The 71,431-nt window shown below is 46.2% G+C and overlaps 2 protein-coding genes across 3 annotated transcripts; both read right to left on the minus strand.

Annotated features, from left to right (window-relative positions):
- Positions 1 to 2,901: 2,901 nt before the first annotated feature.
- CPLX4 (complexin 4) lies at positions 2,902 to 25,420 on the minus strand. The gene is made up of 3 exons (XM_068993996.1): positions 25,254 to 25,420; positions 16,949 to 17,036; positions 2,902 to 3,129 (listed from the first exon to the last, which is right to left on the minus strand). The coding sequence occupies exons 1-3, from the start codon at positions 25,418 to 25,420 to the stop codon at positions 2,902 to 2,904; spliced, it is 483 nt and encodes a 160-aa protein (XP_068850097.1).
- A 3,385-nt stretch (positions 25,421 to 28,805) lies between these two features.
- LMAN1 (lectin, mannose binding 1) lies at positions 28,806 to 51,131 on the minus strand. Of its 2 annotated transcripts, none has more exons than XM_068993622.1 (14): positions 50,894 to 51,131; positions 47,382 to 47,536; positions 47,191 to 47,298; positions 46,354 to 46,415; positions 45,289 to 45,388; positions 41,267 to 41,390; positions 39,684 to 39,742; positions 39,135 to 39,267; positions 37,430 to 37,623; positions 37,205 to 37,275; positions 34,189 to 34,342; positions 32,284 to 32,405; positions 31,931 to 31,991; positions 28,806 to 30,441 (listed from the first exon to the last, which is right to left on the minus strand). In XM_068993622.1, the coding sequence occupies exons 1-13, from the start codon at positions 51,129 to 51,131 to the stop codon at positions 31,955 to 31,957; spliced, it is 1,557 nt and encodes a 518-aa protein (XP_068849723.1). In that variant the 3' UTR covers positions 28,806 to 30,441; positions 31,931 to 31,954. The 2 variants fall into 2 exon arrangements, with proteins under 2 accessions (XP_068849723.1, XP_068849724.1); XM_068993623.1 differs by having other exon boundaries at positions 28,806 to 30,710.
- Between the last annotated feature and the right edge of the window lie 20,300 nt (positions 51,132 to 71,431).

Consider the following 71,431-nt stretch of genomic DNA (forward strand, 5'->3'; position numbering starts at 1 on the left):
GTCAAATGAGAGGAATCAGACGACCATGGCCAGAGTCCTCTACCGTTACACAGCTCCAAATGGTACTGGAGGAGTTTGGGTTGTCAAGATGAACTGCCAATTTAGCGCCTTTCTGAGCAGCCCTGGCTGCATCTTTGACAAGAAAGCAAGTCGTGTACATCATCCTGCAACTGGTCTGTGGAATAATTAGGAAGGCATGCTATTTTATGTCAAAACAAACTAGATGAAACAGGGTCCCATGCGTCTCCCATTCATCTCATCCACTCCAATTATATGGCAGAGTCAGGCATTGGACTAAAAGGAAATTTTTTTGTGTGTGGCCATGCTATGCAACATGTAGAATCGTTTTCTAAAATGGTATTTACATTTTATTTTAAAAATATTTATTTGGCTGTGCAGGGTCTTACCTGTGGCACCTAGGGATTTGGGATCTAGTTCCTGGACCAGGGATCAAACTTGTGCCCCCTGCAGTGGAAGCTTGAAGTCTTAACCATTGGACGATCAGGGAAAGTCCCTGAAAATAAGTCTTATCCTTTATTTGTGGTTTTAAAAACTGTGAATATTTCAAAGTTTCTGGTATAAACAAATCAAAACTCACATGCCAGTTCTGATAAAAGACAAGCATGGTTTTAAAATATGTTCATGGTACCTGGTGTTCATGGATGCTACAATCTGAATTTGTGTCCCTCCAGCCAAAATTCATATACTGAGTCCTAAACCCCAAGGAAGTGGTATTAAGATGTAGGACTTCATGCTTAGGTCATGAGCTTGGAGCCCTAGTGTATGAGATTTTGTGGTTCAGTTGCTCAGTCGTGTTCAACCCTTTGTGACCCCATGGACTGCAGCACACCAGGCCTCCCTGTCCATCACCAACTCCTGGAGCTTACTGAAACTCACGTCCATTGAGTCGGTGATGCCATCCAACCATCTCATCCTCTGTCATCCCCTTCTCCTGCCTTCAATCTTTCCCAGCATCAGGGTCTTTTCTAATGGGTCAGCTCTTCCCATCAGGTGGCCAAAGTATTGGAGCTTCAGCTTCTGCATCAGTCCTTCCAATGAATATTCAGGGCACTGAATATATTAGTGTATTCTCGGTGTATGAGATTAGTGCTCTTATAAGAGAGACCCCACTCTTTGAGCTCCCTTGACCCTTCCACCGTGTGAGGATAGAATGAGGATGCTATAAGCCACCCAGACTCTATTGGTGTTTTACTACAACAGCCTGAATGAACTAAATGGACTCGAAGGCTAATCACCCTCAAACATCGTGTCAGTATTCTCCCAGGAACTTCCCAGAGGGGCTACACTTTGCCAAGGACCATGGGTTCTTGACCCCTACTAATTCATTTTTTTATCTTGTTTTCTTAACATGAAACTTTTTCTTATATATCACATTCAGGAACTCTGCGCAGAGAACAGGTTAGCCCCTAACTTTTGGGTCTTAGTTCCCTTTTCCTCTGATAGAGCAATTCTTGATAAAACTGGTCTTTGGGAATTATTTTTTTTCTGTACCATTCATTGAAAAACCAGTATTTGGGGGTTCACTGCCAGCCCAGTGGTTAGGATTTCCTGCTTTCGCTGCTGTGGGCTGGGGTTCCGTCCCTGGTCAGGGAAGATGCTGCAAGATGTATGGCATGGCCAAAAAAAAAAAAAAAAACACACACACACACACACAAAACTAGAATTTTGTTTTGAGTTTGGTTTGGTTAAACAGTTCTAAGTGCTTCAGAGGTAAATGTTCTAAATCTTCTGGGTCATTTCCTTTGAAAGAGAGCAAATGTTAGGCAAAAAAAAAAAAAAATCCATGTATACAATCGTTCCTGGATGTCTGCCAGGGATTCTAGGACCCCCCCCCCCCCGCCCCGCCCCGCCCCGCCCCGCCTACATAGCATTCGAGGATGCTTAGGTCCCTCATATAACCCGGCATAGGACAGTCATCCCTCCCTATCCCTGGGTCCCGGGCCTGTGGATATGAAGGTTGACTGTAGCCTGGAGGAGTGCGGCAGAGAAGGACAGCTAGTTTGTTGGAAGCTAGTGTGAGGGAGTGGGGTGAGTATCTGAGGGACAGGAAAGAGAAAGCAGGGAAGGTGGGGAGAGGGGCCAGAGGGGAGAAGAGGATGAGAGAGACACGCACACGGGCGGATTTAACGTCTCCGTGCTGTTTGCCCACCCTCACGGTCCCCGCGGTGTTACCAAGGTCAGCCAGGAGGAGCTGACGCCGAATACTGGACCGGGGCTAGCCATTCCAGTTGCTCCCCACGGCCCCCCACCCCGCCTCTAAGCCGCCCCTCTCCCCAGCCTCCCACCTCCACCCAAATCCATCCTTCCCACCCTGCTGGAAGGGTGATCTGCGGTGCAAACACCGGCCAGGTCTCCCCCCAATCCCTGCCCCTCGGCTTCGTGCGAGCATCCTTGAGAAGCATCAGCGACGACAGCCTGGAGACAGGTGGTGCGATCTCTGACGGCCCTTGAGCCTGCAGTCTGGGCTCCGGGGGGCACCCTGGCCCTCCACGTCTTTCTCTGAAGGGACCCAGAGGCCTGCTAACAGCTGGGCAGAGTCAAGGCCTTGTCCTGTCTGCAGAAAGTCGGAGATGAGATGCTGTTTGCTTTGGTTTCTTCCTGGCCGTCCTGCAGACCTTTAAGCAGACGTGTGTTCTGCCTCATCCACAGCTGAAAAGCTCAGGCTTCGTCACGTTTACAACTAAAAGGACAGTGTGGTTCCTGCTGCCAGGGGCGCTACCCGGAGCGTTTAGAGCAGCCGAGGTGCCCTCTACGTGTTGGTTGAGAGTTTCCTCACGGCTTTCTTAACCGTTCACTACGTTAACACCATCGCTGTTGGAAGCGCCGCGCAGGGGAGCGGTCGCTTCTGCCTTGGCCAGGCCTCCCCCGCGCCCGCCCGCCTCACATCACAGCGCACTTCTGCTCCGCCGTCTGCTTGATTTCCGAGAAGGTGGCCTGGGCTTTCTCTTTGATGGCGTCCAAGTCCATGTTCTGCAGGTTCTGCAGGTGCCCAAGGATAGAGTCCTTGTCTTCTTCCTCTTCTTGATCTTCATCTACCATTTTCCGGAGGTCTTCGGGCAAATCCACATCGTCTCCAGCCATCTGGATTTGGTTCTCATCCATCTCACTCTGTGCGGAAAAACAAACACGGAGATAGAGGAAAAACCCTTCTAAAACCAACCAACCAACCGACCCTGACCGCAGCAGGGAGCTCGAGGTCTGCTGACAAGGGATGCGGGGAACAACGCACTCGGCCGTCTGGCAGCAGAACCTGGGTCTGGTACCAGCTGCGGAGGCCGGACATCCCAGCTGAGATGCCCCATCGTCCCAGATGAGATGCCCCATCTCTCTGCACTTGGCTCTCAGAAGCTTCTAGCGCTGTGATTCCCAAAGTATGAGGAGCTCCCTTGGAGGTCCAGGGGTTAAGATTGGCCTGCCGATGCAGGGGACTCTGGTCTGGGAAGAGCCCCCGCGTGTGTCATGACTGCCCAGCCCTTGCTCTAGAACCCACGCTCACAACGAGACACGGCACCGCAGTGCGAAGCCTTCACACCACAAGGAAGAGGAGCCCCACTCGCCACAACTAGAGAAAACCTGCATACAGATGGGGAGGCCCAGCACGGCCAAAAGTCGCGAATTAATTAAAACCATGAAACAGTAATTAAAAACATCATTTGGGAATGTGTTAGAAGCACAAATTCTCAAATCACCCCGGACCTACAGGATCAGAAACTCCAGGCTGGGGTCCAGCAATCTGCATCTTCACACTCCCGGTCTGTCCTGCTGATACTCGAAAAGCTTGAGCAGCTCTGCCTCAGGGCTGCTCTGCACGCTTTGTTTCCATCAGCCCCAGACTGTGACTCAGTGGCCCAAGCTGAGCCCACTCTGGGGTGTGGGGGGATTATTGGGATCACAGGGCCGGACCAGGCTCTCTCCATCCAGCCATCACTCTTTAGGGGCAACTTCCGGTTAACCATTACCCCTTCCCTCCCTTCTACCAGTACAGAAGCGGCCCAAACTCAGCTTTACATCCTCGACCCCTAGAGACAAGTCTGGCGCACACCACCTGCTGTTTGAGTGAATCGTTCACACCAGGACTCCAACTCAGCACCCCCAGGCTAGCCTTGTTCGCTGCTGCTGCTGCTGCTGCTGCTGCGGCTGCCGCCTTACACTGTTTCCTATGGTCCTAGGCGTGGCTGTCCTGCAGCCTCTTAGTTCCTGCTGCCTGGTCTCCGAGTATGTCTTTACCCTTAGACTGTTTTGTGACAAAGAAGAATCTACGGAACATGTTTCTCTGTGAAAGGCAAGGGTCCTTTCTTACATGGCTGCTCTCAGATATAATTCTCTGAGATCAGGTTGTAACATGGGGCAAACTGGGCTTTGGGGGACACATAAGGTCAAACAGGGGCTTCCTCGGTGGCTCAGACGATAAAGAATCCACCTGCCAGTGCAGGAGACCCAGGTTAGATCGTCGGGTTAGGAAGATGCCCTGGAGAAGGAAATGGCAACCCTCTCCAGTATTCTTGTCTGGAGAATCCCATGGACAGAGGAGCCTGGCGGGCTACAGTCCATGGGGTCGAAAGAGTCGGACACGACTGAGCGACTGACACAGAGACACACACATGGTCGTGGAGCTTGGAGGCTCACCTTTCAACACGGAACTTCTAGATTACCTGCCCCGCCCTCCCCAGAGTTCCCTCTCCATGTTTACTTCTGTGCTTTCTCCCCCCTCCTTCGAACGCAGACTTCTGATGCCAAGGGGAAGGAGGCCTTTGTGGGGCGCATCCCTCACCCTGACTCTCCCTGGACAGCCTGGGAAGACGGCTCTCAGTGTCGCCTTCCCAGGTGACAGAAGCTCCCAAGCACTCGGCCAGGCCTTGGCCCCTCAGGGTGCTTAACAGATCAGTTAGTTCCTCTCAGACTAGTGTGGGGATTAATTAGTTAGTTAATCCCCAAGGGCTCCCGGCCAAGCCTCTGTTTCTATTTATTTCGTATTCACCTGCCCTCGAGGGTGCCTCCCTTATGGATGGTCCTTTGGGCATTTTTGCAGGAAGGTGGGGAAAAACAGGGGGCAGCCTGAATTCTCAGCTCACCTGAGCCATGCTGGGCCTCTGCCCACTTGAAATAAAACGTATAGAATCTGTAAAGGCATTCCTGGGAATTCCAGCATCCACACCCCTCCAGGTGGTAAGAAGGTCTCTGCGCTTGTCACCAGGTTGGAACCTGGACAGGCTGGGGGAACAGGCAGCTGGAGGGGCCAGGGGGCCAGCCAGCCCACTGGTGCCCTGAGCGGCCCGATGCCCTCAGGAGGGAGCTCCCCAGCCCCTGTTCTCCAGGCTGCTCAGAGTGAAGCTTCTGCAGCTGCAGACCTACTCGGGTTTATTTTCACCTCCTTCCCTGGGCCCTTGTGGCTCAGCTGGTAAAGAATCCGCCTGCAATGAGGGAGGCCTGGGTTCCATCCCTGGGTTGGGACGATCCCCTGGAGAAGGGAAAGGCTACCTACTCCAGTCTTCTGGGCTGGAGAATTCGGAAAGAGTCGGACACGACTGAGTGACTTTCACTTTCGCTTCCCCTGACCCAGGGAAGGAAGAGCTGTGAGGGTCCACTGTGCCCCCCGACTCACAGAGGGGATCTGGGTCGCCACAACGTCTATCCTAGCAGTTCTCAAAGTGGGCTCCGAAGGCCTGCCGCAGAGGCATCCCCCGGAACCTTGTTAGAGACAAGGGTTCTTGGCCCTCTCCCTGACCTGCTGATTCAGAAGCCATGGGGCTGGGCTGAGCCGTCTGTGGTTTAGCCAGCCCTCCTGGTGATTCTGCTGCTTGTCAAAGTTTAAGAAGCCCCACCCCACCTCTCTTGAAGACAGGGGGCTGTAACTCATTGGTCTCTAAGTCTCAGAACCCAATGAGTGTCTGGCATGTCGTCACAGACAAGACTCCAGAAGCCTGTTGTCAGGGACGACGCTTGAAAGTGCAGGGCTTCTTGACTGGAAACAAGTTCTCATTTCATAGCTCCTGCCGTGTTTACCTTCCCACTCCCATGGGGGCTGCCTAGAGGTCAAGGGTTGGCTTGAAGATCAGACACCTGAGTGTGAAGGTTACCTCCACCATGTACAGGCTGTGTGACCTTGGGCACCTAACACCCCCTCTCTGAACTTATTTCCTTATTTATAAATTGGGTTTATGTTATTTGCCTCCTTGTCAGCACAGATGGTAAAGAATCTGCCTGCAGTGCAGGAGACCAGGGTTCGATCCCTGGGTCGGGAAAATGCCCTGGAGAAGAGAATGGCAACCCAGCTCCACTATTCTTGCCTGGAGAATCCCATGATGGGGGAGCCAGGCGGGCTACAATCCACTGGGTCGGAAAGAGCCGCTCACGACCGGGTGATGAACCTACATAACTTTCATAATTCTATAGAAGGTTAATTAAATGATGACTGAATAATTTGGAATGTATTAAGCAATTAAAGATGGCTATTCCTAAGTGTAATGACCCTCAGAGGTAAAGCCGGGGACGGGGGAGCAGAATTGCCCTGAAAGGCCTTGGCCCTGCACGCGGTGCTCATGCCATCAGAAGGAGGCCTCACTCTCCCGTCCCCTCACCTCTGGCCTGGGAGTGCCCCTACCTACCTTCACTCCAGAGCCTCGGCTTTCCTAGCAAACTGGACCTGTTCATTTCCCTTTCAGCACTAGACACGATTCTGGGAGAAAATGACCCAGAGCGCCCAGCTCCCCTCACCCCTTGTCAGGCCCAACCTGATGCACATCGGGCACAGAGGGTGAAGACTGACCGAGGTGCCTGGCTCGTGACCTGCACCTCTGTCTGCCCCCAACCTCTGCTCCCACCCGTCCACGGGAGCCCTGTGTATATGGTTCCCAGCCTGGGGCTTCCCAGATACTGGTAAAGAGCCCGCTTACCGACGCGAGAGACCTAAGAGACACGTTTCCATCCCTGGGTCGGGAAGATCCCCCCTAGAGGAGGAAGTGGCAACCCACTCTAGTATTCTTGCTGGGAAATCCCATGGACAGAGGAGCCTGGTGGGCTACAGTCCATGGGGTCTCGAAGAGTCAGACATGACTTAGCAACTAAACCACCACCACCACCGGTATTCTTGCTTGGAAAATTCCATGGACAGAGGAGCCTGGAGGGTTACACTGGGGCTGCAATCCATGGAGTCGCAAAGAGTCGGACCCAACTGGGAGACTGGGCATGGACTCAGGCACATGGGACTCATACACGACCCTGGGGTTGCCTCCCCTTGCACAGCAAACTGCCCTGCTGAGAGGGACTCCTCTGCAATCCAAGCAATGGGTGTCTTGTCCTGACTTTGCTGCTTCAGGTTGGGAATGCCAGGAATATTTTGACAGAATGCATGCATCGAGGAAAGGCGTCCATGCTTCACCACACGCCATGAGCCCAAGTGCAGGAACAGCTGACACGAACCAGCCCCAGGGAAGGAGCGGAAGTCTGATGCTGAGAACCCCTGACAGGTGGATGAGCGAACGAACGAATGAGAAGGCGCCAAGTGAGCTAGCTTATACAGAGGAACGCACAGGCTCCCTTCATTCCTCAGGGTCCTGTTTCAGAAGTCTTCTCATTTCTAGAAATCTCATCAATATGGGATATTGTTTAATGCAGTTAAGAACTAATTATTTTTAGGCTGGCTGACCAGAATCAGTCGTAATCTCTCGCCTTTTAACCAGGTTTATAATCTTAATTGCCAGGGCTGAATGCCCCATTATTTAAATAGCACCGCCTCCTGCCCTTGTTACTCCTCTGACTGGTTCTGACCTTTCACTGAAAGGTAAGCATGATCCTGGATTCAGACTGCCTTCTTCATCTTGGTGAATTGGTCCTCATCTGGTATCAAAATGGAAATACGGTGATCAACTATTTCACATGGTTATATCGCCAGAAAGTTGAGTGTTCCCACTTAGAGTCCAGCCAGTCAAGCTTGATATGCAGACACACACCAGATATAGATATGAGTGTGAGCAAACTCCAGGAGATGAAGGACAGGGAAGCCTGGTGTGCTGCAGTCTACGGGGTCGCGAAGAGTCGGACACGGCTGAGCACTCCAACAACGACATCGACAACAAGATCTGATTTTGGACTTTGCAGGTGGCTCAGTGGTAAAGACTCTACCTGCCAAGCAACAGGCACAGCTTTGACCCCTGGGCTGAGAAGATCCCTGGAGGAGGAAATGGCAACACACTCCAGTATTCTTGCCTGGGAAAATCCCACGGACAGAGGAGCCTGGTGGGCTACAGCCCACGGGGTCGCGAAAGAGTTGGACATGGCTGAGCATGCACGCAGGCACAATCTGTGGCAGGGACCCAGGCAACAGAATTTTGAAAAAGCTTTCCTGGGACTTCCCTGGCAGTCCAGTGGTTAAGAGCTCACCTACCAATGCACGGAGTGCCAGTTCGACCCCTGGTTGGGGAATTAAGATTCTCCATGCCTCACTACCAAAACAGAAAACAGAAACAATATTGTAACAAATTCAATAAAGACTTTAAAAGATGGTCCAACTCAAAAAAAAAATGTGTGTGTTTTTGAAATTTTTTAAAAATTAGAAGCTTCCTGGGTGATTCTAACGCGTGAGAGGTGTTGAGACCCTGTCAGGGCTTGCTAGCGTCAGCTTGTGCTACACCACGGGCAGAGGCTGTGACCCTGAAAAGAGCCGCCAGTTTCCGACGCGGACTGAGCGAGTGCGCACAGGGGCTTTGCGAGGTGCGAGACTGCCCCCACTGTGTGCATCTCACACTGCTCTCCCGCATGCGGACTTTCCAGGGGGACTTGAGCCGTTCCTAGAGGTCACTTGTCCAAGCCTCTCCTCTACAGATGCGGAAACCAAGGTCCTGGGAGGTGAAGAGGCTTGCGCAATGTCCTGCTTGTTAGGGAAGGAGAGCCCAGCCCTGCTGCTGGGTCTGGTAGGAAAACCCGGCTGGTGAGTCAGATCGCCTTGGGGTGTTGCCATTTACCGGCTGTGTGACCTCGGGAATCCCGGCACCCTCTCTGAGCTGCTGTTCTTATACAGGCAGGGGAAATGAGGTCTCCCTCCCTTCCAGGGTGGCCGTGAGGGTCATGTGAGAAGATGGCATATCCCAGCCTGACGGCTGTTTCCCTCCTTCCCAGGTCCCCAGGGACCTTCAGCTCTTCCCAGGGCAGGAGCAGAAGCAGCAAACTGAACCGGGGCTGCAGGCGAGGAGCGGGAAGGGACGGCCCCTAGCGGGCCCCGCAGGGCCTCCGAGCTGCCGCCGGAAAGAGCTGCTGGAAGCGGGCGTGCTAGTGCCTGGGACCCTGCAGGGCAACCCCAAGAGCGCCTGGTCTGAAGAAGGCAGGCAGAGAGAGGGTCACAGAATCGTCTCTGCCTTTAAGAGGGGCTTTACATCTCAGCTCTAACAGCGCTCTCAGTGTAGAATGTTGAAAGAAGCCCTCCTGCTAGATTTTCTTGTCTTCATCTTTGTTCAGAGCGAGCGATGCCCTTAATACTGCAGACAAACACCAGGTGTAACTAAAGCGCCGGCTCAGCGGGGGCCCAACATTATTTTTCAATGACTAACCTAGATTGACAATTCTGTTAATAGGATTAGCGCTCATTGTGGAGCTGTTTTCTCTTATTAATTTGGCTTGACTTACATATACATTTTGAATTGGCTAGGAAAGGGGGGGCGCCTTTGTTTTTAGGAAAGAAAAAACCTCGTGGCTTTATTTATAAGTATGACTTCCTTTGCTTGAGAAAATATGACATCCTAATTATGAGCTAAAGTAATCTTTGTATTTGATAAGGAATCATAATGTTGAATCCAGACTTGTTCTTTTCATGAAAACTGACTGTAATTGAACTCTTGTGGCAGATGGATTCCTTCTGCTGATTTTGATACTTCGTTCTTTGGGTGTGCTTTTGTTTTCCTTTTTTCCCAACTAACATTGAACATTCAGCAAGAATTTTTTGTGTGGGGGTGTTTATGTGTGTGTCTATGTATATCTGTGTGATAGGTGCGTGTGTGTGCATGTGTGTGCAGCAGGTACATATGCATGTGTGTGTATGTGTGTCTCTGTGTGTAGTATATGCATGTGTATGTGTGTCTCTGTGTGTGCAGTAGGTGCGTATGTGTGTATGTGTGTCTCTCTGTGTGTAGTATGTGCACGTGTGTAGTATGTGCATGTGTGTGCATGTGTCTCTGTGTGTGTGTGCGTGTGTGTGTGTGTGTGTGTGTGCATGTGTGTGTCTATGTGCAGGCTCTCCATGTCAGACACCATGCAAGGCCCCGATGAGAAAGACAGAAACCTCAGCCGCTTTGTTAAGAAGCACACAGTCCAGCAGCTGAGAGGGTTCAGAGCGGAACGATGGCATGGGAGACATGCACTCAGGCGCTATGGGTGCACAGGGGAGTGGGAGGGGGGGAGGTCATGGAAGGTTCTGGAAGAAGCAGCTCGAGAGCAACGTCTTCCAGGAAGGAAAGGGGTCACTGGGAGCAGGGTGTAGGGGACGTGAGGTGGGAGGAGGAGCTAGTCCAGGTGAGGGGCCCCAAGAGGTGAGGCTGGGCAGCTGGGAGCCACCTCAAGATGTGCAGGCCAGGAGGCTGGAGTCTACTCTAGAAAGTCGTGGTAAGCCCTTTTTGTTTTTTTTAAAAAAAGGGGGAAGAACAGAATCTGTTTGCATCTTGGAAACCTCACTCTGCAATTTTGAGGGAAGCAAGACACAATCAAAAAACTACTTAAGAGATACTGTAGATGGCAACCCACTCTAGTGTTCTTGCCTAGAGAATCCCATGGACAGAGGAGCCTGGCGGGCAGTCCATGGGGTCGCAAAGAGTTGGACACAACTGAAGAGACTTAATGCACACACAAGAGGTACTGTAGTCAAGTTGCTGAGAAGTACTGAGCCCTGCACTTGGGGAGGAGTTGAGAATGACTAGGAGGTGGAATGCGGAGAAGGCAATGGCACCCCACTCCAGTACTCTTGCCTGGAAAATCCCATGGAAGGAGGAGCCCAGTGGGCTGCAGTCCATGGGGTCACACAGAGTCGGACACGACTGAAGCGACTTAGCAGCAGCAGCAGCAGCAGCAGGAGGTGGAATGACTGTCGCCTGCTGATTGCTCTGTGTGGGGCTGCAGGAGGAGGGACCAGGCAAGAGGGAGCCTGGGGGTGGCGTGGGTTGGGGGCCCCGGTGGAGGTGGAGCCTCCAGGAGCAGCGCTGGGAGGGGCCAGTGTCTTTCTGGGTCTGAGCTGCAGGTGCCCGAGGAGAAGTGGACACGATGGTGACCTTTAGGGAGAAGGTGTAGGAAGGAGGTAGAGGCTGGAGGGTCAGCAGCACACATCTAGGTAGCAGCTGAAGTCCACGGGAGATGCCGCCTTTCGGGGAGAGCGTGACAGTGTGAAGGACAAAGAGAAGACGGAGGGAGCACCTGGGGATATTCAGAAACCTAGGGGCAGAGCGGGGAGGTAACCCTGGAAAGAGAGGAGAGACAGGTTACGGAGCAGAATGAGGAGGGTGGCGCTGAGAGGCTGTGAGAGAGAGGGCTTCAGGGAGGAACCGCTGAGCGAGACGGGGCGTGGAAGGCTTTGCTCGGGGAAGGACCATTCCAGGAAGAGGGCCCGGAGGAAACAGCAGGACCAGCTACTGCAGCGAGACCGACCTTCCAGAGCATCTTCAGGAGGAAGGCTTCGGCAGAGCAGCGGGAGCCGCTCATTTAGGAAGATGCCCAGAAAGCCACGTTCACTCAAAGTGCTGTTTGCTTTAGTTGGAGAGACTTGACCTCCTTTACAGTGGAGAGGCCAGTGGGGAGAAAGCACTGAAGACCCAGGACAGGACGCTGGGTGGAACGGGACCAAAGTCTAACATGAGGTCGTGGGTCACTTCAGGCCGCTGAAGTCCCCTAACGACCTGGCATTTGTAAAGCAGAGGAAACCGCCGTAGGCGTGGACATGAACGTCCTGTGATGACCTGGAGTGGGGGGATGAGCGGGGGGTGCTGGGGAGGCTTCCAAGGGTGGGGACACGGCGAATATACTCTTCTACATACATGTCCGGTTACTGCGATTTGAGGACCGCACTCATTTGACTGCTGCGATGACTGCGATAGACAGGGGTCATCAGAAGACGAGGTACAACCAACGAGGCCGTGCTGACGGCGAGCAGAAAACCCGGAGGGGAGGCGTGTGTGGTTTGGCGGATGTCAGGGCTCCACCGCTCTGCTCAGAGACCGAACTTCCCTTCCCCCGGTCGGCCGTCGACTAGAACTCTTTTTCGCAGCAAACACTGGCCAAATGATTTCTTTAGAAAATACAGTTCTAATTCCAGAATGTGACGGAGTTATCCTCATCAGACCCGACAGCTCCTGGGAAGACATTTCTCTCAAATCTGCTCTCGCTGGGCCTGGGCAAGGGTTCGGGCCCAGGACTGCCTTCTGCTGGTTATGTAACCTCTGGGAGTGACCCCGGGGAACCGTGAATGAGGCCCCCAGGGGTCCCCCCTCGTTATCGGGGAGAACCCGGTGAGCCCATCCAACCCCCTGAGGGCTGTTAATACTGTTAGTCCGGCTGTTTATCCAACATGGATTTTATGAGACTGCCCGGGACTGAGGATTCTGCAAACCCCGAGGGGAAGGAAGGTTGTGCTCAGGAGCCGGGTAAGGCCCTGGTGAGCCGCGCTCTCTGCCCAGCACTGTTTAGATGTGTTAGGCCGCTGTGTTCCGGTCTCAAGTTCTCATTAGTGCAGTAATCAGGATGGCAAGCCCTGTGAAGGGCTGTGGGCAACGACTCGAGAACCTGTTGTTCTGTCCCACGCTGGCCCAGGCCTCCCTTAGCCGGTCTGGGCTGCTGTGAGGGCCCAGTCCTGACACGCCAGCCCCTCATCCCTTCCGCTCCAGTTCACCATACACAGCACCACGGCTGTGGCCTTTCCCCACTGCAGTGACGCCCACGGGCACTGCCTGGCTTTCCAGGGCTCCTTGTGGGGACGTCTAGGAGAGGAAAACCCACCACCTATATTCCCGTGGTGGTTCTCAGAAGGTTTTTTCTAAAGGGTCCACTATGCAGATCCTTCTGGATAATCAAAGGAAGCCCTGTGAGCTAACCGATGGATGGCTCCATACCAGCCTGCAGCCCCGTCAAGACTTTCAAGGCCTGGGAAATGACTCCCCCATGGCCATCGTTTCCTCAAAGTCGTCTCCTCTCGCAGCTGAAAGTTCCAATTCCTTCAATGGTTCCTCGATGACAGCCAGGCGTTTCAAGATTTCTCGGGCAGCATTCCGGTGGCTGCGGAGACAGCGGCTCGGCTCCCTGCCATGCCCACCCACAGCCCTCGAGGGTGCGGCCGCTTCCTGCCTCCCTGCTGCTGCCCCAGCAGGGCCCAGCGGCCTCCCCACGCCTGCCAGCACAGCGGCAGCGACATGCGCTGTAAGATCCTTAATGTCAACAGAGTGCGCTGCAAAAAACAAGTCCCCCTCTGGAAGTCGCTCCTGGCCACCCGCACTGACCCTCCTAGAGCGCGCAGTCCCCGGGGAAGAACTGAGACCCTCTGAGGGGCGGTTCTGCTGGGGAGGCCTGGGGGCATCGCCCCGCGGCTGCGGCTGGGGACCCAGGGAGGCCGGAAGGAGCTGGGTTCCCGCGTGGGCGGCAAGAGCCTGTGGCTGCCTCTCAAGGCGGCGGGGGCGCGGCGGGGGCGCGGCGGGGGCGCGGCGGGGGCGCGGCGGGGGCGCGGCGGGGGCGCGGCGGGGGCGCGGCGGGGGCGCGGCAGGATGCCCTCCAAGCCCAAGGCCTGCGCCGAGGCAGGGGTGTCGCTCGCGGCTGGGGTGACCTGAACTGAAGGGAATGAGACCTGGCCGATCTTTGATGGCGTTCTTCCTATCATTACTGTTTCCAAAATGTATTTTGTTTGTTTCTCTGGGGCTGTGTTAGGTCTTCGATGCTTTGCATGGACGTTCTCTGGCTGCGGCAAGCAGGAGCGACTCTTTGCTGCCGCGGGCGGGCTTCTCCTTGCTGTGCCTTCTCTTGTTGAGCCGACCGCGTGTGGGATCTCCCCCGACCAGGGATCGAACCTGGGTCCTGTGCGCCGGCAGGCAGATTCTTAGCCACTGCCCCACCAGGGAAGTCCTAATTACCATTTTTAAGAACAGAGCACCTGGGGTTAGATGGAATTTCCAGGTGCTGACAAAAAAAGCAGGCCGTTGTATTATTGGGGTTTTTCACGCCTTAGGCAAATTCTTGAAGCATCAGGTTAGAATCCATTTTGACACCATCCAGCCATGGGCTTCCCTAGTAGCTCGGAAGGAAATCATCTGCCTGCAATGCAGGAGACCAGGGTCTGATCCCTGGGTCAGGAAGATCCCCTGGAGAAGGAAATGGCAACGCACTCCAGTGCCTGGAGAATCATGGACAGAGGAGCCTGGCGGGCTATAGTCGGACATGACTGAGCGACTAATGCACACACGAAGCCGTGACACACGGGCGCCTTTAGGGATACCCCCCCTCCCCCCGCCGAAAGCTCCAGGGTGCAGGATGACGTGGGGAGTGCTCTCAAGCGACGCTACCGCTGTTTACTCGGGTTGTACCGGAGTTGTGTCTGTGCTCACGGTCTCCCGTCAAGCCATCAGCTGACAGAGCAGCGGGGAAAGCGATGGGCCCGGGTCTCTGGAGGACAGATTCTGAGATGTTTCGCTAAAATAGGAGCAGGGCATGTTTTCCTGGAAGGGGCAGGGAAGTTTTAAACCCTGTGGAATTACAAACAGCTCTAAAACGTTCAGAATGCCTCAAATGTGAAAAGTGGAAAAAGCAGAGACCTTGGGGCCAGGCGGAGCTGTGTTCAAATCCCTTTGTGGGTAGGATGCTCTTTTTCAGGGCTGAGAGGCCCGAGGCCCGATCCTGGTTCTGTCACTGCACAGCTGTGGGGTTTTGCAAAGCCCCTGAGCCCCCACCCCGCCCCCACCTTGGCTGCAGGCTTCTCATGTCTGAAGTGAGGCCATGGCTTGGATTCTTAGACAAGCTCGAAGGTCTCTTTCGGGGTCTATGGAAAAGTCGGCGGGGGTCTCATATGTGTTGTGCATTTGAAGCAGCTATAGAAAAATGGGTTCATGGGCATTAGTAACCCATGCAACTAAGTTACTGGGCTCCGCTGTTCATAGTGTATCGACTGCTTGCGGTCCTGCCTCCTCTCGGTGGCTTTGGGGAGCAGTAGTTAGATGTGGTGCTAGTGTTAATGAACCTGTTTGCCAGTGGAGAGGACATAAGCTTCGTGGGTTCAATCCCTGGGTCAGGAAGATCCTCTGGAGGAGGACATGGCAACCCACTCCAGTACTCTTGCCTGGAGAATCTCATGGATGGAGGAGCCTGGAGGGCTACAGTCCATGGGGTGGCAAAGAGCTGGACACAACTCAGGCAGGGAGCGTATGGTGAATAGAGTCACTGTCACTCCAGGGTGGATATGAATCTATATATTACATGGCTCTAATTCTCCCCTCTTTCCGTAGTTTCTGTTGGAAAGGCTCTTGTGCCAAAGAAACAAGCTAAGCTTAGAGACCTGGAAATTATTTATGTTTTTCTCTGAAGAGCATTAAACCCATTTTGCAAAGGAGGTTGTCCACCCCGAGGGTCTGGGTGAGCAAGACCACCAGCTCACCATTAAAAAAACAATCAAAGGGCAGATATTTTCAGTTTAAGTGGAAGAAAGTGAAGTTGCTCAGCCGTGACTCTTTGTGACCCCACGGACTGTAGCCCTCCAGGCCCCTCCATCCATGGGATCAAAATTGGGTCTCCTGCACTGCAGGCAGGCTCTTTACTGTCTGAGCCCCCAGGAAGCCCTACTGTTTTCGGTTTAGAGACCTGCAGTTCTTGCGTTGTTGACTCACTTCAGGATGCCCCCTTGTTATTATCAAGAAATAAGACTTCTGTGCGTAGAGCTGATAACAGCAGTAAGAACAATCACCCATGGAGCTCTTTCCACTAGTCAGGCACTTGATTTATCTTATGATTTCAGACGACGACCTCGGGAAGTCCGTGTCGCTGCCCCCATGTCACAGGTGAGGAAAAGGAGGCTGAGCTGTATTAAGAAGTCATCTGACATTGCTGATGTCAGAGCCAGGATTCGAACCCAGTTCTCCTCACATTCTCACCAAACCACAGCACAGTTGCAAAAATAGATCCTCAATAACAACAAATATATATGTATGTATCCTTAAAATACCCCATCTTTCTGGAAGACACACAACCAGCTGATGGTGTGTATGTGTGTGTCAGTGTTCGTGTCCTTGAGCAGGAGGGTAGTCACTCTCTTTCTGTCTCCATTTCCTCTAAGAACACACCTTATAAGACTGTGGTGAGGACTGAGTGAATTTATCTATGCAAAGAACTTAGGAGCAGTGCCTGGCACTTAGAAAGAGCTCAGTAAATGTCGGCTGTGATGACGGTTTTTCTAATTGAGCACATACAGATATTCTATAGTCCCTAAATACATTTACATAAACAGGTATTACTCCATTTTGTTGAGAGGAAATGGAAGTTCATAGAGGTTAAGTGCCTGGAATCTAGTTTTTATGAACTAATTCAATGCTCTTCTCACTATATCAAATACCTCAATTACGATTAAGTGAAAGTCACTCAGTCGTGTCCGACTCTATGTGACCCCATGGACTATACAGTCCATGGAATTCTCCAGGCCAGAATAGTAGGCTGGAATGGGCAGCCTTTCCCTTCTTCAGGAGATCTTCCCAACCCAGGGATTGAACCCAGGTCTCCCACATTGCAGGCGGATGCTTTACCAGCTGAGCCACCAGGGAAGCCCCAGTTATGATTAAGACATTTAAATATATTTATGTATGTATTTATATGTTTATGTTACACATACACACACACAGACTTCTGAGTGTGACCCTTGATGATAATCCAACACTCTGCATTTCTTATTATATAAAAAATGACTGCATGTTTATTGTGTTAAGAGTCTCACCTTTGGGAGTCTGTACTTTTCTCTGAGGTGAACTCTGAGGCACGCTCTCTCTGCCTTTTTTTGTGTAAACGCAGCATCTCTTTCCATCCTGAAAGTGAAAGAACGCAATAAAGGATCAGAGGACATGAGACCACAGGCTACTCCAGCCCTGCTCAGAGGAGCCAGACACTGGGCCTCACCCTCTGAGTTCCCACTGATCAAGGCTGAGTACAGACCTGAATTCCCAGACACGTCGGTTCTGCGAACCCCTCTCTGACCTCTCTCTGATGCAGCTCGGGAGAGGCAGAGGACCATCCCTGGTGCAGAGCTGACCTCACCGTGCTCCTCTCACCCCACCTGGGAGCTCAGGCTTCAGAGTCACTGGGAGCACTTCCCAACGGGCAGCTTCCCAACCTATCCGCATCATGGAGAGAAGCTACGTTTTCAAAATCATTTTGTTTCTTATTTTATTATATTTTTTAGGGGCTAACACATTTAGTGCTTCTGAAAGGCTAGGTGTATAAGCTGATAACAGAGGATGTTGAGAATTACTTTGGGGATGTAAGTTTTATTTATTTCTAGAATTTAAAACATTGAAATATAGTTGCTGTACAATACTATATGTCACAGAGATACAATATAGCAATTTATGACTTTTATTTTATTTTAAAAAGTTTTTTTGAGCTGTGTCACTCAGCACAGGAAATCTTAGTTCCCCAACCAGGGCTTGAACCTGGGCCCCTTGCAGGGGAAGTTCAGAGTCCTAAGTGCTGGACTGCCAGGGAATTCTTCCTCCCTCTTTTTTCCCCACAATTTTTAAAGGTTATTTTCCATTTATAATGATCATAATTAACATATTGGCTGTGTTCCCTATTTTGTACAATGTATCCTTCTAGCTTATTTTATACATAATAATTTGTACTTGGCACATAAGTTTTAAATTCTACAGAACACTTATTTTTATGGAACAAAAATCTTTGGAGCAAACCCTTAGCATCTCCTTCCATTTCCTTTCCTGACGTCCTTTTAGAAACCCTTACGTGGACTTTCCACATATCTATTTAAGGCCAGGTTCGGTCTCCACCCATGCTGCTTTGATTCTGCAAGATTCTCAAGGTGAAAGACGTAACTTTGTGCTTTAAAGGATGTTCTTCTCCAGATCTCTGTAGAGCTGTGTTTCTGCAAAACAGTTATACTCAGTGACTGATAGAATTTGAGATTCAGTCGTTATTCAATTCATTTAATTCCATCAATAAATGGGGATCAGAATTCTGAGCTACAATAATGTGGAATTAAAAAAAAAAGCACTTGAAATCCTTGACAGCTGAACAGGGACATGGAAAATATAAATGACAGGGGATCCAACTGTGAAAAGTTCTCCCTGTGACCCTGCCAAAGAGACGTGCTCTGGAAATGGCACCTCAGTCCAGGGAGAAACATCCGCTGCTCCTTTCCACTGTCAGCATCTATAAACCACGCTGTGCAGACTTCTTCCAGCGTCTCTCAGAACCACCCCTTCCATGCTGACCATAGCAGCCTTATGAACGTCCATCACTCCATATGGTATCGCATGCAGTGATTCTTATCTTCATACCATATCTTATGCACTGATTTTAAAATAGGTTTCTAGTCCCTAATTAGCCTGCATGCATGCATTGGAGAAGGACATGGCAACCCACTCCAGTATGCTTGCCTGGAGAATCCCAGGGACAGAGGAGCCTGGTGGGCTGCCGTCTATGGGGTCGCACAGAGTTGGACACAACTGAAGCGACTTGGCAGCAGCAGTTCCTAATTATCAAAAAGAGCTGGAAGTAGTGGTATGCTGGCTAATGTATCACAACCAGCTTTCTGGGGAAAGAAGCTCTGAGGCACCCGCCGGTTGCCATGCTGTCAATACTTCCACTGAGGCGGACTTCAAACTACTAATATCAACTTGATGTTGCCGATAATGGGGAGAAACTGGGGGAGGTGCGTGCGATTGACTTTGGTTGGTCGCTGCCGGATGCCGTGGGTCGGCTCGGCACATCGCTGGCTGGAAGATCCGTTTTCCTCACGGCTGTTTAAATCTGGCTCCTCTCAGCTGCGGCGGTCTTCTTTACTGCGTACCATGGAAACGGCAAACGTGCTCTGTCCACGTCTCTCTACCACTTGGGCCACTTGATTAGAGGCCGCATTGGCCATTTAAACGATCTCCCTGCTTCCATCATGGCCCTACCATTGAGAAGTGACGTTTTTAACAAACGGCCTGAGCGATTCTTACGCAAGCGAAACAGAGCTGCGGCATCCAGGACAGGGGGCCGTTTGGAGGCAGACAGGATTTGGGGATATAATATGAAGCTATATCCCTTCGTCGTCAACCTGCTAAGCCCCGGTTTAGGTACAGCTGTTCCTTCCCTGGGTGAAGGGATCACTCACACAAGATTGGGTGTGGATTTTCAGAACGCTTTGCCTAACTGTACTTGTGATTTGCTGTTGGAAGTGGGCTCCCTTGTTCTTGATGATCCAGAGAGAAGTAGACAGCTTTGAGGATGTTGCTGAAGCTCACTTGAATCACTTTCTCTCCTAGCTGCCCAAGGAAGCACATTATTAGAGGCTGCTTTTAGATAAAGGCTTCCCTGGTGGTAAAGAATACACCTGCCATTGCAAGAGACGTGGGTTTGATCCCTGGGTTGAGAAGATCCCCTGGAGAATCTTGTAGTTCAGTGGCAAAGAATCCACCTGCAATGCAGGAGACTCAGGTTGAATCCCTGGGTTGGGAAGATCCCCTGGAGAAGGGAATGGCAACCCACCCCTGTACTCTTGCCTGGAGAATCCCACGGACAGAGGAGCCTGGTGGGCTGCAGTCCATGGGGTCGCGAAGACTCAGATGGGACTGAGCGACTCAGTGACAACAGGAACCTTTATACACGTGGCCCTGTCCTCTAGCTGTACAGGACTGGACCAAGCTGGGTAAGTGGAATTTCTTCTCTGAGAATTTGGGTTTGGGACGGAGCAAGTCAGAGACTCGCAGTGTGGTTGGATCTGTTAACAGTGAGCTCAGAGGACATTGGCTGCCCATCCTCACCGGTGGTTCGGGTAGTAGAGGAGCAGAGGGCTGACTGCCCCGAAGGACAAAGTGGCCGCACGGAGGTGGACGGGCGGCCAGGGATCGAATGAGCGCCCATGACTCCCAGTGACGCTCTGGTCCTGGTTCGGCTCACGAAGCCTGGGGGCGTGTCTGCAACGGGTCTGGTGAAGCATCTTTGCAAGAAGCATGTTAGTTGCTCAGTCATTTCTGACTCTTTGTGATCCTGTGGTCTGTCCATGGGATTTTCCAGGCAAGAGCACTGGAGTGGGTTGCCATTCCCTTCTCCAGGGGATCTTCCCGACCCAGGGATTCAACCTGAGTCTCCTGCATTGCAGGTGGATTCTTTGCCACTGAACTACATGCTATGATATGCTAAGTCACTCAGTCGTGTCCACCTCTTTGCAACCACGTGGACTGTAGCCCACCAGGTTCCTCTGTCCATGGGATTCTCCAGGCAAGAATGCTAGAGTGGGTAGTCATGCCCTCCTCCCTGAACTACATAATTTGCCTTAAAATAAATATCCTGTTTTCAGGTGGCTCCGTTGGTTTCTATTTCTTAACTCCAAGTTCTGGAATCATTACACAGAAGCCTGGCTGAAGGAAGGGTTGGCTCTGAAGATGTCACATTAAACTGCTCCTCAATGGGGCCTGGCTTTGGACACTCTCTGAACTCATTTCCCTCTGCAAAAGGTCAGGCTTGGAGGAGGTATAAGAGAACCCTGGGCTCAGTCTTCTCATTTAGGGAAAGAGAGCTTGCTGAAGAGCTCAGAGACCCGGGGGCATGGGCAGAAGCTGATCTCCCCCAACATCAATACTTTACTATAAAAAGGTTCAAGTGTACAGAAAAGTTGAAGCAGTTTTACAGTTGACACGCATATACTCACCATTTATATTCTACTACTGGCATCTGCCTATATGTTTTAGAAAATGTCACTTACCTAGCCCTGTCTCTCCATTTCTCTCTCCATTCATTTATCCATCATATTTTCTGATGCATTTCAAAGTTGTTGACATCAGTACTCTCTTCCCCCAAACACTTCAATGTGCATACCATAACTCCAACTACGTATCTGTTTATTTGTTGTTATTGTTCAGTAGCTAAGTCATGTCCAACTCTTTGCAACCCCAGGGACTGTGGCATGCCAGGCTGTCCTTCACCATCTCCTGGAGTTTGCTCAAACTCATGTCCCTTGAGTTGGTGATGCCATCCAACCATCTCATCCTCTGTCATCCCCTTCTCCTTCTGCCCTCAATCTCCCAGAATCAGGATCAGAGTGAGTCGGCTCTTCACGTCAGGTGGCCAAAGTACTGGGGCTCCTTTTCTTTTGAATTAAAATGTTGCATGCTATTAAATGCACAGACCTTAAATGGACTGTGATGGTTAACTTCGTGTGTCAGCTCAACTGGGACACAGGGTGTCCTGATTAAACGTCATTTCTGAGTGTGTCTGGGAGCTGTTTCTAGATGAGATGAGCATTGGAGTCTGTGGGCGGTGGACGGAGTGAAACAGAAGGCCCTCCTCGGTGTGTGTGGGGGGGGTGGAGAGTGCTCGTGGAATCCATGGAGGCTTTGAATCAACAAAAAGGCTCCCTGCCTGCCTGCCTGCTGAGCTGAGACAGCAATCTCCTCTTGCTCCAAGAACCCTCCAGTTCTGAGAACCACACCACCGACTTCCCTGGGTTGTAGATGGCGGATGGTGGGACTTCCCGGCTTCCACAGCCACGTGAACATTGGCTCTTTGCGATAAATCTCACATTATCTGTGTGTACGTGCATGCATTTTTTCTCTTCTCTTGCTTCTATTTTTACTGTGTAAACCAAACCTCTGCTGCTGCTGCTGCTGCTAAGTTGCTTCAGTCGTGTCCGACTCTGTGTGACACCATAGACGGCAGCCCACCAGGCTCCCCCGTCCCTAGGATTCTCCAGGCAAGAACACGGGAGTGGGTTGCCATTTCCTTCTCCAATGCATGAAAGTGAAAATGAAAGTGAAGTCGCTCAGTCGTGTCCGACTCTTCGTGACCCCATGGACTGCAGCCCACCAGGCTCCGCCACCCATGGGATTTTCCAGGCAAGAGTACTGGAGTGGGGTGCCATTGCCTTCTCTCTATTGAGGTGTAAAAAACATTACTATCACCTGAGAAAATGCCCTCATCCTGCTCTCGATCGACGCCTGCTCCCAGTCCTAGAGGCCACCACTGTCTTCTTGCCACCATAGGTTGGGTTTGTCTGTTCTAGAACTTCATACACATGTAACCACACGCTATGCCTTCTTTTGTGTATTTCTCCTTTCACTCAGCATAAAAAAACTCTGGGGATTTATCCAGCCTGTTTTACTTATCAGGGGGTTGTTCCTTTTCATTACTGAGCGTATTCTACTGTATGAATAGATCTCATTTGTTTATTTAGTCTATTGATGAACACTTGGATTATTTCCTAGTTTGGGCTCTTGTGAACGAAGCTACTAGGAACTTTTTTGTACGAGTCTTTTTGTGGATGGATATATTTCTCTAGTTGCAGTGCATGTTTTTAACTTTGATAATGTCTAATTCCTAATTTCAAAATTTTATGCTCACTGATTTCAGGGTCATGTTTAAGAAATTTTGCCTACTTCCAAGATGCAAAGATATTCAGGTTTTTTCTCTAGATGCTTTATAATTTTAGTTTTTTTGCTTAAGTCTGTGATGCGCATCAAAGTTAAAGTTACAAGTGATGCCCTGTCAGTTGCTGAATCATAACTAAGGGGACATTTTCATATAATGGAGAGAAATGGAGGAATAAACAGGTTGTTTTATTTAGGACTTTCCAAATATTCTATTTAGGTATAGACCTCTTTCAGTACTAATGTTACCAATATGGCGGGAGGTGGGGAGGGGGTGGAATCTGAACATGGAAATAAAGTAAAGATGAATGTGCCATGGAGTGCATTGCTGAGTAGTATTTGATTTATCATTAGTGAAGTCAATCCCACAACTTTTCTAAAATGATGAGGACAAGTTTAGGAGGCTTTTATTTGCTAATATTCATCCTAATTATTATATATATTATGACATGTGTAGCTGTCTCTAGATGTAACTTGTGTGAACCATTTTTGATGCCTACTAATTTTTTCATTGTGATAGTTGCTCCAATTTATACATTTCAAAATTTTTTCTATTGAAGTACAATTGATTTACAATGTGTTAGTTTTGGGTGCACAGCAAAGTGATTCTGCTTTATATATACGTGTGAGTGTGTGATCAGTTGTGTCTGACCCTTTTGTGACCCCATGAATGATAGCCCACCAGGCTCCTCTGTCCATGGAATTTTCCAGGCAAGAATACTGGAGTGGGTTGCCTTTTCCTCCTCTAGGGGATCTTTCCAAGCCAGGGATTGAACCCAACTCTCTTGGGTTTCCTCCCCTGGCAGATGGATTCTTTACCACTGTGCCATCTGGGGAGCCCTTTATATATATATATATATTCTTTTTCAGAGTCTTTCCCCTTATAGGTTGTTACAAAACACGGAGCATAGCTCCCTGATGTCTGCCTCTTTATATTGTATTCTAGGCGATGAAGCTCTTGGAAACTCAAGCAGTGGACCGGAAGTCTGCCTCTTGCCACGCAAGCAGGTTAGCCTCACTGCCCTGTTACTATTGCTTTAATTGGGTGATCACACAGAGCTGAGTAGTTGGTGTATAACTGACTGATGATACCATTTGACTATTTTGGTTTCTGATCTGTCCAGATGTAAAATTAAGTGAAACTATGACATTAGTTAGCCAAACAGATGTCATATCTGCGACCAGATTTATTACTGGGACACATTAAGTGCTATTTTAATATCAGATGTGTAGTCTATATTTCTGGCCATTTTCTTTCTATTGGCCCCCTTGAGCTGAGCACATCTGATGCTATTTTTTTGCTGCTGCTTTTTCTCACACGCCACGGGCAACTCTGGCCAGGATCTGGGGAACACTGCCTTCTTTGCAGATTAGGGTAGCACCCACATTATTTTTGCAGTTGCATTAAAAAAAAAAACAGACCTTAAATTTACTGCAAATCCAAGCACAATACATTCTAGGTAGTTTTATAAGCCACAATTGCTTTCAGGAAAAAATACAATAGACAAGGTTCCCACTAAATGGAAGATTTAAGCTTCCTAGTTTCCTCCAGGTCATCAACCCTTTCTCCTTTAATCATTTTAGCAATAAGACCTAGGCAATTATCATGTAATTATTAGCAAAACAGCCACGGTGGCCAAAAAAAAAAAAAAAAAAAACTTTTGTAACATATGGTGAACTTTTAACGTCAAGACTGATGCTTCAATATTCAGTTTGATTTGATTATTAAAACTCTTAAATTCCACTTTAAACTTTAGATTAAATATAGACTACACTTATTTAAAGATAATTCTTCAGTAGTTAAAAATTGGTAATATTCACATTCCATGATACCCAACTGAAATGTTACTATTTGTTTTATTACATTTTATATAGCCGGAACAATGTCCTGATTTTTTGGAGGTATGTAGGCCAAGGGTCCAGGGGTAAAGTATCAGGTTGTCTGTAATTTACTTTAAAATGGTTCTCTGTATCTATTTATCTATCAGTCAATCATCTGTCCTCCAACTATCTAATCATCGGTAAGCAAACGTGACAACACGTCAACTGTCAGCTTTATGCCAGACATATACGGCCATCCATTACCCTGTTCTACTCGTCTGCATCTTTTAAAGTTTTCATAGTAGGCAGTCCACGTATCTATTCAGAATCTTTCCAGAAGCCAAGTCTTATGACATAATTGTCATGTTGTATTTTCCAGGCTTTTTTTTTCATGCACAAGTAAGTTCAAGAATATTGTACTCTGTGCTCTTTTAGGCCCCTTCCAGGTGCAAAGTCTCAATTCCTACAGTTTGAAAGCTTTCTACACTCACCTAAGAGGGTGAATTTCCAGATGACTGTAAAAATATTCAGGTGCCCCATTTTACATTTGAACAACTGAGGTCAGTTAAAATGTGCCTGGATCAGAAAGTTTCAGCGGCTTTTAAGGATGACAGGTAGATTTGTTTATAGCGTTTTTCATTTCCATTCACACAAGTAAGACAGAGTGGCTGCTGATGCTAGGGCTGGTTCACTTTTTAGCAGAACAGACTTCCCTGAGTTTAGAGGCGGCGGCACAGGAATGGCCCCTGAAGGGCGGAGGGGGAGAGTGGGGCGCAGGACAGCATGGCCACGGGGAGCTGCCTTCTGCTCCAACAGGGAGCCCGAGCTGCGCGTACTCACTTTTCCTCGATGATCTGCTTCTGGTACTCCTCATACTCCTCTCGGCTCATCCCTTGAGCGGCTGCGGGGTCAGATGCTCCTCCTTCTTCTTTTTTTTCTTCAGACCCACCACCGAGTCCTAAATTCTTCACCTGGTTACTTATCATAGTTTTCATAAGGAAAGCCATTGTGTCTGCCCCCAGAGAAAGAAAGCCAAACACTCCGAGAAAACTCAAAAGAAAACAAGCAAATCACAAAATCCCCAAGTATTTTCAGTGATAGCAACACGTTGAAAAGCAAAGGACTCCACGCAGCCTCATCTATTCAAGGGCATAATGATAGCGAGAAGTGGTTCGTGGGCTCTAAGCTGGATTAAAGAGGTGAACTCCTTAGCAGAGAGGCAGATGGCTCCAATTACCGAGGCATGCAATCAGATGCAACCAACTACTTTCTGAGTTATTACACTAAGCTAATTTCAGAGGGGAAAAAAAGGAATCCTTCACATTATCCATCCCTCTCCCATTTCTAAGGTTTAAATTATAAGCGCAGCAGGGCTTCATCAAGGGTTGTTTCGATTAAATGAGTCGGAGGTGACTGATTATATGACTGTGGTGGCAGTTCCAAATTCCACCCCATGAGGACAACATCCTGTTGAGAACTGAGTCCAGTGAGATGCAAAACCTAAAGCGCTTTATTTAGCAAAAATAATCCTTTGATCCATCATTTTATCTCACTGGACTCTCAGGACTATGTAAGGATTTGTTTTGGTTTGCTTGAATCCTATGCTGTTTCAGTGGTTACTGGGTCCTGGACGTAAATACCCAACCAGGGCAAGTGTGAAGGGCAAGCCAGAGGGTCCTTCACTTGCATCTGGAAGATTAGCCTAGCTTGTTCCTGCACTGAGAGCTTACACTTCTGCATGGAAACGTGCTGGACGCTTGCAAAGCTCTGACCCAGAAGGTAAGAGCATGGGTGAGTCAGGTCATTGGTGGGTATTGGGTATTTCCTTCTTCCCTGGTAGCTCACATGGTAAAGAATCTGCCTGCATTGCAGGACACCCGGGTTCCTTCTCTGGGTCAGGAAGATCACCTGGAGAAGGGAGTGACTACCCACTCCAGTATTCTTGCCTGAATCCCATGGGCAGAGGAAGCCGGTGGGCTGCAGTCCATGGGGTTGCAGAGTCGGATACCACTGAGTGACTATCACTTCCACACTTTTCCTCTTACATGCAGTCACTTGCCGGGTGCTCTGTTTAAACTCGCTGGTGTACTCGGAGAAAACTTTCGATAGTGTTTGGTAATAGCAGATTCTCAACGGCTGTGGTTTCCTCCAGGTCAAGGGAGGAATTTGAGCATGGCTAAGACTTTAATCTACCTTAGTGTCTTTCTAATTAAAGCACTCCAAGAGCCGGTGGGGAGGAGGGGAGAGATACAGCCTATCTGTAAGCTATGCTTATTGTTCTATCCATAGGCATGAGCCCTTTCAGGAAATAGATGACTCTCCCTCTGTACAAAACCACACACACCGGACCTTTGCCTAAAATGCTTGTTTTATGTATTTTAAGATCTGTTTTTCACTTTACTAACCTAAAATGTTGCTAAAATGGTCTCAGGTTTTTTTTTTTGGTCTCAGTTTTAAAAATTAACAAACATTAAAGGTGAAATAAGAAACTTTTCTTGGTGTTCTTCAATTGAGAATGGACTTTCATACTTAATTCCACTTGCACTTTTAAGATGTGTTGCCTGGGACTTAATACATTCAAGCCATAACCCCTAAATTATTATTTATAATAAACTGCTTTTCATCTCCATTGAGGAGACTTACTCGTAAGGTATTACAAAACTTTATATAAAGGAAAAGCCATAGTCTGTGTTTCTGTCTGTTGTCTCTCCTTACAGGCGTTTTATGTTAAAAGACACTTTTTTATTTCTGAAAGAAAAAGACAATCTCTAAAAGCAAAATAATAAAGATAAAAATCTGTAAGTTATTCTGTTAAATTATTAGATTTATTATAAAACGATTACAACTGCATTTTACTAGGAATTAGGAAATCTGAACAGGGAGGGTCTCAGTTCTGAACTCCAAAGCCCGTCTGTGGAGCCACTTCACCGTCTGTGGAGCCACTTCACCGAGCAGTCCTCTGTGTGTGTGTGTGATGGGGGGTAGGGGGTGGGGGGAGGTGCTGGGCATCACAGAAACTCCTGGGTGAGGACCACAACAGGGTGACAAGTGAACACTGCCTGGGACTGTTTATGAAATCAGACCTTTCACTGTCTTCCCGTAAGTTAATTCCATTGAAAAGAGCACCATGTCTTTAAAACTTTTTATTCAGTTTATTCCAATGGCCTTTCCACTGGGCCATCCAGTGGAATCTTCCAGAAAGGGAAAATAAACACCCCAGGTGAAAAGGGAAAACTAGCTGTTAACCTTCCAAAGCCTCCTCACTGTCCTTGAATAAAATCCTAAATCTTTACAGTGGCCACGTCCCCAGTGCCCCAACAGTGTCAGCTCCCACCACCCCTCCCCAAGCAGGCTCAGTGACCGAGATTTTGGTTTCCTCTGATTTCTTTCAAAGCTACGTAATTTCATTTCTTTTTAATTAATTTTTTTAAATTGAAGGATAACTGCTTTACAAATTGTGTTGGTTTCTGCCAAACATCAACATGAATCAGTTATACTCAAACCCATCTAGTTTCTTTACCTTTACACTGAAAGTGAAAGCTGCTCAGTCATATCCGACTCTTTGCGACCCCGTGGACTCCCCATGGGCTTCTCCAGGCCAGAATACTGGAGTGGGTAACGTTTTCCTTCTCCAGGGGATATTCCCAACCCAGGGATCAAACCCAGGTCTCCCACATTGCAGGCGGATTCTCCACCAGCTGAGCTACCAGGAAGCGCTTTTCTGTGTGCTCACAGCAGGAGAAGGGCCCATTACCTTAGTTTCCATTTTCTGAAACCACTTATAAAAGACCACCTTTTACAAGCTGCCAACCCTGAGAGAGTATTATGAGGAAAACGAAGGCCATCTTTAGGAAGTGGCAAAGCCAAGATTTTAAGCCCAGATTTGTCTGACACTAAAGCTCTACTTTCTTTTTTCATAGCACACAGACTCTCAGAATTGGAATTACTTGGTTAAATGTTACTTACCAAAAAAAAGAAAAGATTAAAAAAAAACTTCCCATCAGTAATGACTGAAAGTTCTAGCTTAGCCACACTTTTACCAATGTTTGGTTACTGAAGATGAAAATATCAAATGTATTGTTTTAATTATTTTGTATTTTTCATTACCAGCAAGGATAAGCATTTATCCATAGCAGTTTTAAATTCTCTTTCTATGCCTGCGTGTACTGACTCTGCAGGTGGCGGGCCACCTAGGGCAGAACGCAAAGCACAGGACGCATGAGACACCATCACAGATCAGGGCCTTCTTGGGAAATAACCTACTTGGGCAATAACTTATTATCTGAGACCAATGAAGGAAAAAGTAAGTTTACTAAAATATTTCATAACATACTTGGGAAATAACTTATTATCTGAGACCAATGAAGGAAAAGGTAAGTTTACTAAAATATTTCTTTATTTGAATAAGGTCAATGTCATCTTTTGAATTCCAGCTAGCATCAAATTAACAATCAGGAAAAAAAAAAAAAACACTCGACAAAATGTCACCTAATTGAAATTAACAATGGATAGAAAACCCTTTTAAACTTTAAAAGCATATATTAAACAGGCAACATACAGATCTAAAAAGTTGCAAGTGGTGATTTTACATTAGATCTTATAAATAAAAAAATCCCCAGTATAATCATTTGTTCACTATCTCCCTGCAATGAGCACATGGACAGGAAAAAGATAATCACATCTTAATATTCACAACTGTCATTTACGTTCTTTACAAAGACTGTGTCTCTGCAATGCAGCGGGTCAGGCAATCCCTTATTCAAGTAATTTTTGTTTTCCCCAAGTTATCAAAAAGTACAACTGTCTGAGATAAAATGTCACAAAAACCACAATCAGGAAAAGCAAACGCTTTAGCAGGCAGACTCGAAGATGGGGGTTTCCATGGCTTGACCATGATCTGAAGGTGATTTTGTAAGAGCTGTCAACCAAAGTACTGAGAGCCCCAGGCAGCAACCTGGGTTTAGTTTGTAGCTGCTGATAAACCAAGAGTTTCGGTGAAAAGAACGTTGAGTAATACGTTCTAAGTATAAAGAATCAGTCACATTTGCTAATGTTGCTGACAATGAAAATGTTATGCTAGCTCTCAGCTCAGCTATAAAACTACACAAACCTGTGTTTCTTTCACCACCCCTCCCCTCAGTGGTTCTTAAACAGTAGTGCGCTCAGAGTCACCTGCCGAAAATGATTCTCTGCAGCTCCCACCGCTGAGTTTTGATGCAGGTGGTTGGGAATGGTGCTCTGGCATCTGCGTTCTTCACAAGCGCTCCAGGACTCAGAGGGCTCACAGTGTTTCTCACTCTGAGAAACACTGATGTCTCTTTACTACATGACAGAATACCATGCCCTCACAGTAAAGGTTCAGGCCGGATAAAACATTCAAACACTCAGAACACAAAAGGTACATTAAATAAGAGTATTAACCATTATACAATTGCATTTCTTTCTTAAAGTGGCAGAAGCACAAAGATTTACAGTAAAATTGTAAAATCAACTTTGTTTTAATCCAAGGCACCTGTAAAATACTTGCTGGTGTGAGAGAAGTTAAAATTCAATTCTATAAAACAGTACAGAAATGAGAGAATCCTGGCAGTGATTGATTTTCCCACATAGCAAACACTTAAAATGAACTACTTCAAGTCTGATTTTGAGGAAAACAAACCAAATTTCCAACAATAACAACTTGTATGAACCGTCTTACTGAGTGATTTTTTTTTAGCAAATTAAATTAGAAAGAAAGAAAGTAAGAAAGATTCACGCGTATGCTCTTTTGTCCTAGCTGTCTTCACTTGCATTAGAAATGACTGGAACAATTCCTCTTGAATTTTAGCCTGGAAAATGTACACTGCATAGATCTAATATTCCTTAAAGTTCAGGCACACGTGGCTCTGGATTTTTATAATACTGGATATTCTGCAGCTTTTCATCTCAAGAGGATTTCCAAGTCTCACAGTTTACAACTGAAACATTCTTCTGAAAGTATTAATTTTTTTTTCATGGAATAAGAGTAAATTCTGTCATGACGATGTCTCTGAAATATGAATTTCAACATGTTAACACTACAAGAAAAAAAATACCTGTGGAGCAGTTCTATGTTGAAGTGGTCGTAAGTGTGTGAGTGATCGATAAAATATTCTTGTTCAGCGTCTGGGATAAATGCTTCATAAAAAGCAATGCTAGCGCTGTCTGCATATGCAGTACTGGTTAGCTACTGCTCTAATGCAGACTTCTTCAGAGTCTCTGTATGGGTTTTAGGCAGTCAGTCCAATCAGCAAATAACTCAGAGCAAATTTCTGAAAGCTGTGAAGAATTAAACAGTACTATTTACAAACCAGCACTATTTTCAGTTCTATGACAAATGAAAGGTATCATTTTAGCTAGCTAGACAAGGGAAAGTAAGAAAGTATTTTGAAGTCTACATCAGCTGTGAAAACTAAATTAAATGTCATTTACAGACATCTTCTATAATACCTAGACTATGTACAGACAAGAGCAACTCCCAGCCTGACATTTCAAGGTTACGCTTACTAACACGTGCTTCACAATACCCCTAGTTCTGGCATTAAAACAAAGAAATCAGAAGTAATAACACTATTCTTCAGATTTTGCTTTCAGAAACTTTAACACTGCTTCTGGTCCTGCTTTCTGGATTCCGACTAATACGCAGCATCACAAACGCCAAGCTGCGTGGAGTGATGTCAACCTGAAAGCAGTGGTCGGTGCTGTGCCCTTAAAATGTCCTCAGAACGTGCCGTCTGAGGTGAGTTTAGAGACGCAGATGCAGAGTGAGTTTCGTAATTTTTTGACTCGATTGGAACACAGACATTCAAGAATATGAGCAATCATGAAATGAACACCTCACCAGGTAAAAGACCCATAAAGACCATTATCAGAGGAATGTTCTCACCTAAATGGTTTTCAGGCAAAGAGCAGCTCTTAATTCTCCCCCCAAATTTCCTTTAAAAGTGAAATATATCACTGATGATCAGAAGGGGAAAAAAATGCTTTAATAAACATTCTGAATCCTATTACCCAGATCCTAACACTCAGACAAAATATTTCTTGATTTCAAAGGGAGCTGTATTCGATTTAAGGACTGCAGCACTGAGTCTTGGAGCAGGAAATTCTGACCTCTTAAAAAAAAGACTTTGGTTACAAAATAAACAGGATGGGTAGCTCTCAGACCTCATACTTTGGGGGCAGGAGGGCAAGGGCATTTATGCTAAAGACAGAAGCCTCCAACACTGGAGGCTTACGGGTTACTTTCATATATGCGGGCCCCCCTTTCTGTTTTTTAACCCTCTGAGTTATCAATATTCTGTGCAGTGGCTGTATTCTACTGGCCAGAAATTCACTGAAATGTAAATAGATTTATGTACTATGCACAAATTTACATGTGGTTGTCTTTAAGGTTTATTCTTAAGTCAATGTTTAAACAGTTATTTTATACAAAATAATTTAGACTAAAAAGCAATTTAAATACTTAAATTCCCTCAAAAAGACATTTTGTACATACATACATGATGTACACATGAAAATGGAGGTCAAAAGAATTTTTTGGCAGCTGCTTCTTGCTGAGTCCTGAGGAAAAAGAGAAAAAGCAACCACCTGTGAAGTTCTGTACACTTTACAGTGGAATGAAACAAGACGGCTTAAAATTAAAAATGCCTTTTCAAGTATGAAATACACGAAGATACACATGTCCTCCACATGCAGGCCCACGCGAACCGAAATATTCTGGACACAACGTCCGCTTCGTACGATCCTAATTTTATAGCTAGTCAGAGTTCCATTACAGATAACAGATACCTTTATTGAGTATTTCAAATTAAACAAATACAGAAAAATGTTGGATCAAACTTCAGAGACTTACCTATACATGATATAACCGATAAACAACACCGTCTGTACCACGACGAATATAACGAAGTGCACTGTAGATAAACATGATGGAAATGGTGGTAGTTCTGGGCATTTCGGTCTTTCATTTGATGGCTATGAGGAAAAAAAAAATTCTATTATAATCAGTCAAACCAGTATTTCGGAAAAGGAAATAAATGTGAAATCTTTATAAAACTCTTGGTATAAACTCAAATACTTTCATTTATTCACCCCATAAACATCCTCTTCATTTTCACAACCAAACTTTCTGAAAGAGCAGGTGACGGGGAGGCCTCCCCTCTCTTGCCCCCGGTCACTGACCTCCCAGCGCCCGGCTCCTCCCCCATCACAGTGACGGTGAGGTCCCCGTCCCTGGGGGTCACGGAGCCCACCCCGGGACACCCCCGTCATCCCGGCTGCAGTGACTACCCACGGCAGCCCCGCCGCTCTCAGGTGGCTTCTGGTTCAGACAATTGAGCACAGCTGCCCTACACTCAACTGCCCACAGAGAACCATCCTTTCTCAGCGCTCATCCACCCCGACCTCCTAACGTTCAACATCACTGATTAGTTTTTCGGGAAAACTTTTTCCATTTACACGAGTATTCCTTCTATTATAAGCAAGTATCAAAAATTAAAATCCGGGGAAAGATTTCATCAAGGTATCCAGACAAACAGCTTCTAAGATTGGTTGTTCTCAATACGTTCACATCTGAAGGACAAGTGTTACCCACAGCATTAACCTGGCCATTGCAGCAAAAGCTGAAGCTGGGGGGACATAATCTCAGACACAACTTAGGGAGTAGATGTCAATGCTTTGGGTGGAGGGAAAACGGTCAGTGAGCAGACTGCTGAACCATGTTTAAAAACCGGAAGGGAAGAGGCAGATGCTGTGAGCACTTGTGGATTTCACAAGGGTTTTCAAATCCAGTCAATAAGAAAAAACGTAAAAGTTCCAGAAGCCCGTTTCCTAACATTGTCTCTTACGCGTGTTAAACTTCGAAAATATGCTGCTGCTGCTGAGTCACTCAGTCGTGTCCAACTCTGTGTGACCCCACAGATGGCAGCCCACCAGGCTTCCCCGTCCCTGGGATTCTCCAGGCAAGAACACTGGAGTGGGCTGCCATTTCCTTCTCCAATGCACGAAAGTGAAAAGTGAAAGTGAAGTCGCTCAGTCGTGTCTGACCCTCAGCGACCCCATGGACTGCAGCCTTCCAGGCTCCTCCATCCATGGGATTTTCCAGGCAAGAGTACTGGAGTGGGCTGCCATTGCCTTCTCCCTATCTTTAATATTTACTGCCTCTCTCCAAAAACATAAGTGGCACTTACAGTAAAAAAAAAAAAAGAAAAAACCCTAAAAAAGCAAAGAAAACAAAATAAAACAAAACTGAAAAAAATGAACCAACTGAAACAGGAAAGTAGCTGGAAAAAGGAAAACTCTTGCCTAAAGAAAGCTGCTGTACGTCAGCCAGTTTCAGATCTGCGCTTCCTAAACAGCCTGGAGAGAAACACGAAATACTCAGTGTCTGTCTGTCTCACCAGCGGGCGTGTCAAGAAACATCTACCATTTTCAAAGCTGTTCAAGGGTATCGTTACTGAAAACCAGAGGCATGTTTTTTAAAAGAGAACCTGTAGAAAGAAAAAAGTTTGAGGTTGTGATGACCCCAGTAACTGGAAATGCAAATTTATCTTTTTAAAGAGTTCTATTCAGTAGGCGATGGACGCGTGATGTGGAACACGCAGACATCTGGGTCATGATGGAGTCATTCTACCCTGAATATTAAAAGTGAGTGCTGCATCAGTTTAGAAGTTAAAATATTGTGAGTAGCATGTGTGTCTGTCCTTCCTAAAAGCAGACCGCGATAACTAATCGCAGACGAGCAGAAAGGAGAGCCGACCATGCTCCGCTGCGCTAAGCTGTCGATGTCCCGCCTCACGATGTGCAGGTGCTCCTTGATGTCGTTGAAGTGCTGGGTGGTCTCGTACACGCCCGCCGCCGGCCCAGGGTGCGCCATGCCACTGACCAGTCTGACAGTTTCACTCATGGAGTTCCTGAGACAGAAAGTCCCGTTAGACAGCAGAATCACTAGAAGGATGTCACAGATGTCAAAGGGGTAGATACATTTCTATGCTCAATGCAACAGGACATTAAAAAACAAACATTTAAAAAGATTGTCTTCAAAATTGGAAAATAACTTCTAAAAATTACATTATTATGCCTTCATCTTTTACTAAAGGCTGTCTAAGCACAGAGAATATGAAATAATCTGTGTTAAAACCAATACTATAAATGGAAGTGAAGAGGAACTAAAAGAGCCTCTTGATGAGAGTGAAAGAGGAAAGTGAACAAGCTCAACATTTAAAAAACGAGACGATGGTATCTGGTCCCATCACTTCATGGAAAGTGAAGGGGGAAAAGCAGAAACAATGACAGACCTTATTTTCTTGGGCTCCTAAATCACTGCAGATGGTGACTGCAAGCATGAAATTAAAAGACTTGCTCCTTGGAAGGAAAGCTATGACCAACCTAGACAGTGTATTTAAAAAGGAGAGACATTACTTTGCCAACAAAGGTGAGCATAGTCAAAGCTACGATTTTTCCAACAGTCATGCACAAATGTAAGAGTTGGACCAAAAAGAAGGCTGAGCACTGAAGAATTTGAACTGTGGTACTGGAGAAGACTTGAGAGTTTCTTGGACAGAAAGAAGATCAAACTCGTGAATCCTAAAGGAAATCAACCCTGAATATTCACTGGAAGGACTGATGCTTAAGCTGAAGCTCCAATACTTTGGCTACCTGATGTGAAGAGCTGACTCACTGGAAAAGACCCTGATGCTGGGAAAGACAGAAGGCAGGAGGAGAAGGGGACAACAGAGGATGAAATGGTTGGATGGCATCACCAACTCAATGGACATGAGTTTGAGCAAACTGGACATGAGTTTGAAATACTGTAAGACTAGAGGCAAAAGGAGCTTTATATAAACCCATCAGTAAATGTGTTTCTTACAGGGACATGGTTCAATAATTTGAAACCACTTTATATACACTTTGTGCACACACGAAAACTGAACCAATAAGTAAATGCATTGTAGATAGTCAGAACCAGATTACTCCTTGTTGGAGAAAGAATGCTCAAGCAAGGAAAGGAGGAAGGCTAAAATCAACCCTGCAGTGTTTGGTTCAGACCAACCAAAATCCAAAGTATCTGGATAATCTCGTGGTTTCTTAATACAAAAGGGAGTGTAAGGGATACAAATATACTCAAAGTATTTTTCCCCAAATATGTATTCATTAACCACCAAGGGAAACTGGGAAGAAATTATAATATCCAAATGATCACAGCCAACATCACCAGTAGTAAGACGTATCAACATCATGAACGTGATGCACGGCTGGATTCTTGTTAAAAGTGCAGAACTTCCACCCGATCATGAGGAAGCGTCAGACAGACCCAAACTGAGGAACCAAACGGTCCAATGAACTGACCAATGCTCCTGAAAACTGCCACGGCCATAAAAGACAAGGAGAGACCGACTGTTTCAGGCTGCAGAGGTCAAGAGAGAAATAACTAAATGCAATGTGCAGCCTGGACAGGATCTTCGAACGAAAAAGGCATTGGTAGAAAACTGGTGAAATCTGAGTAGGCGCCTTAGTTCAGTTAGTAGTACGGAACCAATGTCAACCTCTTTGTTCTGACCACTGTACTGCGGCTACACAACGTGGTAACATCAGGAAGTTAAGTGAGGGATACAGGGGCTCTATATGATGGATGGATGTCCTTTATTTTCCACAATGTCTAAAATTAGATCAAAACATTTAGAAAATGCTATACTGATCTGGTTTCTATTTCCAAAATAATTTATCCATTTAGCATCGTACATGTTTTAATCATGAGTTCAAAAAACTTGAAGATTTTTCAAAACTACCAAACAGTACAACTGAAAGAAATACACATTTGCAGTTGGCTTTAATCTCTCAGTGTTAAATGCTATCATCCTCTGCTTAACCTCATTCAGCTGAATTTTCCAGTCCTGAAGAGCTTGCCTTAACACTCTAGTTTGCCAAGGGTTGTACTACAGGTTGCGACAGTTCTCTAACGTGTTAGCTTACGACACGTGGCATGCTGGCTGTTTTTCCGCTTCAGGCATTGAGTGCTGTTAATCATCTGCTAAGTGAATCCTTTTAAAAACCCTATCACTCAGTGTTACCAAGACACAGTCTCTCTCACAGCACAATACAGAATGAAAAAGAGGCGCTCACACGTGACACACTTCCTTCAGAACGGCTTCATTCCGTCACAAAGAAGCCCCTGCCTCAGGTGCGCTGGTCTTACAGCCCTGACACTGCGCTTGCCTATTCCTCTATTTTCCACAGCACTGTTATGCATTTACCTATTTTCTTTTTATATTTTGTTGTTTAGTTGCTAAATCCTGTCCGCCTCTTTTGTGACCCCCAAGGACTGTAGCCCGCCAGGCTCCTCCGCCCATGGGATTCTCCAGGCAAGAACACTGGAGTGGGCTGCCATGCCCTCCTCCAGGGGATCTTCCCGACCCAGGGATCAAACCTGTGTCTCCTGCACCGGCAGGCAGACTCTTTACCACTGAGCCACCTGGGACGTGCTTCTGTATTTTACAAATGCACAAATGCTGTCAAACAACTGTGACTAACATTGTTTTCCCCTCTTAAAGACGCTAAAGCTTTCTCTTCTAGCTGGGAACAATAAAAAAAATTTGGACTTGTTTGCTAAATATGAAAAGTCCCTCTCCTACATTCCCCTATTTAGAAATAACCCAGAACATGATTCTTACCCACGGAGGAATCTCACAGCAGTGACATGCCTACATGTCTAGAGAAGCCATGAGCTTAGGATAAAGGTGTCACATAGCACCCAGACGGGACTTTTGTGTACTTACTTCATTTCGTTTACTTGTCTCAGAATCTCATGCTGAGTGTTCACAACAGTATCCAGTTCTTGTTGAAAGGTCTGGAGGAAAAACAAAAGATGACCAGCCGGCCCGAGAGTCCCCACTCCGTAGAGCACATGCCTAACACCCAGACATCGCCCCTGCTCCCTTCCCTGCTGCTCTGCCACCCCACCTTCCCTGACTGAGGCACACCCACGGGCCTTGCAAGCTCACCTGCCCCTGCTGTCCTGGGGCTCCGGCTCCTCTCTTAGAGAGCTCCTCTGTCAGGGAAGAGACGTATCTTCTCTGCTCATCGAGAATCATATCTAACTGTCGGTTCAGCTGCTTGATTTCAAGGTGAATACGATTCTGTCCTTCAAAGACCTGTCTCAGCTCACGGTCTCCCACACTCTCAAATATCTCATCCGCTGAAAAGGTAACCACAGATCAAAAGGCATTATTAGACTCACCCACACATACGTGGTTTTCGAATTACTGTAAGTGACCAAAGTACCACCCGCCACTAAACGAAGAACGTCACCAACACAGTGTTACGATCCTTCTTCCAGTTACAAACGTGCGTGCAACAGATTCGACCGTGATTCAATTACTAATCGTTTTCGTCATCTCTGACGGCTGAGTATTTATCACTTAGGTCTGAATTTTTTCATCTAAAAATTATTTTCTCTTTTAAATAGACCGTGTGATTCTATTTACAGAACGAATCTATTTTCAGGCTGGCAGAACGAATCTAATTCTTTAATAGGAATCAGCATAGTGGCTGTCTCTGTGGGAAGGGGCTGACTTGATCTGGGGCAATAAAAATATTCTACACATTCATCTGAGTGACAGTTAAAATTTGTCAAAATTTATCAAACTATTCTCTTAAAATCTGCGCATTTTACTCACATAAAAGACTAAGAAACAGAGCTGAAAGCAGGTTTAATTTTCCTCTTATTTATGACCACACTGAATTCAGAGAACTTCATTCAAACACTTACTACAGTACGCTTCAGGATATACTTACAAATCATATGTGATGTTTAAAACAAACCCAAGGAAAAAATAAAATTTATTTTTCATTTTATCTTCATTAAATCTGAATAACACTGTCAATCATTTAGATTAACACACCACTTAGTTCAAAAGCTGGCCCCAGGCTTCATCAAGGGTGCGTGCTTGGTCACTAAGCCATGTTCGACTCTTTCTGACCCCGTGAACTGCAGCCCACCAGGCTCCTCTGTCGATAGGATTTACCAGGCAAGAATACTGGAGTGGGTTGCCATTTCCTGCTCCAGGGGATCTGCCCCACCCAGGGATCACACTCCTGCACTGTGGGCAGATTCTTCACCGCTGAGCCCCCAGGGAAGCCCTTATTACACACAGCCTTGATGATCTCTGCTGATGGGGACCTGAGATCATAAAAGTTAGCAGATCATAGAGTCGTTCTACTTGGCCTTATCTTGTTCGTGCCATGGGCCCATGTAAGTGCTCAGTCACACTAGCTTAGACTAATATTTCAAAATTTTCAACCTTTAATGTCCCAGAATTCTGTCTGAGTAATAAGAGGAGATAATCACTTCATTACTCTGCCAAGTCTCAACAGTTTTCAAGTACTAGGTTTGTTATCAAATAAGGTAAGTGTGTGCCACTAAAAAGGAAAGAACCCAACCCTGGGCAATTCCATTCAACAAGCATGAATGAGTCTCAACTACAACGCCAGCGTGGCTGCCGCCTGCCCGCTTCTCTAAGCGACACTCTTCCGGGTAAAAGCACCGACCTCCAGCCCTTCAGAGACTGAAGACTGGTTTAAACATTATTTCCAGGAAGCACTTGGAGTGTGACAGATAAGTGAGCAAAGGTAAGACGAGCGACGCACTGGGGACTCAGAAGGGCCGCGACCGTCGCTGCAGCGGAGGACGGCCCAGCTCCGACTTACTCGGGTGCCCTTGAAGGTCGGGGTGGTCCTTCTGGAATTCCTCTTTTTTTTTGTCCAGCTCTTGTTGAAAGTGCTCAAATTCCTCCTGGTACTTTTCTTTCTCTTTTTCAGAAATGTCTTTATCGACTGTAGGCTTGTTTGGAGTTTAAGAATAGATCATTAAAAAAAAAAAAATTAAAAAGTAAGAAAGTAATAAGCCTCGATATATGTTCCTTTTTTCATATTAACTACCCCACCACTAGCTGAAAGGTCAATTTACTCTTGCTATTAATATTATGACAAAAAAATAATACTAGCCACTACCATTTACTGAGTGCTTGCCAGAAGTGCGCTGCCTTTAATGCTTACAACGTCAATGTGGCCAACCCAAGCGTCTCAGTTTTACTAGTGAAGGAATGGCGTGTATGGACGTTAAACAACTTGTACAGGTCGTAACAGCAATCATTAGGAGACAAGATCTGAACCTGACTTAATCGTCTCAAGTTTTTAGCTATGAGGCGACACCAGTAAATTACAAATAAGCTTTCTGAGAAAAATAAGTATACTCACTGGCTCTTTCCCAGGCTCAGTCAATTGGAAAGTCAGAAAAGAAAGAACATCATGGTCGTCTACAAATTAAAGAAAAAAAAAAAAAACAAAAAGTTCCATAGTTGATCATTTTTACGGTTGTGAATTTATAGCCATCTCTGACTTTAGAATAGTGAAAATTAGCTCTAATTTCATAAAGGCAATGGTGCTCTGTGAACTTTGCGACAAAAGTTCATCTGAAAGATTTATATTAGAACTAAGCAAGAATTTACTTTCTTAAATCCTAAACTAGAACATTTCGCTGTGTTTAATGTGTTATGGATGTTTAATAACTGATAGAGGGGAGACCAAACAAACGAAGTGTCAAAACAAGCGCAAACTCCTCCTCCCGGCACCGAGGCCCTCCTTTATTTCCCACAAACCTCCTTCATGGACTGTGTCCCAGTCACCTGAGACAGAAGCCTGTCCTTCAGGTATTTCCTGCTCCCATCTGTTTCTGAACCTTTCTTACACACTCACCACCCCTAGCCTTACTTTCCTGCTTTAAACACGACACCGCTCTGTCCTGGCTTACTGGGAGTCCCTATTTACCCATGTTGTCCTGGTGTTACTAACAGCATCTCCTTTCACTACCAAAGCTATTATCTCAATTAGATAGTACAACTACTCTTCCGTACCTCTTTTGTGTTTGTTTCCTTCGTACAGCAGATACTAGCAATTTTATTTCACCTGAAATCGTTCATTTCTAGCTGGCTGAGCTAAAAACAGCCAAGAGATCAAACTTCTTAACGTGGAACTACCATACTCATCCTGGCTAGTATCACACCCACAAACGAGACATGAACCTCAACTGCGGGAACCTCTGCTTTATGCTACTTTTACGGAGATCTAGATACATAGCCAAGTTAGAGAGACCACTGAAACACCACAGGGCGGGCCGGGCGACACGAGAAGTCACGCAGCGTTAATAGAGCACTGGACCCAAGGACAGACATCCAGACCAACTCCTGCCTGGGTCTGATTTACTGGCCACGTGATCTTTAATCCAAGATTTGGCAAAGCCACCTAAAAATAGAGTAAATATGATCTATCCTCTCTGTCTCCCTCCCGGTGCTGTTGAAATGAAAAATTCACACATTCGGAAATAATAAGACTATTATACAGTACAAACACAAGATGCTATTAACATCTAACAATAAGTTCATTTATCACCACATATGAAAAAGATATGGTAAGCACATCTTTAGGGTTCAGTCCCCAGTAATATTTCCTCAGGCTACCAAATTGATTTAAATGTGCTGTGACAACTCTCAAGAGTCCTAAAACACTCAGCGATCTATCTTTTAAACACGTCTCCTTCACTATAAAACACCGCACCCAGACTGGTACTCTGATGGACATCATCGTGTGCAGCCCCCAGCCAACTGTAAGCCTACACAATGAGCAGCCCCAAGAGACCAAAGGCCTGGCCCCACCGATCATGGGAAGGTTGTAACTTGTCTCAAAAGGTTAAAAGTAAACAAAGCTACCCATTTCCAAACTACAGGATTCCTAGTAAGAATCAGTTCACAACCTCTGAATGTTAGAAGATGGCGAGGTTTTACCTGCAAGACCTCCAGTGGCAGCAGATATTCCGAAATGCCCCTGGGCGGGGATTATCATATTTTCCACTTTGGCGCAAAATTCATAATCATTTTTATCTGGTGTGAAGCCGTTATTGATCATTACCTAGAAAGACACACTGCAGGTTAGAGCTTTTTACAAAGACCTTGCAAAATGAATTTCACGCAGTCGGTTTAGGACGATTTGATCTTTGTACCTGGTCTAATAACTGTCAAAGGGCCACCAGCTTCAAATCGTAATGTTGTACACCTTACACTTATACAGTGTTGCATGTAAATTACATTTCAATAAAATTGGAAGAAAAAATAAGCACTAGAGGATAAAAAAAAAACTTAAAGAGTTTCAGAGAGACAGATCCTCAGGGAGGGAAATCTTGAACGAGCAGAAGGAGCATGCCTCTGCCAGGTAGAGGACGGGGGCGTATCACAGCAAGCAACAGCAGACAGGGCTGGGACTGCCGAGCCACAGCCGGCGTCCCGCCAAGGCTCTCTAAAATGGTTCCTTCAGAACGCTGGCTCTACAGACATTCACAGATGCTAGGTGGAAAGAGCACCCACGGTCCAGTAAGCCTAAAGAATGAGTGGCTTAACAGAGGCTTCTTTATTCCAGGACTTCCTAGAATCTTGACTCTGAATACAATCTGTGCTTGTATGCACAGTCCTACCAACCTTATCTGACTATGGAACTCTGTTGTGGGTACATGTTGCAGGATTATTATTGTTTCGGGAACTGCTGGCAGGGCTGATGGCCTCTCTGTGTGGGGCTGTACAGAGCACCTCCCTGGGATCTGTGAATTCAAGTGCTGGGTCTGTACTTGCCTCGGCTGGTGTCTGGGCTCCACTACGTTGAGGGTACGCATGACCTAGCGATAGCCCCAGTGAAACTGTACAGTATGTACAATGTATAACAACTCCAGTGGAATACAAGTCTAACTTAGTCATAACAGACTGGACACTTGCCTCTATTCTGAGGTCTCCAAATCAGTTTGGAATTTAAGACTGAGCCAGTAAAGTTTCCCAAATGACTGTCTTTTTCTGAATTTACACAAAGGAGTACAAGGCTAGCTCATGATTCAGGGAAAAGAAAAATATAAGCAAGATATCCTTTCCTTATAAGTATTACGTGACCAGATGGATACTGACAGCATCTTTAAAAAAGCAAAGCTCGCAAGGTAGTAGTGACCTTAGTTATCCTAACTGCCTGCTGGGTATGAGTGAGCGAGTGAAGTCGCTCAGTCGTGCCCCACTCTTTTCGACCCCATCAACTCTAGCCTACCAGGCTCCTCCATCCATGGAATTTTCTAGCCAAGAGTACTGGAGTGGGTTGCCATTTCCTTCTCCAGGGGATGTTACCAACCCGGGGATCGAACCTGGGTCTCCCACATTGCAGGCAGATGCTTTACCGTCTGAGCCACCAGGGAATCTCCCGCCTGCTGGGTATTGTCCACCTAAATATTACCTCAAACTCAATTCGTCTACATGGCTCAGACAGCAAACAATCTGCCTGCAATGCAGGAGACCTGGGGTTTGATCCCTGGGTCGGGAAGATCCCCTGGAGAAGGGAATGGCTACCCACTCCAGTATTCTTCCTGGAGAATTCCAAGGACAGAGGAACCTGGCGGGCTACAGTCCATGGTGTTGCAAAGAGTCGGACATGACTGAACAAATGAGTGACTAACACTTTCACTTTCTTCTTTCATGTTCATTGCGGCATTCTTTACAACAGACTAGATACACAAGCAACCGAAATACTCAACAGACGAATGGGTAAGGATGTGGTACGTATGAATCATATGAGAGAATGCTGCTCAGCCACAGAATGAAGTCTTGCCATCTCCAACACCATGGACAGACCTAGAGGGTGCTATGCTAGGTAACCAGACGAATACTGCTCAGCCACAGAATGAAGTCTTGCCATCTCCAACACCACGGACAGACCTAGAGGGTGCTATGCTAGGTAACCAGACGAATACTGCTCAGCCACAGAATGAAGTCTTGCCATCTCCAACACCACGGACAGACCTAGAGGGTGCTATGCTAGGTAAACCAGACAAAGACAAGGACTCTATGATTTCACAGAACAAAACAGAAACAGAATTACAGATACAGAGAACAAACAGGTGGTTGCCAGAGGGGAGGGAATTGGGGGAGGAGAGAAACAGGGCAGGAGATTAAGAGGAAGAACCTCTAGTTGCCAAACAGTCACAGGTGTGAGACACAGAGAGGGGAGACAGCCAGGGTCACGAGGCCCCTGCGTACAGCACCAGGCAACCAGCCCTCCCTCAGCCATCATCGTGAAATGTACAGAAATGGCGAACCATTGCACTGTATACCAGGAGCTGACACAGTGTTTGTTATAGGTCAATTTTACTCGAAAAACAAACTCACTCATAGTGTTGGACTGACAGAAACCAGAGGCAGGGGGATGGGGCTGGAGAACTGGATGAAGACAGTCAAAAAAAGGATAAACTCCCAGTTACAAGATAAATAAGCACTAAGGATGCGCTGTACAACACGAAAGCACAGTGAGCCTGGCCAGGTGTCACACATCAAAGTGGCTGGAGGAGTGAAGACTACCGAGTCTTAGTGTCAAAAACTCTTTTCTGACACTACTATTTTATTTTTTTTAAACACGTGTAGTTTTATCTCAGTTTGGAAATCATGCACGAAATAGGATCTAATAAAAAAATTTTAACCTAACAAAAAAATGAACACTCTCAGGCTGAATCTTTTCAAGGAAGACATTTTTTTCTATTGTCTTTCATTTTCTATCTACATGAGATGATGGATGTTCATTGAACTTATTGCACTCATCACTTTGTGGTGTGTGTGAGTCAAATCATGCTACACACTCCAAACTTCTACGGTGCTGTGTGTCAATCCCATCTCAACGAAACTGGGAAGAAAAAAAGGGAGAAACCGCATGTGAAGGACCAAGTCACACAGATGCGGCCCTCTAAGAGTCAGTCTCAACCTTCCTGCTTCTTGTTTCTCTCACAAACACCGTTAGAAGACCACCGCTGCCTCGGTCATCGTCCTGAACTGGAACCTGCTCACTCCACACTCCTGCTCCTTACAGAATACACTGCACCAGGCGGCTGAGGCTCACTGCTGCCAAGCTTCCTGCCTCACCTTCCACAGCTCCTCTCTCCCCCAGCCAGACCAACTATTGGCCTTTCTCCAATCTTCCAACAGTTCTGATGCCCGTTTCCTCGGCCTGGAATCTGCATCCCCATCTGGGAGGCTTCTCCTCCTCCTTCAAGGCGCAGCTCCACTCTGAGAAACTGCTGCTGACCTTCACCTCCCTCCCGGCAGGGTTTCAGGAATTCTGACCTCTGGGTCCCGAATGGTATCTGTGTTGTAGTGTTTATCACGCAGCATGGTGTTACATACGGTCGCCTCCATTAGACGCGCTCTTTGGAGACGATGGCCTGTCTCACTCCTGTTCGCACGGCGCACAGCAGCACGCCTAGAACATTCACGACTAAATGCACACCTACTGTCGAGTCTGACAGCACACCACGCGTGACCACACGCGACACGTGAACCGTGCTCTGAAGCCACGTCTGTTCTCACAGAGCAACGCGGATGAGCATGTGAACAGCACCCATTTAAAACGCACTGAGTTTCCATCAGAACAAGGAGCATACTGGACTATGAAGAAGCACAGAAGAAACACACTAGAGTGCTGTTCACTGGACCGTCTCTAAGAGCACGCTGCTGCTGCTGCTGCTGCTGCTAAGTGACTTCAGTCGTGTCTGACTCTGTGCGACCCCACAGATGGCAGCCCACCAGGCTCCCCTGTCCCTGGGATTCTCCAGGCGAGAACACTGGAGTGGGTTGCCATTTCCTTCTCCAATGCATGAAAGTGAAAAGTGAAAGTGAAGTCGCTCAGTCGTGTCCAACCCTCAGCGACCCCATGGACTGCAGCCTTCCAGGCTCCTCCGTCCATGGGATTTTCCAGGCAAGAGTACCGGAGTGGGGTGCCATTGCCCTCTACTTACCGTCAATGTTTTCTGGTAATACGTAATCTTTGCCCGGACAGGATAGGGTTTATTACGAAAGTCCCTCTGGCAACTTGATAAAGCTTGATTAGCACCATCACTAGCGTGAGGGAAGGAAGACAAGAAATTTAGGGAAGTTTCTTGGTATTTTAAAAACTCACTATTTAAAACAATTAATTTCCAGAAAGATCAAAACTCCTATCAGGTTATGACAAAGTTTGGGATATCTGAAACTATCTGTGCAGAAGATACCAAGCGGACACGTGAGTTTTCCCTGTGACTCGGGTCAGGAGTCTGGACGAGGAGCCCATGTTAGCATGGCTGCCGGCAAAGGGACAGTGGTCCTCTTCCTCTGCAGAGTCAGAGTCACATACGGAGCTTCAAAAAAACGCAGACTCTTCAACTCTGCCCTCAATCAGCTGAAGCAGAATCACCAGGGAGAGGCCTTGGACCTCTAGTTTAAATTGCTCAACAGGTGGTCATGATGAATTACCAGAGTTAAACATCACTAAGGCAGGAAAGTAATTTTTCTTGCATTTTATAGATTGGTTGAAAGGTAATTCCCCCACAACCATGTGAAAATTAAAAACGTACATGCCCAATTCACACACATCATAAATACACTAAACTCTCAGAAGCTTTGTAACCCACTGAAAATTCTTTCAATTCAGCAATACCAGGACTGAACAAGGAGGCATAATTTGCTTAGTCATTAGGTTGGTTAGGGCTCCAAACTTTATTTTTTAAAGATCCCTTTGAATAAAGATGAAAAAACATGGCTATTGCATCACTGAGAGCCAGGAATGTTTCATAAATCTTTGCAGGTATTCTACAGTTTCAGGTTAACAACAACAGATTTCTATGTTTGAAATCGAGGTGGTCCACAGAAGGAACTTTACAACAAAACCAAAGTAAAATAAGACCTTCCCATTAAGTTACAAAACACACCTCAAGAAAAATAACCTTTTTCATTTAGAAAATGTTCAGATTTGAAACAAAATATTTTATAAGGTTTCCTAAAAGATACTAAAAAACGGAATACTGTAAAAAAAAAAATACACTTACTTTTGATGGTCATAATGGATTTGTCCATTGTTGCCTATAATCACTATTGCAGGATTATTTTTCTGAAAATAAGGAGAATGGATTTGTTTTAAAGCCTTAAATCAAAGACGTATCGACTGTTCTGGGTGTGCTGTAAGCTCTCTAACACCTCTAAAATCCTAGGATACTGTGAGCAGGGAACTAGTGTGGGATTTAAGGGAACTTAGTAACAGGAGAATTAACACGGCCCCAGCACCGGAGGAGTTCATTGTTAAGGCTCTCCTTTAAATGGCTAATAATGACCTCTGATAATCAACAAACCAGCAGCAGAAACAATGATCACAGTCTTAGGGCTGCTAAAGCGCACGTTTATGTTTCCAGTTCATAAGCACATTTTGTCCTTAACTGTTTTAGAGAAATCAGGCTGATCAAAGAGACAGTGATTACCATGTATAAAAAGGTATCAGTAAGCGAGCCAACAGTTGCAATGCACACGTTTTCATGAAAAACACTAACAGTCTGAAACACTACTGGTCTCACTGCCTACATCTAAACTACTCAAGCTGATCCTCAAAACTATTAAGCATAAATAGGGGCCTGGGGAGGTGGGTCCTGAAAAGTTCTCAGACTTAAGGTTCCATTGTTACCTCAAGCTGGAATAAGAAAAATCATGAACTACCATCTTTCCATTTATAAATTCCCAGCTACATAAAGATTCATCATCATCTTGCTTAAAATATAGTTTAGGGAGTCCTCTACTAAAAGCTGACCAAAGTATCAAATAAATTATATTGCTCACAGACTAACTTTGTTAGCAAATACATTTAAAGCGGGTAACTGTCCTGAAAACAACCATACCTTTCCATCATTGTCAAAAGAATCAAAAAATATTCCAACACCATTCCACATATCAGCTGATCCAAACACAGGCCCCTCCAAGCCTTGATTCTCCGTATACCAAACTGCCTGTAAACATATAACAGGGAACCTTTAGAGACTAGCGGTATATGCAACTATGTAAATTTTCCAAGGTAAAGAAATGACCATACCAGGCCATCAGCTCCAATGCGACCTCTGCCCGTCACTCGAAACGTCACCTCAAGCTCCCAGTTCTCAAAGGCCGCTTTTGTCTTTGTCCACACTGATCCTCTTTGGCTTTTTAAAGATGGTGCTATTCGGATTTGATCCGAACTTGGGATAGCATCTAGAAGAGCAATCGGGGAAGAAAAGCTTTAAGTTATAATTAGATAAAACTCAATGAATCATCAACACACTTGTTATATATACCTAAAGAGATCGAACTTTAATTCAGTTGCCTGTATAGTAATTTTGTTGGGGAAAAATTCCACGCTAACAACTTCAACTTTTAAATTTTAGGGGTTTTTAATACCCCTCTATCTTTGAAAAGTGTGATATCTCTGCAAAAAACAAACAAAACTTAAAGCTGCAACTAACCACTAAAAATTCAAGGGGTAGGAAGGAAGAAATTATAGCTAAAAGGCAAATCAACTATTTGACTCTTACGATAATCTTTTTCAAATAACTCAGAAATGTGTACATTTTCTTTTTTAAAACTTTGGTGTATTGTTTACCAGTGTACAAATGTTAGCAAGCTCAAACAGTGTGAAAAGAACATACCACTAGGAATCAAGAGACCTATTCCTGGTCTCACCTCAGCTGTGTGCCTTTGAGCAAATAATTCCCTTACTCTCTCGGGCTCACCATACATTCACTGTAAAATGAAGGGGCTGGGCTCAATGATTTATATACACCCCAAAAGTTACATGCAAAATTCTGAGCATGTATATTTTGTTCTGCAGACAGGATCAACTGAATTTCCAGTCAACAGACAGTTCTTGGGCATCAGGAGATTCTCAGAGAGAACAGAGACCCCCAACATGATGGTCTGTATCTCTATCCACTTACTAGCTGTTTGCTCATAGGCAAGTTACTCCATTTCTCTAGCAACTTCTTGGCATGTAAATGCTTATACAAGTGCATATAAATATTTCAATAATGTTAGCTATTCCTATTATTGGACTGTGGTCATTCAGTTGTGTCTCTTTGCGACCCCATGGACTATAGCCCACCAGGCTCCTCTGTCCATGGAATTTTCCAGTCAAGAATACTGGAGTAGGTTGCCATGTTCTACTCCAGGGGATCTTCTCCATTCAGGGATCAATCACATGTCTTTTGCATCTCCTGCACTGGCAGGTGGATTCTTTACCAATGCGTCACCTTATTGGACTAGGTAATTATTAAAGCACCTATCAGTCTAACTCTGGACAACTGGAGTACACCTTCTTGGATATTAACCAGTTCTGACATTCTAACATCCACGCTGGGACATAACCGTACTGTCTCTTTACAGGTAGGAAAGCTGACAGGAAAGACAAGCTGAGACCCTTTAGAAAGTTTAGCCACCATCTGCCACCATCACCTGCAGAACATAAAGGTCTGGGCAGTTCTCTCGGAAGCGGCACCGGACAGAGAACCAGAAGAGCCGGATCTGAGTCCTACCCTACCGACACTAGCTATGTAACCTATGCCAAGAATTTTTACACTTCTGAACATTAGGTTTTTCACCTATGAAACAGCCAGCACCTGCCTGACCTACTAGGGATCTAATCAGAGCAAGAAGGTGAAAGAGCTCTGGGAGCTCTAAAGGTTGATGACCTGCTGTTATCATTTTTGCCCTTACGGACTCGAGGATATGTACTGACGGTACAAAAGGACATTCGAGTTAAGAAAAAGAAACACCAGAGATTTGGTCTTAATTTGGGGATGATGTAAGGGGGATTTGTTAAGATTAAACAAATTAAATCTTAACTTTCTCTATTGAAAAAATGTTTCAAATAATGGATCTCAGGGCAAAATGAAAAGGGAAAAATGACCAATGGAGTTAAGGAAAACCGTCAGCTGGTAAAAATTACAGTGATAATGAAAGCAAGAGATATCACAGCGGTGATCCCCAGGGTCAACAGAAAAGCCACCGCTAAAGTTCTGAACTCCTCATTTCAGATTCAGTCTAGCCATACAATTTTCACTCGCCCAGATACGCCGTGTGACATTTCTGTAGCAGAAAAGCTTAGCTGGTTATAGGTTCTGAAAAGAAAGTCAATGTAACTAATTTAAGCAGTTGATTAGCATTCCTAACTGGCTGATGTATGTGGTCTGAGTGCAAGAAAAAGCCAGAAGAACAAGACAATGGAGAAATGCAGAAGTGAAAAACGTCAACACGTTTATCACCACTACTGAAAAACTCAGCATCATTTCAAGAAGAAGAACAAAAATCCGCCACACTTCTGTTTGGGACGCCTGTGCCAGCTCTGTGTTACTAAGACCAAGGCTACCTCAATAAGAAATGCCCAGCAATAGGCTTTTGAGGAGCAGGGATAGAGTAAACGTCTGCGGAGTAACAGAATAATTGCACTCTCCTCCATGTACTTAATGACTTGGTCATTAAGCCTAATTGAAATTTCTACCTTTTAATTACACATTAATTTCGAGGAAATAGCTCTTCCTAAAAGTGTGCTTTGTAAAGCAGCAATTACTTTCTAGAAATGAAACATCTTGTTTCAAGCCCTGGACAATCTAACAGAATGTGTACAAACCTTACATGAATGACTGCTCACTGACACTCAAAGATGGAATTCAAAGCGCCAGTGCTTCTCACCCCACAGAAACGCATTTGCCACTTGTTTCAAAGGTTGCATCTGATGGTCGCTGAGCAGTTTACAGACGCCAACTGCCACGTTTTAGGCAGCCGTGACACATCAGCACTCCTACAGATAGGTTTTCCCTCACGTATGTAAGCAGGGAGCAAGGCTCTCTCAGCACTGACGGGGCTTAACAGTGCCACATACATAAAATGAATAAAACATTCAGCACAGGTTATTCCAATCACACATTCAAAAAAAAAGTAAATATGAAACAGCTGTACACGGTGCTAGTTTTTAGACTCAAGTTCTCAATCAATACCTCGCATCCCCTCTTCTATTAAACGAAGCAACAAGCCTAGCTATAAATGACATATGTGTTAATACGAAGACCACCGGACGTCCCTGAGAAAGGCAAATTTAAGAGAAGCATGTCCTCTGACATGAAGACTTCGAGATCGCTCTAAAGCCAACACGGGCCATCCCTGCAGCCGTCAGGGGACACCGGACACTCAAGTGGAGCATCAACCGCGGCCGACCCGGAGGGGAGCAGGGGAGGGCCGAGGGGCGGCGGGGGCGCAGGTCCAGGCTGGGGCCGATCAGGGCGGGGGGACAGGGGCGCGGGACGTCTCCCCGGAGCCGCGGCGCTGGGGTGAAACGCGACGCCTCGAAGCGAGCTCAAGTGAGCGCAGGAAGAAAGGGAAGAGTCCGAGAGCGAACACAACGAGCGGGGGCATCGGAAGGGAGCGCGGGGGGAGGTGGGGAGGGGTGGGCAGGGGAGGGGGGACGGGGTGCGGACGAGGGCCCGCGGATCCGGGCTGACCCACGCGCCCGGGGCGCGGAGGGAGCGGAGGGGCCCCGGCCGCCCGCCGCCCTCCCGGCTCACTGCCCGCCCCGCTTACTGCCCGCGTGGGCCCAGAAGGGCACGCTCCCGTCGCTCTGCACCAGGTGCGGCCCCTTGAAGCTGTACTTGTACTCGAAGCGGCGGTGCGGCGGGGCGGACGGGTTGTCCGTGGCGCCCGCCGCCCCGGGGCCGCCTCCCGCGCCGTCGCCGCCCGCGGAACGGCAGACACACAGCAGCAGAGCGCAGAGCAGCGGCCGCACCGCGGCCCGGGGACCCCGCCGCCTGGACCCCGCCATCTTGGACTCTGGGAGACGGCGGCCCGCGCGAGCGGGCGGGGCGGGCGCCGCGGACGGCCAACAGGGCGCTCGCTGATTGGCGGAGTCCCGGGGGCAAGGGTGAGCCCCGCCCCGCCTCCGCGATCCGGGAGGCCGCCGGGCGCGGAGCATCGGTGGGCGGGGCCGCGGGGCGGGGGCGGGGCCACGGGGGTGCAGGACCACAGGGAGGGGGCGGGCCCACAGGGAGGGGCGGAGCCGCGGGGAGGGGACAGGACCAGAGGTAAGGTGCAGGTCCGCGGGATGGGGTGGGGCCACGGGGAGGGGGCGGGACCACACGGAAGGGGCGGGACCACGGAAAGGGGCGGGGCCGGGCGGCGAGGTTCGCGCACACGCTTCTGGTCTTCTAGGGCGGGAAAGGGACTCCAGCAGCTTCTTACAGCGTGCCGTGCAGGGTTGGAGGTGCAGACTCGAGGCCTACCTGTGAGTCTCTGCCTTCTGCCGTTTAACATATCTTAGAATTCTGGAGCCCTGACACCTGTGGAACCCACCGCATCAATCCTCCCCTGGCCATACTAACAGCGTTAGTAGGGAGAAAGGCCTTCCTTTTGATGTGATACCAATTGTACAGTTCCTGGTGTTCAGCACGTGAACTTCGCAGAAACAAGTCTTTTCGGCAGCAAGGCATAATCGCGAGTATTACTGGTCCTAACCAACTGAGCTCCACCAGCCCATGTTAGGGCATTTCAAACCGGCAACCAGCAATCCACGGGCCTGGAGAGACCTAGGATCTTTTGGTTGGTGTTGATTCAGGCTTCAATTTATCACTCATCCTTTACCTTTCTCAAAACCTAATTCCAACAGCTTTCCAAATTTTGAAACCGTAGCAATAATGCATTCAAATAAAACCGAGTGTATGATAGGAGGGATTACAAGCTGCGAAGGGAGTGAGCCATATAAACTGGACATTTGAGATAGTATTGGTCTTTATGAGTCAACAAATAAGTTCTGCATTTTAAAGGGGAACCTTGGGGCTTCCCTGGCGGCTCAGTGGTAACGAATCTGCGAGCAAATGCAGGACACACAGGTTCGATCCCTGCTCTGTGAAGACTGCACATGCTGCAGAAAAACCTAGCCCCTACTTCGGAACTACTGCACCTGAGCCGGTGCCCGGCGGCCCAGGAGGAAGAGCAGCCGCGATCCAAGCCAGTGCACCACCAGAGAGGCGCCCCTGCTCACCGCAACTAGAGAGAAGCCCCTGCAGCGAGGAAGACCCAGCGCAGTCAAACATAAATACGTAAAAAATAAAGGGGAACCTTCTTTTTCTTATCTCGAAAAAATATTGTCAAAATACTGACGATCATCCAGACTTTTGTTTTTCATAAATGTGTCTTAATGAATTTTTAAAAAATCTGTGAACAAGCAGTATGATTTTTTTTGTTTTTCTCCATCTAAACAACAGACATTTATTTCTCAGTTGTGGAGGCTGGAAATTCCAAGGTCAAGGTGTGGCTGAGTCTGGTCTGAGAGCACCTGCTTCCTGGTTCATGGAAGGTGAGAATAAGCTGCTGCTGCTGCTAAGTCACTTCAGTCGTGTCTGACTCTGTGTGACCCCATAGACGGCAGCCCACCAGGCTCCCCCTTCCCTGGGATTCTCCAGGCAAGAACACTGGAGTGGGTTGCCATTTTCTTCTCCAATGCATGAAAGTGAAAAGTGAAAGTGAAAGTGCAGTCGTGCCCGACCCTCAGCGACCCCATGGACTGCAGGCTACCAGGCTCCTCCGTGCATGGGATTTTCAGGCAAGAGTACTGGAGTGGGGTGCCATCGCCTTCTCCAGCATTGAGAGCTGCTGTGTATCAGAGACCATTCTGGGGGTAAGCATAGCTGTAGCTGTGTGCTGTGCTCAGTGGTGTCTGACTCCTCATGACCCCATGGACTGAAGCCCACCAGGCTCCTCTCTCCCTAGGATTTTCCAGGCAAGAATATTGGAGTGGGTTGCCGTTTTCTCCTTCAGGGATCTTCCCAACCCAGGGTTCAAACCCGTGTCTCCTATGTCTCCGGCACTGGCAGGCAGATTCTTTACCGTCTGAGCCACCTGGGAATTAACCCAATGTTTTCATTTACTCTGCTCTACCTGTTCCATGCCTAAAAACAGTTCTCTTTTTCAACTTCAATGACTATGTTCCCTGAAATAACATATTGGACATCTTAAAAGCTCTTCTCCTAATTTTCATCAATTATAAATCAGTGATGACAAAGGCTTTGGAGTCAACCAGCTGAGGATGACCACTGGCCTTCCCAGTGCATGGTCTTGGGCAAGATGGTTAGCCTCTCTGAAGCTTGGTTTCCTCATCTAGATAGGGAGATTAATAATAGTACCTCTGCCATTTTTGATTTTATATTTTAGAAAGAATTTAGTACCTTGAACCTGTAAGCTCTCAGTAAACATGACCTATTCTGGTAACACCTTTTCCCTCCTCCACTAACAGCAAAGAGAAGCCTAACTCAGCCCCATCAAATCAGTCTCATCACGGTTGCATTCATCAGGACACACTGTGCATCTCTTCTTCCCAGCTCTTATTTTCTCCTTAAGGTAAGAAAATGCACCCAAGTGCAGTCAGATTTGAACAGTGAACACTGAAGAACTGGTGACTTCATAGTATCATAAACTGCCTGACGTCTTTTAGGTACGTAGCAAGACAGCGTATGAATAGCCTCTGGATCATGCCACAGATTTGAAAAGAGCAGAGCCAATATGACTAATTTGGTTTATTTTAATTGCATTACAAATGCTATAGTAGTTAGTGCTAAAGAATTCGCCAATTATTGATATAATCAAAATTGCAATTTAATTTCTTCATAGTTACCTTCACGCTAATGAATAAAATATAGGTAAGAACTGTTCTGGATGCAGTTTAGGTTAGGACAGTTAAGGGAGAATGATGCTGTGTTTGGCACAGGATGTGTTGACATCAGTTGTCTGTGTATTACTATGTCAAGTTTGGTTCAGGTATCTATAACCTATCAAATATTATTTGTCTTAAGCAGTCAGTATATGTGAAGATACTTTTCTTGGTCCTGTGACATTTGAATAAACTAACTGACCCCTTTCCAACTTCTAAAATATACTTTTAAATCTGGAATTTTACCCAAATGTGAGATTTTTAAAAATGTACATAACATCTTGGTAAGTGTAAAATTAGACCTGGCACCTGAAAGAAGATTTGTTGTTCACCATAAACCCGAAGTGTTTAACTCTTCTTTTTGTTTAAATTAACCTTTCTTCTTATATGACCCTTTATACTTCTGCTGAGACAAAACATTACCCTTCATTCCTTGACAAATTCCAGGTACCGTTAAGGGCGGTGGGGGGAAGGGGAAGAAAAAATAGGCAGGAGAACAGAAAGCAGAGGAAGAAAGAAATGGAGAGGGGAGGAAAAGGTTCTTATCTGAACTGTGACATTCTGCACCACTTTTTTTCAAAATTTATTTATTGTAGTTAGATTATACTTCAGTAAAATTAAATTTCTTTTTGCTATACAATAGGTTTTTGTTGGTTATGCATTTTAAATATAGCAGTGTGTACATGACCTTCCCAAAGTTGTTAACTATCCCTCCCCTCACCCCTCCCGGCAATCATGAGTTCATTTTCCAAGTCTGTGAGTCTCTTTATTCTGCACCATATTTGACCACAAAATAAATATTTGTAGATATTGATTTCCCAGTGCAGAATGACAAAGGCCAATCAAAGAAGGGTTAAGCAAAACATTTAAACTGGGAGTCAAAGTTCCATGCAAAGAAAGGGGGCTTGCACATAGATAGGGGATAACCGTGACCCCCACTGTGTGTTAGAGAAGAACTGAGCCAGAGCTTTTAGGAGTTCTTTTCCTCCATGCTCTAGAGGTAAAGTCTTCTGCAGCCATGTGGAATGCTGGAGTGTATTCAACATGGAAACTGAAGGGAATCTCAGTGACATGTGAGGCATTAATAAAAATTTGTCAGCTATTGGCTAGCTCAATAGATAATGGATTCTCTATGTAATTCTTTAAACGTGTGGCACTTATGGCAAGATGACTCTGGAAAGAGAATACTTTCTCAACACTAAATCTCCAGCAATGCAAATCTCCCACCAGACCAAAAACTGCTTTAAGCAGTTGAGGTCAGAATGGGGAGCTTTTCTTCTCCCCTCTCCAAAACAGCAAGCATATAGTAAAACCGTACTCTTTCAAACTCTGCACTTTATACAAAATTAAATTGCAGGTGGATTAAAAATCTACCTGTGAGGGCTTCCCCGGTGGTCCAGTGGTTAAGAATCCAGCTGCTAATCCAGGGGACACAGGTTCGATCCCTGGTCCAGGAAGATCCCACAAGCCTTGGGGCCGTAAACTCACGCACCACAAGTACTGAGCTAGAGCTCCAGACCCGAGAGCCGCCACGACTGAGCCACGTGCCCAGAGGCAGCGCTCTGCAACAAGAGAAGCCTCCAGGATGAGAAGCCCTCGGACCACACCTGGAGAGCAGCCCCGGCTCGCCACAGCCAGAGAAAGCCTGCAGCAGCGAAGACCCAGCACAGTCAAAAATAAAGAAATCTTACAAAAAATCTATATGCGAAAAAGTAAAATCTTTTATAAGAAAATATAAGTGAATATACTTATGACTTCAGTGTACAAAAATGCTTCTTTCAAACAAATACGAAAGCTTAACTCATAAAGAAGACTGATAAACTCACCTACTGAAAATTCACACACAAAAAATCTTTTATTCAACAAAAGATACGCTAAACAAAGTGGGAAGAAATATCACATACAGGAAGAATATAATTTCTATGCATAAATCTGGCAAAAGATCAATATCCAGAAAGGAAAAAGAGCTCCTTGAAATGAATAAAAAAGCATACAATGCAATTTAAAAAAAAAAAAACAAAGATTACAATAGACCATTTCCTCAAGAGGAAATCTGAAATGCCAAGACATAAATGTTAAGATGTTATTCCCAACTAATGTGAATTAAGTCAGAAAAGTTGAAATTAAAACAATGGGATATCATTTCCTAGTCATCAGACTAGTAAAAATTTACAAGTATGATAATATCAAATATTGGCTAGTATATAGAGAAATGGGAACTCTCAAATATTCCTCTCACAAAAGGCACATATTCTTTTTTTTTTTTTGTCTGACCCACGTGGCATGTGGGATCTTAGTTCCCTGACCAGGGAATCAAACCCGTGCCCTCTGCATCAGAAGGGCAGTGTCTTAACCACTGGACAGTCAGGGAAATCCCCAAAGGCACTGTTCTTGCTAGCAAACAGTCAGGGGTACAAGCTATGCTCTATGAGACACTTCAGTCAGTTTAGAATTCCGTATGATAATCCTCATTCTTGCTTAAGCTAGCTGGAAAGGATTTCACTTGGTTGCAGCAAAAATGGTGTTAAGACTACAGTTACTTGCTAGTTCTTTGCTTGCATTAGTGGATTGACTATTGGTGGGACCTCATAATGACTTTGAATCCATTGTATTTGATAAGAGTAATGAAGATGCTATCGTCTGCTTGCTTCTTTTATGTGGTCATTCATTCACGCATGCTTGCACTGATTCATATCCATTCATCAAACATAACTGAGTGTTCCGCTACAGTGGAGGCAAAGGAGGGGGAATGCAGCTTCCTGGGATATTTCAGGTTAATCTCTAAAAAATTATTATGACATTTTCATAAATGGGATGTTTCCAGCTGCAGGAACAAAAAAAATTCAGTGTGAAGTAGCTGAAACAGTAGGGAAGCCTGTCACTGGGCAGAGCTGTAGTTAGAGGTAGGAAGTAGGGCTGGCTGCAGGAAGGCACAGGAAGACTCTGTTCTGCATCGCAAATGTCCCTGGTTTTACCTTGGGTTGACTTTCCTGTCCTCAGGCTTCTCTCGAAGTTCTAAGATGGCAGAAACTTCCTCATGTTCCATGAAAGGTAGAAAATCTCTCTTCCAACCTCGGAATAACACTTCTGCCCTTCATCTGATGAGGTCCGGTTACGTGTCCATCTCTGGACCATTAGTGGTAGCCAGGGAAAAACCATGCACTGACTCACTTATGGCAAAGAACATGGGATCACCAGGTTTGGTTAAGAACATGCGGGTGCGCTAAGTCACTTCAGTCGTGTCCAACTCTTTGCGACCCCATGGTCTGTAGCCTGCCAGGCTCCTCTGTCCATGGAATTCTCCAGGCAAGAATATTGGAGGGGGTTGCCATTTCCTTCTCCAGGGGATCTTCCCGACCCAGGGATCAAACCCTCTTACGTCTCCTGTGTTGACTGGAGGGTTCTTTACCACTAGCACCACCTGGGAAACCCCCCTGGTTAAGAACAGTGGTTCTCAAACTTCAGTGGGGTTCAGAATCACCTGGGGAGCCTCACCCCAACATTTCTAGTTAACATAGTAGGTTGAGGTTGCTGCTGATGCTGCTAAGTCGCTTCAGTCATGTCCGACTCTCTGCAACCCCACAGACTCCGCCGTCCCTGGGATTCTCCAGGCAAGAACACTGGAGTGGGTTGCCATTTCCTTCTCCAATGCATGAAAGTGAAAAGTGAAAGTGAAGTCACTCAGTCATGTCCGACTCTTTGCGATCCTATGGACTGCAGCCCACCAGGCTCCTCTGTCCATGGGATTTTCCAGGCAAGAGTACTGGAATGGGGTGCCATCGCCTTCTCCAGGTTGAGGTTACGATGCAAGAATTTGCATTGTTAACAAGTTCTAGGTGATGCTAATGCTGTTTGTCTACACATTGAGAATCACTGGCTTAGACAAATCATGATCTGTCCTAGGAGATAAAGATGGGGCTGGCCCCCCAGTCACATGAGCTGTGTGTGTGTGAATATCTAGCCAAAGTGGGGGTGGGGGTAGAAAGTGGGGGTAGCTCAGTTCAGAAGGAAGAAGGTTGACATGAAAGATCAGAAGGCAACCAACAGTGTCTCCTACACATGTTTAAACAAGAACATGATACTGTCTTATAGATTTTATTGATTATTAAAGAGGCAGAGGGGTCCCATCATTTCATAGGAAATAGATGGGGAAACAGTGGAAACAGTGTTAGACTTTATTTTGGGGGGCTCCAAAATCACTGCAGATGGTGATTGCAGCCATGAAATTAAAAGACGCTTACTCCTTGGAAGAAAAGTTATGACCAACCTGGATAGCATATTCAAAAGCAGAAATATTACTTTGCCAACTAAGGTCTGTCTAGTCAAGGCTATGGTTTTTCCAGTAGTCATGTATGGATGTGAGAGTTGTACTGTGAAGAAGGCTGAGCACCGAAGAATTGATGCATTTGAACTGTGGTGTTGGAGAAGACTCTTGAGAGTCCCTTGGACTGCAAGGAGATCCAACCAGTCCATCCTAAAGGAGATCAGCCCTGGGTGTTCTCTGGAAGGAATGATGCTGAAGCTGAAACTCCAGTACTTTGGCCACCTCATGGGAAGAGTTGACTCGTTGGAAAAGACTCTGATGCTGGGAGGGATTGGGGGCAGGAGGAGAAGGGGACGACAGAGGATGAGATGGCTGGATGGCATCACTGACTTGATGGACGTGAGTCTGAGTGAACTCCGGGAGTTGGTGATGGACAGGGAGGCCTGGTGTGCTGCGATTCATGGGGTCGCAAAGAGTTGGACACGACTGAGCGACTGAACTGAACTGAACTGAACTGAAAGAGGCAGAGTGTAAGAGTGATCTAAGTTAGGAGGACGTGAAAATATAATTACAAGAACAAAGAGTTTTCAGTTCAAGATTAGACTGTAGTTGAAATAATCAGGTTTTGATCAACAGTGATGCAAGATGTTAGGTTTCTAAGGAAGGTCGTCATGGAGCTGGATCAAGTCTTTATATACAACAGTTGCTCTCCTTTCTGGGTCCCCTCTCCCCTTGGCTTATGGAATCATTCTTTTCTCCCAGCAGATAGTGGATAACTGCTAGAGCAGGACTACAAAGCGATTTGTTTAAATTCTTCTCAGGATACTTTTAATGGGGGTACCTTTTTATAGGTGAGGATGTGATAATGGAATGCTTAATCCCCTGTTTTTTTTTTTAATTGGTTGTATCTGCACCTGTTACCCAAAGTGTGTAAAAAATATAAAAAGGTATTTTCCCAAAGTGTGCTTAAATATCACTAGTGTTAGGAGATGCTATTAGGTATAATGAGAATAAGAATTCTATTCAATATAAGCAAATCAGTTTAGGAGACCTGAATTTTTTAAAGTACAAAAATCTCATAAAAGCTCTCTACTGGTGAAGCCCAATTAATTTTGATTTAAATAAACATTTCCAAAGGTGATTTGATTTAAATAAACATTTCCAAAGGTGCTTTTTACACAGCACTTAGTAATATACTGCCAGAGAAGGCAATGGTACCCCGCTCCAGTACTCTTGCCTGGAATATCCCATGGATGGAGGAGCCTGGTGGGCTACAGTCCATGGGGTCGCTAAGAGTCAGACACGACTGAGCGACTTCACTTTCACTTTTCACTTTCATGCGTTGGAGAAGGAAATGGCAACCCACTCCAGTGTTCTTGGCTGGAGAATCCCAGGGATGGGGGAGCCTGGTGGGCTGCTGTCTCTGGGGTTGCACAGAGTGGAACATGACTGAAGCGACTTAGCAGCAGCAGCAGCAATAATATACTGCAGGCTTTCTGTCATCTGGAACAGACCTCAAGGAATGTTGAACAAGACTTACTTTTAAAAAATGACTATTTTGAAGTATAATTGATTTACAATAGTGTGTTAATTTCTGCTGTGCAGCAAAGTGCTTCAGTTATGTGCTTATGTGCGTGCATGCTCGGCTGTGTCCGACTCTCTGCGAACCCATGGACTGAAATCCACCAGGCTCCTCTGTCCATGAAATCCTCCAGGCAAGGAGACTGGAGTGGGTCGCCATTTCCTCCTCCAAGGGATCTTCATGACCCAGGGATCGAACCCTGACCTAGGAATCGAACCCTGGTCACCTGCATTGGCAGGAGGATTCCTTACCACCACGCCACCTATTCGGTTATATGTATATACACACATACACATATATGTATGTTCTTTTTAAAGTTCTTTTCCATTATGGTCTATCACAGGATATTTTATCTTATTTTTTTAAATTTTTTAATTGAAGGATAATTGCTTTACAGAATTTTGTGGTTTCCTGTCATATAATCAACAAGAATCTTAGCACAGGACATTGAATATAGTTCTCTGTGCTCTACAGGAAGACTTTGTTTATCCATTCTCTATATATGAGTTTGCATCTGCTAATCCCAAACTCCCAATTCATCCATATGCCACCCTCTTCTCCCTTGGCAACCACAAGTCTTGAGCAAAACTACTTAAAAACACTGTCAGAAAAAAAAAAAAAAAAACCAAAACAATAAACTCAGTTTCCATGGGTAACCGCTCCAAGCTTCACCAGACCTCTCTAAAAGCAAATCATTTTGACGGCTATCTGAAGGGTACCATAGTCAAAGTCAATTTCCTTGTTTTTCAGACTTACCGTGATTAAGCTATAGGCAGATGTAATAAAGTGATTTTCATATGACCTTTATAATAATTCTTATTCTGACTACTACAGTTGAACAAAATGAGGGTGATATACACAATAGATGCTTAAATATGTTTAAAGGTGGTACACAGCTGAGGGATATAACCATGGGTACACAAAGCTTTATATGTAATCAGTCAAGCATTCTGGTTGAGTCGGGTTTTAGCAGTTTGCAGACACTCCTTCAGGAATCTGAATGAGTTACTTGGGGTGCCAAATCATCAATGAGGTTTATTTCTAACTCAATTCAGTTGAATTTCCTAAACACGTTTTGGATGGATGCCTGTGAGGTTCCAGACTACAGTATTTTGAGTTTGATACTTTAATGTTGAGGATTACTAATACTATTTAAGATTTTAAGACAGTTTTTTAATCTTCTGGAATGACACTCAATAATATTAACCAGCTTCCCTTTTTCATTTTATTAATTCAATTTACTGGAAGTATATTTATATCTCATGATGTATCTAATTTGTACAACACATAGGTCCAGTGTCTTGATGGAAGGACTGCCAAAAATGTGGATATCCTTAACTTGCCAGAGACAATGAGAAATAAAGCCTAAGGAAAACTTTAATCATGTAACAGCATGAAAATATTTGTTTAATGAAGAAACAAAAAAATAAATGTTTCAGACCTGAAAAAAATTTCGTTACAGCCTGAATGAATAAAAACCTAGCAATGCTAAATGTACGTTTTCATGACAAATCTCATTTAATACCTGTATTTGCTCATATTTTACTTGGGGAAAAGCCATGTGAAGGGGCATCTCATTAGGTACATCCTAAGAGTTCCTCCTTCCCCCTAATCCCCCTTTGAGGCCTGTCTAATGTTAGAGAAGATACTCTAGGGCCCCAATTTCCCCCCGCTAAAATGTTTACTTTCTTTTTTTAAAAAAATAGTTTCTTCCATTCCCTTGTTTGTCCGTAATTGGTCCATGAAGCCTTGACCTTGTATAAATGCATAGAGCAAAAACCTGCAATTATGATAAAAAAAAAAAAAGAACTTAAATTGAAAGCAGTTGGTTGCGAAAGACAAATGGGTTCAGGCTCCAGGACCAGAATGAATCTGCTCAATATTGACATAGTGAATTGTCCCAAGGAGATTAAACCCCAGCTCTAAAAGCAGGCAGGGCAGCAGTGAGTGACAGGGCTTTATGGGGGGCAGCGCCTCCCCGGGGGAGAGTTCATCTTCTTCCTCAAAGAGACGCCTTCAGGGATCATGTCACTTGAATTCCCTCTGAATTCAGTGTCATCTTAGCTTGACCAGCTCTGGAAGAACGTATTAACCCCCGCTTGTGATTTTCAGAAAACCATTCTAATTTAGCAAGTAATTAAGGGTCACATGCAGGATAAAGAGCTAGATAATCTTGGATTACCCACAGGAAGCTTTGTCTCCAAGGCAACCCCCAATGGAGGGGCTGTTAATTCGAAGGCCAGTCGGTTAATGAACTGGGAACGGTGACTGGCTCTTAGACCCATCGCTCGAACCAGGGAAATGAAAATAACAATTATATTGCTATTGAATGATTCAGGGACAGAAAATAAACACTTCAAAGGCCAGCCCAGGCAAAGCATTTCGAGAAAGGATGTAATTGTCACCATCTTGCTGGAGCGAGCCCACGGATCTAAAATTAGCTTGTCTTGAATTTGAGCTGTGCCCATCTCTGTTTATGAATTTTAGCCTTGCCTCCAGTGGGACCCTCGGGTTTCAGTCCCTCTATGACCTAATTACCCCACAGCCTTGTTTTTCCAGAGGGGCAGCCTCAGTAACCAGACCAGGCTGGAAGAGTGGCCCCAGAGACCTTTGGGAGAAGAGACAAAAATGGCATTGTGCATCGGCCTTTGCTATCTCACACTGGGCTAAAAAAAAATAAGATGAGGCTGTGCAGATAAGCACCCGAAGAGGATTTTCAGGCCAGGTTGGGAAAGGTGGACGCGGAACATGCAGCCGACCTAATGAGAGAGGCTGGGGTACGATGAGAAAGACAGGCAAAGGCTGCCCCACTCAGAAAGCTTGGAGGGCGCGGCGGAAAATGCAGGCACCTTCGCTGCTGCCTTAAGGGTTTCTCTCTCTCTCTTTTTTTCCCCAATGGCCAAGTTTAGGTCTTACACTCTCTCTGAAACTTTCTACAACTCTTGAGCCCTTATTTACTCCCTGTTCTGAAAGCTCACTGAGCTGTACTTCACACTCAACTCTATGCTCTCTTTCAGGGCTTATGGACTGTCTCACCAGCCCTGGGTCTCTTGGTTTGTAAGTCATGGCATTGGGTTGGCCAAAACATACGTTCGAGGTTTTCCCGTAACGTGTGGTGGAAAAACCCGAACGAATGTTTTGGCCATCCAGTGAATATATTCAATATTCTAAAAACCTTTATTGAGACTCTAGTGTGAGGTAGGCACTGTGCTAGAGGCCGGTGATACAGAGATGAGTAAAATTTGGTTTCTGGCAGCAGGCACTCACAGAGGAGTGGAGGGAGGCAGGTAAGTGAGCAGAAATGGGTCCCAAACTCCCAGAGAGATGTCGGCGCAGCTGGACACACATCTGGTGCCGCAGACTTGGATGGTCAGTCACAAGAAGGAGAGCTAGAAACGCGGAAGGGGATTTATCACCGAGGCCAGCGGTGTGGCCGGTAACCACCCCGGATGAAAGGATTTGGGGACACATCGGCAGGGTAAGCTTTGCATTCATACTCACCAAGTCAAGAAAGAGATGAGAAGCCAAAAGCAGTGAACTTCTGGGCTAAGGCAGAAGAGGGTAAGGAGCAAGAAAGAGATGTTGGCGAAGATTTACTCCAACTTCCTTACTGGGAAAATAAGACCCGCATGGGCTGGAAGAAGCACAAGCTGGAATCAAGATTGCCGGGAGAAATATCGATAAGCTCAGATATGCAGATGAGACCACCCTTGTGGCAGAAAGTGAAGAGGAGCTAAAAAGCCTCTTGATGAAAGTGAAAGAGGAGAGCGAAAAAGTTGGCTTAAAGCTCAACATTCAGAAAACTAAGATCATGGCATCTGGTCCCATTACTTCATGGGAAATAGATGGGGAAACAGTGGAAACAGCGTCAGACTTTATTTTTTTGGGCTCCAAAATCACTGCAGATGGTGACTGCAGCCATGAAACTAAAAGACGCTTACTCCTTGAAAGAAAAGTTATGACCAAACTGGATAGCATATTGAAAGCAGAGACATTACTTTGCCAACAAAGGTCCATCTAGTCAAGGCTATGGTTGTTCCAGTGGTCCTGTATGGATGTGAGAGTTGGACTGTGAAGAAGGCTGAGCGCCAAAGAATTGATGCTTTTGAACTGTGGTGTTGGAGAAGACTCTTGAGAGTCCCTTGGACTGCAAGGAGATGCAACCAGTCCATCCTAAAGGAGATCAGCCCTGGGATTTCTTTGGAAGGAATGATGCTAAAGCTGAAGCTCCAGTACTTTGGCCACCTCATGTGAAGAGTTGACTCACTGGAAAAGACTCTGATGCTGGGGGGGATTGGGGGCAGGAGGAGAAGGGGACGACCGAGGATGAGATGGACGCGAGTCTGGGTGAACTCCGGGAGATGGTGATGGACAGGGAAGCCTGGTGTGCTGCGATTCGTGGGGTCGCAAAGAGTTGGACACGACTGAGCGGCTGAACTGAACTGAACTGAGCTGATGTGTTTTGGGAGAGCTACATCCTTTGGAGCTAATCCTTCCATCAGGGCGGATCTGAGTGTGTGAGAAAGGAAAGTGAACCCATGCTGATCAGGTGTAGGTGACAGGAAATGGAGAGCGAGAATTCACTTTAAATGTGACACTAAATTGAAAGAGGACAGATTTCCTAATCATTGGGAGCTAGTCTTTGGATTCCATGTGCTAAGTTGCTTCAGTCACATCTGACTCCTTGGCGACCCCAGGGACTGTGGACCCCCAGGCGCCTCTGTCCATGGGATTTCTCAGGCAAGAATACTGGAGTGGGTTGCCACACCCTACTCTAGGGAATTTTCCTGACCTAGGGATCAAACCCACGTCTCTTATGTCTCCTGCCTAGGCAGGTGGATTCTTTACCACTAGCGCCACCTGGGAATCCCTAGGATTCCCTGAAACAGATGTAAAAGCTGATGGGATTTATGAAGACTGGATGGTTTATTTAGGAAATTGTTTTAATAATGAAAGAATGAAGGACCAAGTTTGACAAAAAAAAAAAGAGAGAGAGAGAAAAACAAAAGGAAACCTATGAGTATTCCCACGTGTATGGCTGGGTCCATTTGGTGTCTGGCTGAAGCTATCACAACACTGTTAATCAGCGGTTCAGTTCAGTTCAGTCTCTCAGTCGTGTCCGACTCTTTGCAACCCCACGAATCACAGCACGCCAGGCCTCTCTGTCCATCACCAACTCCCGGAGTTCACTCAGACTCACGTCCATCCAGCCATCTCATCCTCTGTCGTCCCCTTCTCCTCCTGCCCCCAATCCCTCCCAGCATCAGAGTCTTTACCAATGAGTCAACTCTTCACATGAGGTGGCCAAGGTACTGGAGTTTCAGCTTTAGCATCATTCCTTCCAAAGAACACCCAGGGCTGATCTCCTTTAGGATGGACTGGTTGCATCTCCTTGCAGTCCAAGGGACTCTCGAGAGTCTTCTCCAACACCACAGTTCAAATGCATCAATTCTTCGGCGCTCAGCTTTCTTCACAGTCCAACTCTCACATCCATACATGACCACTGGAAAAACCATAGCCTTGACTAGACGGACCTTTGTTGGCAAAGTAATGTCTCTGCTTTTCAATATGCTATCCAGGTTGGTCATAACTTTCCTTCCAAGGAGTAAGCGTCTTTTAATTTCATGGCTGCAGTCACCATCTGCAGTGATTTTGGAGCCCAAAAAACTGGTCTCTCACTGTTTCCTTTGCTTCCCCATCTATTTGCCATGAAGTGATGGGACTGGGTGCCATGATCTTCATTTTCTGAATGTTGAGCTTTAAGCCAACTTTTTCACTCTTCTCTTTCACTTTCATCAAGAGGCTTTTGAGTTCCTCTTCACTTTCTGTCATAACAGTGGTGTCATCTGCATATCTGAGCTTATCGATATTTCTCCCGGCAATCTTGATTCCAGCTTGTGCTTCTTCCAGCCCAGTGCTTCTCATGATGTACTCTGAAAATAAATAAGCAGGGTGACACTATACAGCCTTGATGTACTCCTTTTCCTATTTGGAACCAGTCTGTTGTTCCAAGAAGAGAAGCGAAAAGCAAAGGAGAAAAGGAAAGATAGTAAGCTTCTGAATGCAGAGTTCCAAGAATAGCAAGGAGAGATAAGAAAGCCTTCCTTAGCTATCAATGTAAAGAAATAGAGGAAAACAACAGAATGGGAAAACTAGAGATTTCTTCAAGAAAATTAGAGGTACCAAGGGAATATTTCATGCAAAGATGGGCTCGATAAAGGACCGAAATGGTATGGACCTAACAGAAGCAGATGATATTAAAAAGAGGTGTACAGAAGAACTGTACAAAACAGAGCTTCGTGACCAAGATTATCATGATGGTGTGATCACTCTCCTAGAGCCAGACATCCTGAAATGTGAGGTCAAGTGGGCCTTAGAAAGCATCACTATGAACAAAGGTAGTGGAGGTGATGGAAATCCAGTTGAGCTATTTCAAATCCTGGAAGATGATGCTGTGGAAGTGCTGCACTCAACATGCCAGCAAATTTGGAAAACTCAGCAGTGGCCACAGGACTGGAAAAGGTCAGTTTTCATTCTGACCCCAAAGAAAGGCAATGCCAAAGAATGCTCAAACTACTGCACAATTGCACTCATCTCACACACTAGTAAAGTAATGCTCAAAATTCTCCAAGCCAGGCTTCAGCAATACATGAACCGTGAACTTCCAGATGTTCAAGCTGGTTTTCGAAAAGGCAGAGGAACCAGAGATCAAATTGCCAACATCCGCTGGATCATGGAAAAAGCAAGAGAGTTCCAGAAAAACATCTACTTCTGCTTTATTGAATATGCCAAAGCCTTTGACTGTGTGGATCACAATAAACTGTAGAAAATTCTGAAAGGGATGGGACTACCAGACCACCTGACCTGCCTCTTGAGAAACCTATACGCAGGTCAGGAAGCAACAGTTAGAACCGGACATGGAACAACAGACTGGTTAATCGGTTGTACTCCAATATAAAATAAAAGCTTAAGAAAGGGAATCTATGGGAATTTCCCGGTAGTCCAAAGGTGGAGACTTGGTGCCTTCACTGCTGGGGCCCAGGCTCCATCCCTGGTCGGGGGGCTAAGACCCTGCAAGCCACGGGGTGTGTCCCCCACCTCAAAAAAGGAAACTATCTGAGAGAAAAACTCAGAGTGCTCTGGGGGAGGCGAGACTCGAGTAAGGTCGCCAAGAGACAAGCAGGGCCCCAGAGAAGTGCCAAAGAAACTTGGAGTCTTCAGGCCCAAAGCCATGAAGAGAAAACAAGATGTCAGCTCCGCCGAAGGAAATGGAAAACACTTCATCACACAGTGAAGGCTCTCGAGTGCGGAAAACGTGCCTCTTTATGCGAGCAGCACGGGAAGCTCAGACTGGGAAGAGATGACTCAGCGGAGATGTTCGCACAGCCGAGCGTGTTTATAAAGGAAGTGGAACGGGCAGAGGTAAGGGGGCTTCTTGTTTTCCTTTCTCTGAGTATTTAATCAGACACAAAAGTACTGGGATGGGAAGGGAAGCAGACTTGAGAGCCGAGACCATGAACAGGCCAGGCGGGAGGTACAGTGGGCCTTCCGCATCCATGCGTTCCACATCCTCCCATTCAACCAACTGCAGATCAAAGATGTTTGGGGAAAAAAATTCCAGAACATTCCAAGAAAGCAAAATATGATTTGCTGCTTGCTGGCAACTATCTACATAGCATTTGCATTGTACTAGGTATTATAAGTAATCCAGAGATAATTTAAAGTATATAGGAGGGTGTACATGCCGTTTGATACAAATGAGTTGGACATCCTTGGATTTTGGTGTCTGTGGGCGTCCTGGAATCAATCCCCCTCAGATTCCTAGGGGTCGCTCTAGAGAAAAATTGAAGCTATTTGTTTGTTTAAATAATATGCAAGTCTGTAGCAAGATGCTCTATGCCTGTAATTGCTGTAATAATTTGTATTACCTGCTCTAAGTTAAATTTCCAACGTGCATAAGAAAAGAAAGAAAGAGAAGTCGCTCAGTCGTGTCTGACTCTTTGCGACCCCATGGACTGTAGCCTATCAGGCTCCTCCATCCCTGGGATTTTCCAGGCAAGAGTACTGGAGTGGGTTGCCATTTCCTTCTCCAGGGGATCTTCCTGACCCAGGGATCAAACCCAGGTCTCCCGCCCTGCAGGCAGACGCTTTAGGCAGTCTGGGCCACCAGGGAAGCCAACGTGCATAGCCACATCTTAAAAACAGAGAGCCATGCAAGAAAGGCCTAAAACGGTAACCAACCCATTTGTTCACGCAGTAAACATTTACTGTGCAGCTGTCTGTGTGAGCACAGCTCTAAGCATTAGGGAGAGAGCAGTGAGGCAGACGGAGGAGACCTTGATCTTTCCCAGTTTTGCACACTAGTCCGGGGAGAGAGACAGTAAACCGATCAACAGTTTTTTTAAAAAAGAAGATTTCAAATCACGATGCTGATAAATACTGCAAAACAAGCGACAACAAAAAACCAGAAGTGAGTTTGAGACGGTGACTGCGCGGCTGGTGGGCCGGGCGACCCGACGCTTTAGGCAGCGGCACTGTGAGGGCCTGTCTATGGGAGAGGCATCTGATCCGAGCCCCGAGGGACAGAGAGGCAACCCAGTGAGGACCGGGGAGAGGGGGGTGTCCCAGGGAACAGAAAGCAAAAGTCCTGGGGGTGAGAAAGGAAGCCCAGAATGACTGGGGCGTGGTCAGAAGCTAGAGGGCGGTGGGGTGAGAGCTGGAAGGACTGGGGGGGCTTTCTGAACATGGGGAGTCCTTTGAACTTCATCCTGTTAATCATAGCAGGGAGGCCTGGCGTGCTGCAGTCCATGCGGTCACAAAGAGTCAGACACGACTAAGTGACTGAACTGAACTGGATAATCGCAGATGGGTGACTGGGGTTTCCAGCCGATGTCTACTGTTCCTTTCTCTGTATTCTTTCCCCATAAACGAATCTCATGGACCAGAAGGCCCAGAGTTGTCTGGGAGTTTGTTAGAAATACAGGATCTCAGATCCCACCCCAGACCGACCGAATCAGAGTCCTATTTTATCGAGATCCAAGTGATGCATATGTATGTGAAACTTTGAGAAGCACTGCTACAATCATATTTGTGTTTTTTAAAGACTCTAAAGGAAAGCCTACTGAGACGGTTATAATTTTCTTAAAAAAAAAAGGAAAGTGTTGGTAAGAATGTGGAGAAATTGGAACCCTTAGATATTGCTGGTGGGAATGCAAAATGGTGCACCCACACTGGAAAACATTTTGACCATTCCTCGCTAACTTAAACATAAGTTACTATATGACCCAGGAAGTCCACTCCTGGTAAATCCCCCAAAGAGCTGAGAATGGGAATTTGAAGAAAACTTGTACATGAATCTTCACAGCAGCACTAGTCACAGGAGCCAAAAAGGGATACAACCCAAGTGTCCCTTAACTGATGACGGATAAGCAGGACGTGGTCTATCCATACAACGGACTGTTAGCCGGCCGTAACAGGAGCAAAGCGTGGATATGTGCTACAGCAGGAATGCCCCGTGAAAACCTGCTAAGGGAAAGAAGTCAGACGCTGTAGGTCAGCACTGGGTGATTCCATTGAGATGGAATTCCCAAAGTCGGCAGATCCATAGAGACAGAAGGCAGATGGGTGGTTGCCAGAGGGCGGGGGTGGGGTGGGGTGGTGGGGAGGGTGAATAGGGAGTGACTGGTTTGTGGGGACAGAGCTTCTTTTAGGGGTGATGAAAATGTCCAGGGATTGATAGTGGTGATGGCTGTGCTGGGATGAGTGCAAAATTGCTTCAGTCGTGCCTGACTCTCTGTGACCTCATGGCCTGTAGCCTGCCAGGCTCCTCTGTCCATGGGATTCTCCAGGCAAGAACACCGGAGTGGGTGCCTCCAGGGGATCTTCCTGACCCGGGGATGGAAAGCGCATCTCTTACGTCTCCTGCGTTGGCTGGCGGGCTCTTTACCATGCGTGCCACCTGGAAAAGCCTGATGATGGCTGGACATCATTCTAAATGTACTGAATGTCGCTAACGGTGACTTTTATGTAATGTGTATTGTACCACAGTCTAAAAAAAGACTAAAATCCAGAGTGTATAACATAACACACCAAACGGTATTGCCTCAAGGGACGCTTCTGTGTTTAGCGGGTGGTCGCTAGTTGTATTTTAATTTTGTAATATTTTGTTAACGACCTGGATACTAACACTTTAAAACGCACGAACATCTCTTTGAGAAAATACCCAGATAATAGACCTGTTGAAAGCTAAATATAACATGAACTTGGCTAAATCAGGTCGGAGTCAAGTAGAATGCAGTGCAGTGAGAGCCAGCGGGGTAACTCAACTGTCACTAAAGGCAGGAGGGTGAGGAATGGCGCAAGAGGTGAATATTGAGGGGTCAGAGAGCACAGCCAGAGGGAGCTCCCTGGACAACACACCAATTTCAGTAACTGGACTCGGGCATCTGGGAACTGAAGATCTCAGAGTAACCACTGGGCTCCCTTGCCGTACGGTTCAGCATCTCTGGGACACGTGCTCAGACTGTGCTTCCAACTCTGGGGTTTGCACCTGAAACTCCTTATCTACCTAAAAGCACTTGATTGTCATACATTCTCTCCCCTGAAGGAAATCTAATCTCTTCTTGGAGAACAGAAGGCACCACACCCAAACAAAAATCACCACAAAACTATCACGCTCTGGTTCTGCTGCCTACTTGCATGCGACTCTCTGCAACCCTGTGGACTGCAGCACGCCAGGCGTCCCTGTCCTTCACCATCTCCCAGAGTTTGCCCAAGCTCATGTCCATTGAGTCCATGATGCCATCCAACCAAAACTATCATTTTTCCTACCTATTCTCCCAAGGGCCCATTTATCTTTCTAAAGAGCCATTTGCTTTGCTTAACTTCCCTTTCTCCCTCTCCCTCTTTCCTGTTTCTAAGCAGTCATTCGTTTTCCCTGAAGTTCCCTCCCACCCCTTACTAAAATGGATATAAGCCCCATGGGTTTCCCTCCTAGCTCAGTCAGTAAAGAATCTGCCTGCAATGCAGGAGACCTGGGTTCAATTCCTGGATCAGGAAGATCCCCGGGAGAAGGAAATGGAAACCCACTCCAGTATGCTTGCTGGAGAATCCCATGGACCGAGGAGCCTGGTGGGCTACAGTCCATGGAGTTAAAAAAGAGTTGAACACGGCTTGGTGACTAAACAACAGCAACAGTTCTTACAAGAGCAGGAGAAATGCTTGGTTCTTTCATTTTTTTTTCAAATGAGTTTCAAACTAAATAGTTCCCAGGGGTCCTCGAAAAATGACCTATATCTTTGTGTTATTAGCTGTCACTATTTTTCTGTTTGTTCTCGATTTGAGCTCATGGCTTTTAACACAGTTGAAGCATTTCATTTTATCTTTAGCGCATTTGATGTGTTTCCATCACTCAATTACTACCCTTAATCATGCTCTAATCACTCCAGTGGGAGCCTCTTCAGGTCGCCTCCTGAGTCCTATTGATCCAATCCCGGTAATCTTTGATAGTTTTTCTTTTTTTTTTTTTAAATTAAAAACAATTAAACAACAACAACAATTTTGGGGCTGCACTGT

Source organism: Capricornis sumatraensis, chromosome 21 (genome assembly GCF_032405125.1).
Source record: "Capricornis sumatraensis isolate serow.1 chromosome 21, serow.2, whole genome shotgun sequence".
Classification (NCBI taxonomy): Eukaryota; Metazoa; Chordata; class Mammalia; order Artiodactyla; family Bovidae; genus Capricornis; species Capricornis sumatraensis.

Excerpts from the sequence above, each read along its gene's own strand:
- LMAN1 (XM_068993622.1), bottom strand. The coding sequence starts at position 51,131 with ATGGCGGGGTCCAGGCGGCGGGGTCCCCGGGCCGCGGTGCGGCCGCTG. Across the intron at positions 47,537-50,893 it reads CTTCTGGGCCCACGCGGGCA|ATGCTATCCCAAGTTCGGAT; the intron begins GTAAGCGGGGCG and ends TTGCTCTTCTAG. Across the intron at positions 31,992-32,283 it reads ATCGGTTATATCATGTATAG|GACTCAGCAAGAAGCAGCTG; the intron begins GTAAGTCTCTGA and ends CTTTTTCCTCAG.
- CPLX4 (XM_068993996.1), bottom strand. The coding sequence starts at position 25,420 with ATGGCTTTCCTTATGAAAACTATGATAAGTAACCAGGTGAAGAATTTA. Across the intron at positions 17,037-25,253 it reads AAGCAGATCATCGAGGAAAA|GATGGAAAGAGATGCTGCGT; the intron begins GTGAGTACGCGC and ends TTTCACTTTCAG. Across the intron at positions 3,130-16,948 it reads AAAAGTACAGACTCCCAAAG|AGTGAGATGGATGAGAACCA; the intron begins GTGAGACTCTTA and ends TTTTCCGCACAG.